At 42.9% G+C, this 72,089-nt stretch overlaps 1 protein-coding gene across 1 annotated transcript; it reads right to left on the bottom strand.

Moving 5' to 3' along the window:
- Positions 1–17,739: 17,739 nt before the first annotated feature.
- Positions 17,740–69,037, bottom strand: FSTL1 (follistatin like 1). The gene is made up of 11 exons (XM_010981565.3): positions 68,899–69,037; positions 68,683–68,739; positions 35,511–35,615; positions 32,094–32,223; positions 31,206–31,238; positions 29,753–29,883; positions 26,251–26,369; positions 24,769–24,881; positions 24,335–24,445; positions 23,330–23,406; positions 17,740–20,460 (listed from the first exon to the last, which is right to left on the bottom strand). The coding sequence occupies exons 1-11, from the start codon at positions 68,899–68,901 to the stop codon at positions 20,416–20,418; spliced, it is 924 nt and encodes a 307-aa protein (XP_010979867.1). The 5' UTR covers positions 68,902–69,037; the 3' UTR covers positions 17,740–20,415.
- Between the last annotated feature and the right edge of the window lie 3,052 nt (positions 69,038–72,089).

Raw genomic sequence — 72,089 nt, 5'->3', positions numbered from 1 at the left:
ATTCAGGAAAGGACAGAACACATACATTGCATGTTTCACCTTCTATGCCTTTCTTTGGGCTCTTTCCTCCAGCATTCCAACGATTTTGTAAATGTCTAATTCACTGTACTAAATCCCTTTCTGCTTGAAATAGCTACAGTGATTTTTTTCATCTTGTTAAACCTTATCTGATGCAGTGTTCACTGGTCTTTATAATTGCCTTGCTAACTTCATTTCTTCTTCTACGTCCTCAGTGTCTACAGAAGAGATACGGGCCCACCCTTTCACTGACGTTACCCTTTCCTGTCATTTCTCCTTTGTGGAGGGCACAGAAAATCTGGAGTTTTCTTGGGAAAGAGAAGACATCAAAGAGGAATATAAGGTAGAGGATGATAAAGAATATTACCGCTTTTTCAGGTACTATGATTTTTTTGAAGTTTTCTCAAAGTTGGTTTACCAGTTTCACAATAACACAGAGCAACTAGAGGACCAAAACTCCTTGTATGAGGGGAGTCTCCGTGGATCGGGATGAAATTTTCTGAGGAGACCCTATCGCTTTTACTAAGAAGTGTGGATTTCCTGGATGAAGCTATCTACAAGTGCTCAGCCATCACACCAAGCAGAAGATGCGAAAGTACAGTTAGACTAATAGTAGAAGGTGAGGGTTGGATTAACTTGGTTTTAAGCTCTGTCTCTGTTCACAAAGATAAACTGTAAGTTTTCTTTCCCGGTATTCTCAATTTTTCTCTTCTACTCAAGTTATTATAGATACTTCTTAATCCCATCATGAGAGTCAGGTATTTGGAATGTCAGTTCATTTTAGCTAAAAACATTGCTCAGAACCAAAGGTGTTACATCTGCACCTGACTACATCATTCATTAATTCAAACAAGCAAACAAAACATAAAAAAAAAAAAGCGACACTGGTCCTATCCCAAACGCACCAAACAAATTGTCACATGGAAAACCAAAATGTTACATAAGACTCCTACATGAAAGCTCTGAGATATGATGTGTGGTTTAGTGAGAAGAGCCCTGTGCTGGGAGTCAGGAGGCCCAAGATCTCATTCTATGAATCGGGTAAATCATTTAGCTTTTCCAGGTTTCATTCTTTTACTATTAAAATGTAAGAGTGCGCTGGACCAGTGGATTGCCATAGTGCCCCAAGGATACTCACCCTTTTCAGGATTACATGGAGAGTGGTCTGCTCCTCATCAGAGAACTCATGAAGGTGGAGAGAGGCATGGCAGAGTTCCTCAGGGTAAGGGTTGGAAGAGATAGGAAGGTACAGCTGAGAATCATGTGTTATCTTCTGTGATTCTCAGCAGGCTTGTCTGAGGTTAGCAGAATCTGAAATGAACCCTCCCCGCCAAGAAGGGGAAGATGCCAAAAATAAAGGCAGCAGTGGTAGATGAGACCTGGAGGGCAGGAGCATGTGTGTATCCTGATATTCTCTCACTGTGCCTTGATCTGAATTTTAGCCACCATGAACCTCAAGATGTGAGGCTTACATAAGGGTTAATGTAAAAACTCAGGGCAAGATTTCTGCTAGCCTCATCCTCCGGGGCTGGAATTAAAAAAGGAACTAATTGCTTTGTTAGTTTTTCCAACCAGACTCTGAAATGCCAGGTGCTGCTTGATAAGATTGATGATGAGGATGTGGCCACGTGCATCTCTAAGGGCTGGTACCTCACGCCCAATGTGATCTGGCTGGACCAGGCGGAGAGGGACCTGAGCAACCACAGCACCATGGAGGTCCTGGAGGAGCAGATGAATGGCTTCTTCAGGGTGTTCTCTGTCCTGAAATACCCTGTCAGGTTAAGTGAGAACTATGTCTACCGCATAACAGAGACAGATGTGAACAACCAGCCCTTCAGAGTCGTCCACAGGTACCCGAGTAAGTGAGTTAAAGAAGGGTGTATTTCACCACAAAGAAGTCATCATTCAGTAATACTGACCCAGTGCCAAATGTGGCAGGTGCTCCTGGGCCCTTTGGAGACTTAAAGAAACTCAGGAACAGAAGCTTGTAGCCTGGGGCAGGAGAAGGTGGTGAGGTGGAGTCTCTTTGGGTTTGAAAAAAGATCACACTTCAGAGGCTGACAGCTTTCACCCTGTTGATGTGGCTGTTACTATTGATGAGGATTTTCTCCCTCTGCTGAGGACATCGGCTTTATGATGTGACAGGCCAAGTAATCATAGCTGCCGTCTATCAGCCTCTCACCTCGTGCCTGGCACTTCACACGTCATTTTAAGTGCTTGCCTCGACCCTGCAAGGTAATTGTTATTGCTGCCCCTCTCCTGTGTGAGGAAACCCAGAAGGCAAATCATTTGATCAAGGACATGGCTAATAAGTACATAAATTAGAATTCAAACCCTTTCTTATCTGAACCCAGAATTCATGCACTTTATTTTCTTACACCAGGCATTTATATATCTAAGATTGTAGACTGCATGAAGAGGTCTAAATCATCTAGGCTTGGAGAAGGGGAGCTCCTGTGTGATAAGTAATGAGACTAGGAGTGAAGTCACTGCACCATTCATAAATCTTGGAAAGCCCTAACATTGCTGTCTAACTACACTCTGCAGAACTCTGTAGTTCCTTGGGAGAAAATTTGATGGATTATTTTTTATATGTCTGTTCTGTTACTTCTAAACTGTGCCTGCATTCTTCAAGGAAGGATTCAAGAACTTGAAAAAGCATTTAGGAAAAGGAACATGTATTTATTGAACACCTACTGTGTGTTAGAGTGGTACCTAGGTACCTTCACATGCCATATTTAACACCACAGTGACTTCTGAGGTAGATGCCCCCATTTAACAGAGGAGGGAACTGAGGCTGAGGAGAAGGTAAATTACTGAAGGCTACAGAGCTGGAAGTGTTAGAACCCAGGATTTGAACCCAGGTTTAACTATTAACAAAGGCCTGGGTACTTTCTGCCCTACCATGGCTGACTCAGGGGCATTCAGTTCCGGAGCCTTAGGCAGTGACTGATCTAGGCTGCTACCTGCGTCCCACCTGCTCTCCTTCAAGGAGAAAGGGGATGGTGATGAGTAAACTTGCACGTGAGCTAATTCCTTCTACTTTCCTGTGGCTCCAACTCAGACTTCCTTGGAGGGTTAGATCTGGCAAGGACTTTGGCTGTCATCTTCTACTAACCACAGCATGTGGCAGTGAGGAAACAGAAGTCCAAAGAGGTGGCGTAGTTGTCCAAGGGTGAACAGCCTCTATACAAGGAGTGACAATGGAGTCTGGCTTCATGCAAAAGTTGGATGGCCACCTTTAGGTTTAGTCTATATGGGCCTGGCAATTAATCAAACATTCAAGACACTTTTTTTAAACCCTGGATCTCCCAGTAACTAGCTGTGAACATTATACAACTGTTAAAAACTATTCACTAACATTTTTAATGACATGGGGAAAGGCTTACAATATGCTGTCAAATTTTAAAAAGCAAGATGTAAGCTTGTATGTGTAGCATGAGCCCCAGTTGTTTAACTGTATGCAGATTAAAAAGATAGGAAGTACAATAATAATAATAATAATAGTTAACAACAATTACTGGCTACCTCTGCATGATGGGATTATAGGCAACTTTTATTTTCTTCTTTGTACTTCTGTCTTATGCAACATTCTACAATGAACAGATATTATTTTTATAGTCCAAAAAAGCTATACTTTAAAAACATTTTCATGAGATATGCTTCACATACCATAAAATCCATCTGTTTTGAAGTGTACTTTCAATTGTTTTAGTATATTCACAGAACTGTGCAACCATCACCACCATCTAATTTTAGAATATTTTTATTACCCTAAGAAGAAAGCTCATACCCAACAGCACTCACTCTCCATTCCTCCCACTGTGTCCCTCAGTCCCAGGAAAACATTAATCTAATTTCTGACTGTATGGATTGCCTATTTGGACCTTTCATATAAATGGAATCATACAAGGTGTGGTAACTGGCTTCTTTCACTCAGGATATTGTTTTCAAGGTGCAACATGTTGCAACGTATCTCAGCACTTCATTTATTTTTAATGCTGCATGATATTCCATTGTGTGGATAGACCACATTTTATTTGTCCATTCACCAGTTAATAGAAATTGGATTGTTTCCACTTTTTGACTATAGTGAATGATGCTGCTATGAATATTTGTGCAAAATTTTGTGTGAATCTATGTTTTCACTTATCTTGGTAAATACTGGAAGTGAAATTGCTGGATCATACGGTAACTATTTTGTAACCCCTTGAGGAATTGCCAGACTGTTTTCCAAAGTGGCTGCACCACTTTACATTTCCACCAGCAGTCTATGAGGGTTCTAATTTCTCAGCATGGTTGTCAGCACTCACGATTATCTGTATTTTTTTTCAGTCATCCTAGTGGGTGTGGGTGGTATCTTATTGTGGGTTTGATTTGCATTTCCTTGGTGGCTAATGATGTTGAGCATCTTTTTCATGTGCTTATTGGTGATTTCTTTGGAGAAATATATATTCAATTTTGCCCATTTAAAAATGGGTTATTTATCTTTTATTATTGAGTTGGAAGTGTTCTTTATATATTTTGAATACTCATTCCTTGTCAAATGCTTTTTCTGTATCTGTTTAGGTGCTCATGTGGTCTTTGTCCCTTATTCTACAATATGGTATATTACACTGATTGATTTTAGTATATTAAACTGATCTTGTATTCCTGGGATAGATCATGCTCGGTTATGGTATACAACCCTTTTTATATGTTGCTGGATACCATTTATAGGCATTTTGTTGAGGATTTTTGCATCTATAGTCCTAAGAGCTATTGGTCTGTAGTTTTCTCTTCTTGTGATTTCTTTGTCTGGTTTTGGTATCAGGGTAATACTGGCCTCATAAAGTAAGTTGAAATGTGTTCCCTTATCTTCTGTTTTTTGGAAGGGTTTCTGAAGGATTGGTGTTAATTCTTCACATTTCAGTTTTATTCCCTCTATTGTTTTTCTATTCTCTAATTCATTTACTTCCACTCTAGTCTTTATTATTTCTTTCCTTCTGCTTGCTTTGAGTTTGGTCTGATTTTGTTTTTCTAGTAACTTAAGGTAGAAAGTTAGGTTATTGATTTGAGATCTTTCTTCTTTTTTTAATATAGGCATTTACAGCAGTAAATTTCTCTCTCAGCACTGATTTAGCTGCATCCCATAAGAACTGATATGTTATGTTTTTATTTTTTATTCATCTCAAAGTATTCTCTAATTTCCTTTGAGATTTCTTCTTTGACCCATCGGTTATTCAGAATTGTGTTGTTTAATTTCTACATATTTTTTTATTTCCTAAATTTCATTGTTATTGCATTCTAATTTCATCCCATTTTAATAAGCTTTTTTTTAAGTGTGAGTTCTCCAGCTTTGTTCTTCTTTTTCAAAATTGTTTCGGCTATTCTATATCTCTCTTTGCATTTTCTTGCATTTCCATATAAATTTTCTGATCAGCGTGTCAACTTCTGTTACAAAGAAAGCTGGGTTTTTGATAGAGATGGTGTTGAATCTGTAGATCAATTTGGATAGCATTGCCATCTAACAATATTAAGTCTTTTAAGATCCATGAATATGTGATGTCTTTCCATTTATTTAAAGGTACATGTTAAAAAATATATAAAATAAAATGTAGAAGCCCTGAGGTTAAATGAATTTGGAGAGGAAAAAAACTGATATGAGACATATTAAAGAAGTAAAATCAACTTTAATAATAATTTTGCTACTGTTATATTGTTGAAGGGTATAATGACTCAAATCCACCCTACTGCAAGAAAGATAAAGAGAAGGGGAAAAAATGAGGAAGAGAGAGAAAGGAAGGGAGGGAAGACAATAGAGAGGGACAGAGGTATGGAGCAGGGAGAGAACGCAACACTTACTGGCAAGCTAGACAAAGACAGAAAATGTTTATCTCATTTAGTGCCTTGCAGCTCTTTCCTGACCTTAGCAAGAGGTGCTCATGGAGCAATCGTCCAGCAACTAGAGCAGAAAAGATTGAGAATTGATAATAACGGTATCTTTCTCATGGGATTACTATGAGAATGAAAAGATTTAGTAAAGCTAAAGGCTCCTAGAATAGTTCCTGGTACATAGTACCCTAACAATAAATGTTAAGTGTTACTGTCATTAATAATGATCTTGTTACCATTTTTATTATTTCAACATATTAAGTGTGCTTGTCTGGAAGAGGGTAGGGCTATAGACTGTGTCCTTTACGCATTGTTCCTGAGTCATAAAATTGCTGACTAATAATGGGCAAAATTTAAGATAAAAATCGCGACATCTGTTTAAATAAGCTGATCAGGCATAATTGAGTATAAAAAGCCAAAAACAAGAAAAGGAGACTCCAAATTTTAAAAAAGCAGGTGCTTATTTTATTGTATATATGTATCAATTATGGAAAATTCAGACAATATTGCAAGAGGAAAGAATAATCTTTTTCCTTCCTATGAGTTTATTATAATAAACACATATTTTTCTAACTTAAAAAAATGGGGAGGAACTACACAGGCTTTAGAGAAGAGAAACAGGTTCATATAATAAAAGATCAAATAATTAAACCTAATCTTACAAAGAAAAGATTAAGAGATTATGTTATTTTGGCCTCAAATATTTAAAGGACTTTTATGAAACTGCTGATTTGCTGTTGATGAGATTTGTGGAGCATATAATAAAATGGAATAGTTATAAATTAAAACATGAAGACTTCAAAATATCATTTAAAATTTGTCAAAACTGGACTAGGTGACTGAAGAAGAGTGTTGAATCTCTGGGCACATGTGTGTGTGTGTGTGTGTGTGTGTGTGTGTGTGTGTGTGTGTGTGTGTGTTTATGGGTACAATAAAGAAAACAGCAAATTCTTAAAAAGAGCTCTTATTTGGCTTTAGCTGCTGTTTTAAGGGTTTACAGATTGTTTTTTAATTAATCTTTGTGGAAACCCTATGAGGTAAGAAATAGTATTATCCATATATAAGTAGGTTTGGCAGATTTAGTAAATAAAAATAGGATGCCTAGTTAAATGTGAATTTCAGACAAACAACAAATACTGCCACATATAGATGCCAAAAAATGATTCGTTATTTACCTGAAATGCAAATTAAACTGGGCGTCCTGTTTCCTCTGGCCACCCTTTAATCGATGGGGAAGCTGAAGCTCAGACATGGAAGAACAGAAAGAAGAAACTAAACAACTGCCACTCTTTTGTGCTTTCTGTGCTTCTCTGTAGAAGACAGGGGGCTAGAACCATGATTTTTGGAGCCCCATCCTCACCTATTTTTCTTTGTCTTTGGGAAGCCAGTTGGAGTTATTCATCTATTAATTCAACAAATACCAGTAGGATGCTTACTCAGGACCAGACATAGGCACTGCACCATGAACCTAAACAAGATACACATAGCTCCTCCCCTCATGAAGTGGACAGGTTAGGGAGAAGACACAGATTAAGTGAGTGAACACTGCAGAGTGAGGGGACTTGTGATGGGGGGAAACTGGGTGCAGCAGAAGGCCTTCCAACCTGGCTTAGGAGGCTAGTGTTGGGTTAGGGTAGTGGTTCTCAGAGCAGCGCCCAAGACCAGCAACATTGGCACCACCTGGGAGCTTGCTGGAAATGCAGATTTTCAGGCACCACTCATAATCTACTGATCAAAAACTCTTAAAACACAAATTGTTAGGGTAGGCCTAACAATCTGTGCTTTAATAAGGCCTCCCCATGATTTTATCTCACTCTGGAGTTCACGAACCACTGATGCAGATGATTGGCCCTTAGGGGAGGTGAAGATGCCCAGAGCATCTCTGGCCTGTCCCCCACTGTGAGGCTGGGGTACCATCCTTTCAAAGCAGGTGAGGAGAGCAGAGGTCCTGGCTTTTTGCCCCTTGCCTGTAAAACAAGACTAGACAGACTCAGAGACTCAGAGATTTAAATGTCCTATTTTGAGTTGTCCTTTCCTTTAAAGGAAAGAATAGAAAGAGTTACTTATTCCCTGGACTATTAAGCCTTTCCCACATACTCAGGAGCAGTTAGAGTTCTTTGACTATCACAGTGGGCCACAGACTCTATTCTGAGACACTAGGATAAGTTATTAATGAGCTGACTTTAAGGAATTTGTTGTTTTATGTCCCCCTAAATTTCAACACTTAAAAAAGTTCCCGGAAATAGCTAAAAGGCCCCTATAGTTTACTTTTATTCATCACCTTTCATGGACTTACTTGTACAAGGCCCTCTCAGATCTGGCATCTGCCTGTTTTCCCAGTTTCCTAGATCTCTATTTTTCAGCACATGGCTATTGCTCATTGCTCTCAGCTTACTGACTCCTTGTGGTTTCTAGATTTGGTAAGTTTTTCAATTCTGCCAAGGCTCTGTAGAGACTCTGCCTGTGCTTGGAATGCCTTTCTTTTCTTGGACTGCCTCATGGACTCGGCTTCTCCTTCAAGATTTTGTTCAGACTTTAAGCCCTTCTTAACTCTCCTCCTCTCATTTGTTTGTTCAATATTTCATTCATCTATCGTATATGTGGACTACATTCTGTGTCAGATACCCTCTTAGGCTTTGGGATGCAGCAGTGAAAGAAACAAACCCTTGCCCTCATGGAGCTTACATGCTGGTAGTGGGGTAAAACAGGCAGTAAATAAATAGGTCATAAAAATATGTGGTATGTCACTGTATGAATCCATTTATATGAAATACAAAAGCAAGCAAAATTAGTCTGTGCTGTCAGAAGTCAGGATAATGGTTACCCTTGGGGTATAAAAGGGGGATGGTAGCTAGAGGAGAGCATGGGAGAATCTGGACCAGTTAGTAACATTCTGTTTCTTGATCTGGATGCTGGTTACGTGGTTGTATTCAGTTTGTGAAAATTAATCGAGCTGGACACTTAACATGCTCTTTTCTGTATGTACATTATATTTCAATGTAAAGTAAATATGAAGTATATCAGAGGCGAAGTTAGAGAAAAATAAAGCAGGGAGGGCAGATTGGGAAGAGGGGAGTGTTTAGGGGGTGGAGGAGGAAGGTTGCAATTTTAAATAGGCTGTCCGGAGAAAGCCTTATTGACAGGTTAAATTTTAATAAAAGCTTTGTAGGAGATGAGGGAGCCAGGCCATGAGGTAGGTGAGGGCTGGAGGATTTGAGGGACAGCCAGGAGGCCAGCAGTTGGAATGGAGAGAATGCATGGGAAGGCGTAAGAGATAATATCAGAAAGATAACAGAAGGCTGGATTGTAAGGTGCTTTATAGGCCATTGTAAGGGTTTTGGCTTTTGCCCATACTATGGGAAGAGATAGAAAGCTACTGGAAAATTTTGAACAAAGGAGTAAAATGATCTGACTTATATTTTAAAAGTATCTTTCTGGCTGATTTTGAGAAAAGACCCAAGAGAGGCAGGCATGGGAGAAGGGTGACCAGTAGGGAGATTGTTATCCATAATCCAGGTGAGAGAAGATGATGACTTGGTCCAAGTGGGTAGTGGTGGAAGTGGTGAGAAATGAATGAATTATGTATATATATTTGGATAGCACAGAGAGGATTTGCTGACAGATTAATTAGATAATGGGCATGAGGGAAAGAGGGGAGTCAATGATGACTAAGGTTTTTGCCCTGAGTAACTGGAAGAGTAGTGTCACCATTTTTTTTCTGATCAGGAAGTCTGGAGTTTGTTTTGGGATGTGTTACATTAGAGATGCCCATTTCAGACATTTGAAGGGTCATGTTGAGTAGGTGGTTGATAAGAAATTTGAGGTTAGGAGAGGGGTCCAGGCTTGAAACATAAACCTGGGAGTTGTCAACAAATAGATGGTATTTCACCAAATCATGAGATTAGATGGACTCAACAAAGGAGTCATAGAGACGAGTAGAGGTCCAGGGACTGAATCCTGGGACCTTCCAACATTTATAGGTCAGGAAGATGAGGAGAAACCAGCATAGGAAAATGAGAAAAAGTGGACAGTAAGGTAGAAGGGAAACTTGGAAAGTGCCATGGACTGGAAGCCAAATGAAGAAAATGTTTCAGGGAGGAAGGAATTTTTGACCTGTGTCAAAAGCTGCTGATGGGTCAAGTAAGAAGAGGACTGAGAATATATCATCTGAGAGAAGGAGCATGGGCAACTTTTGGGGACTGAGAATAGATCACTGGAGAGGTAACACAGAAGACAGTTTGCCTCAAAGGGAAGCAGCAGAGAAGTGTATATTAACTGAGAAAGTTAGAGGGCCTCATTTTTCTTTTTTTAGATGAGAGAAAAAGTGTGTTTGAATGCTGATAATGAACAAAGAGGGAGGGTAAAGTTGATGACGCAGGAAAGGAGAAGGAATTACTGAGTAACATCTCTCAGTAGGCAGAGGGGACATGGTATAATGCATGGGTAGAAGAACTTGCCTTAGGTAAGATAATGTAAAAGGGCAGACAGAATACATGGGCAAGATGTGAAAAGGTGAGGGGTGTAGTAGGGGAGCTTGTGGATGTTCTCTTCTGCTTGTTTCTAATTTTCTCAGCAAAACAGGAGGCAAATCATCAGCTGAGTGTGAGGCTGTGAGTGGTGTTGAAGGTTGAGGAGAAAGAATGAAACAGTCACCTAGGAGAGTAGAAGAGAATAACTAAAGAGACATAAGAGGCTTCCTGGGCAGTACTAAAGGGACTTTTGAGGTTTGTGGCTATAAATTTAAAGTGAGAACACTCAACGTGTTTGTTTTTCTCCAGCCACATCCAGTTGCTTGTGCGTGGGCACAGAATGGGAGAAGAGTCAGGTTAACCATGTGTTGGGATTTTGCCACACAACTGTGATGAAGGAAGACAGATGTGTACTAGAAAGTGAGGATAATAATTAATTATGGGATCTAAGCTATATTAGAGGATGAAGGATGTGAAGCATGGAGAAGGACAGTGAAACGGGGTAGGATCATTGGGTTTTAGCTCCTGATGGCAGCCAAAGAATTTTTAGATTTGGGCACTGGAGATGGTGAGTGATCTGGAAGGCTAGAGATAGTGGTTGGAGAGTTTCGGTGCTTGAAATTGAGGTACTGGAGTCATTGTGGTTTTTGCTAATGACAAAATCTAAGTTCTAACCATGGGGAGGGTGGCTGCGATAAGATAGAAGAAAAGAGCCTTGGAGGAAATGAGGTTCAGGTCCACAGGTGGTCAATGGATGCATCATACATGAGATAGTGACACCAGAGTTATGCTGGCAGACTGACAGAGCCAGTGGCTAAAATCAAGGAGTGGCGGTGGGGAGCAGCAGAAGACTGTAACATGGAAGGGTGGTGAATGAAAAAGTCTAATGGGATGAGATTTTAAGCTAGAGATATACAGAGTGGGTGAAGGGGAAATGATGTGGGAGAATACTGAGAATAAAGGAATTCACTTACTCAAGTGTATGGAGAATGCTGGAAAGAAAACCAGTACCACTTGAAAAGGATGTATATAGGACAAGAAGTGTCCTCACTGGAGAGCCAAACTTCAGTTACAGCCAGAAACTGAGGGAAATGAACAGAAGTTGAGAACAGATGGGGTTTGCTGATGATTGATAGCAAGTTCCAGAGAGCACAGTAGAAGGGTTTCAGAAGCTGGGAATGGGTTGGAAATGGGGTCAATAAAGGAGGGTACAGAGCCATATGGCACTCAGAGTCCATGGGGTGAAGAATACACTGAGGGTCTTGGGCTTCTGGTGGTGTTAAACACGAAGTGGGAAACAGACATGATAAGATTGGATATGGTGGTCTCGAGGCACACCCTGCCGGCAAAGCTGTGAATGTTGAGGGGAAAGAGGGTGAGGGTGCTGTCAGGAGCACACAGAGTTTTTGAGGTCCCCTCTTCACTTTCCGTGATGGAGGTGGAGGCCAGGGTGGCATGGATTTATGTGGAGCACGTGGAACTCTGGGACTCCCTTTTGACTTTTGTGGGTGATGGTGTGGAAGCTGGAGAAAGAGAAGCAAGACTGCTCAAGTTGTGTGCAATACAACTCAAGAGTGCTCCGCTGACATAGACTCTAATGAGACTGGCACCCCTGGAAAAGGGCAATGTGACTGCCCTGGAAAAACACTCTTTATAGCACCTCAAACACATGGTATTTTCAAACTTGTTGCATTGCTGAAATTCATTATCACATATCTTGTCATAGGACTGTGAATCCCTCACGAGCAGGAACATGTTCCTCTACCTTCTTTCTGGCTCCTGATACACGGTAGGCTCTTGGAATAGGTGTTGTGAGCTCTTAACTCCTGAATCTTATCATCATGGCCCCAGAGATGAAAATAACTTGGAATCTTGAAATGGAAATGCATGATCTTTGTTGCTTTTCTCAGGATACATCAGGAGCATCCTCTCCCCTTCTCACCCGTGGGCTCACAAGCTAATAAGCAGACTCTGCAGTTGCCCCTTGGCCTGGGATGAGTTCCCTGCAGAGTACACTGGAATGTGGTGGGATCTGCCGACTGATGGCATCAGCTCCTCTTACATGTGCTTCAGCTCCACAAACCTAACAGATGCACCAGTGCTACTCCAAGGCCCTGGGCCTCTTTTGCTTCTGCTTCTCCACTCTCTCTGAAAGTTGGTAGGAAAGAGCCCATTCACTTCCCTTTTCTCTTTTTGCTTCTCCAAACAATATTGTTCCCCAAACAATACAGCTGAGTTACTGACTGAGTAAACCAGAACTCTGCCTTGTACACGAGGGAGAGCTGCTAGCGGCGAGCGAGTGATTTGAGGGCCGCTGCTCTTAGGAGGAACAGAGAGAACTCACTTTTCCTGACCACTCTCTCCTGTGTGACTCTCAGGGATGCACTGTAGCTGAATGCAGGGTTTGTCTGTAGCACAGCACTCTAGCCTGCCTTGGTTTTTTTCTTTTTTACAGGGAGAACACATCCCCGTACATAAGACTCCTGTTAGGACACCTGGGTAACATCTGCCAGAGAACCAAACTGTCTTGCCTGTAGCCAGTGGAGCTCATAGTTTTCTGTTGTGCATTTTATTATCTTTGTCTGAGGCACCTATCTGTCATAAACGGAAAAAAAAAAAGGAGGGAACAGCTCTAGTGTGTTGAATGTTGACTAAAGCTACAGAAGCTCCCCATTTTGTCTCTCTTATGTCTATATATTGATAAAGCCTTGCTTCTTTATCCTTAATTCTCTTACTGATAAGATTTAATTTTATTTGACCTTATGCTTCTCACATGTCAAGTTTAAATAAAATTTAAAAATCTAACTGTAAAATGAAAGATGATTTAAAGTCTGATGAACTGTCTACTCTGTCTATTTCATCGACATGGTGCTGCAGTGACAAACGATTTTTGGAAACTTGAGGGCAGAGCAGGTTTTCTCTAAGCTAGATATTTTGGGTTTTGGTATTGAAGTTACATGGGCACTTTGCTGACAGCAAGTTGAGAAAGAGGTATCTTCCTAAAACTGATTATGAATGGGAATGAGTACATTTGTAAAAGGCTTCTCTGGCATAACTTGACAAAGGCTATGGAAATCCTGCAAAGTCAGAGAAGGTGAGACTAACTCTTGAACTTTTCTGACTTGCCCAATTGATTTCAGAGTCTTTATTATTCTTAAACTTCACCTTCCAAATCTATCCTTTCTCTGTGCTTTTTGTACAGATTCTCCTTCTTTGTTCCTTTTGAAAGGGGGTAGGAGTAATACCTTTCCTGGTTCTTGTAGGAATTAAGCTTAGGCTATGAAAGGAGGAAAAGGCATGACAGAGCAAAGAAAATAGAGAAAATCATCCAGGAACCAGAGGTTTTCATTGGCTTAAAACCCATGTTTTTTGAATTGTTGGATTCAGATGATAAAATAATTCCACTGGAGATAAGATTATGTCTGCTTCTAAAACCTCCACATAGAATGTCACCCAAAGAAGGCACATCAGGGAGATTTGTGCAATCGTAGATTTTACACCTGCATTCCTAAGTTTTCAACAGGCCAAACCTTTGAGGTGTGTGCTGGAGATGCTGGGGTCCCACACTGGCTGGCATGACTCCTGGCTGGGGATCCATCTCTGGGGAGACCAAGTTGGATTGGGGATCATGCTTCAGGGAACTTCAGAGGCCTGGCCTGAACTGCACTCACATATCTACTTAAAAGAAACCAAAATGAGAGGACAGGCAGACAGTCATTAGAACTGAATGAAAAAATTAATGAATTACTTGTATGTGATCAGCAATTACATAATTAGAGAACACTAATTAGAAATTAATGGTTCATATTCATATAATTTTTAAAATAAAATGAAACATTGTGGCAATGTAGAATGAGTATGAGAAGGACCCAGACCAGGTTTGAATCCTGACTCTGTTCTTTGCTAATTGTGTGGTCTTAAGTAAATTCCTTAAATTTTATGAGCTGTATGTTCCTTATCTGTAAAATAACTTTTTCACAAGGTCACTGTGAGAGTTATTAGAATGTACAATAGGTGAAAATAATTGGTAATATTTGACACTTACACACTTTCTATGTGCCAGGGACTATTCAAAAAAATTATATACATTAGCTCATTGAATCCTCAAAAAAAAAAAAAAAGAAAAAGAAAAAGAAAAAGAAAAAGAAAAAGAAAAAGAAAAAGAAAAAGAAAAAGAAAAAGAGGTAGGTACTGTTATTATGCCACTTTAAAGAGGAAACTGAGACATAGGTTAAATAACTTCCAGAAGTATAAAGGGCAGGGGCAGAGCCAGGACATAAACCTGGTTGTTAAACATTACATTATATTGTTTCTCTAAGGTATCAATCGCAGTAAGAACGATGTTATGATACAAGCCAATTAGAAAGAAGTTGAAAGGTGAAAATTCTTGGATGATTGGCATTTATGAAAGACGAAGAATATGTGAAGTTATAAATATTACTGACTACCAGATTTAACTACGGAGTCTCTCAGAAAAATTCTGGAGCAAGCATTTTGTTTTGAGTTGTCACTGCCCTTTGGAAAATGACAAGTTCTTTTAACTTGTATAATTAAAAATGAGGCTAGGCACCAGAAGGGCAAAATCCCTTCTTTTTTACAGGGAAAAATGTCCTTTTAAAAATGTTCGTCTTCTTGACAATTTTATACAAGTTTCCTGGTTAAATATTTTATTCTTATCCATGAACAGTCTTGTCTTTTATTTTCCTGGCAATGCATTCTTTTTACAGGCCCTAACATTATCAAGTTTCTCTAAGTTTCTTATTTGACCACCATAGGTCAGATAAGACCTGTGCATTCCAGTGGTCCTCATCAGGGTACGTTTCCTGCTCCTTTCACCTAAATTCATTTCACCCATTTTCCAGCAAGTTGTGTTACTCTATTCCATACATGCATGGTGGTTCCTTCTCAGTTTTGACCTCTCTATAGACATAATAACACTTCCCATCTGAATTCTCTACATGCTATGCTCTCATATATGAATTCAACCCATTGTACTATTTTTCCAACTGTGTATACTTTTTGTTAGTGATGCCATGAGGAAGTAGGAGAAATACACATACCCAGAGTTTCTCAAAAGGGTTCTCTGTCTTTATGATGGACCCTCTCAACTCTATGTATTTTTTTCCTCACTTGATATATTCTCCATGGCCATCTTGTCTACACAAAGGAACACTATCTCTATACTGTCTATTCCAATAGCTGTATCTCCAGCCTAGGTCTCTTCAAGAAATTTCCTATCCAGCTGCTCACAAGGTATCTTCATTTGGTTGTCTTAAGGAAACTCAGATTCAATGTATGTGAAACTGAATTTATTATTTCCCATTCCCTCCTCCCTCCCCCAGCCAAATGGCTTTTCCTGTTCTCTTACCAACCTCAGGAAATGGCACCACTATCTACCAATTGTCCAAGCTGGAACCTTGAAGTCATTCTTGACCATCACCTCCTCCTTAACCTCCATAGCTGGTCAATAGCCAACTCCTTATCAATGCTATCTCCTTAACCTTCTATTTATCCCCACTGCCATTACCTTAATTCAAATCACCATTATTTCTCACCTCATTCCTGAAATAGCCTTCTAATGGATCTACTACTACCAGGTCTTGCCATCCTCATGACAAACAACTAATAACAGTATGTGAAGAAGTGTTAAAAGCCAATAGGAAAAAGGCCAACAATCAATAGAAGAGTGAGCAAAAGGAATGAAAGAAAAGGACAAGGACCAGTAATTCATAGAAACATGTTCAATCTCACAAAAGGAATAATAAAATAAATAAATTAAAAACGAAGCAATGAATTACCATTTCTCTTCCTTCAGAAGCCCAAGTTTTGACACAGTGCTTGCAAAAATGTAGCAAAGTAGACATGCTCAGTGTATGTATTTTTGGTGCAAATGTAAATGCATGCAACTTCTTTGAAGGATAATTGGCAATCAAAAGTACATTTATAAATGAACACATTCTCTAAGGGGATTAATTTTTTCACTGTATTTTCTTTCATACAATTCAAATTTTTTTCTTTTACCATGTGCATATATTAGTTTTCAATAAGAAATAAGTGTTAATTTAAAAACTCAATTTCTGTTGACAGGGAGATCTCTCATTCAGATGGCAATAGGATGTTTCTTGTTGCATCATGAATTAGCCCTTAGCACCAACTCTTTTCATGTTCCCCATTCATGCTAGATGTACTAAAGGGCTCTGAGGGCTTTTGCTTAGATCTATCTACTCATTCAAAATTTTTTTACTACTTCCTTCCCCTTATTTCAGAAATAATTCAAGAAGACTGATGGGAACTTGACACAGGTGCTCCAAAACTAAAGCTAGTCAAATTAATTTGTACTAATTGACACAACTCATAATGTTACACTTTGATGATAGGAAACTTACCTTCTGAATTATGCTTCTTTTAGGCTATTTTAATTCATTTTCCCTTCTTGAACACAAACACACTGTAATAGCAGGAAAAACGCTTCCAGAGCATGGAAGAAAGTTGGGAGAAGCCAGTCAGTACTTAAAAATGGTTGTAGACAAGGTGCCCTTCAAATTGGATTTAAGATTCCCTTCTGAGCACGAAAGTTTAAAGAATCGACCTGTGATTAATGATATCAGTAATATGTAGCAATAACACAATCAGAGATGGCATCTTAATATCTGATTAGCATTTGAGTAATACCCCAAATTCAATCAAGGTGACCTGGCTATAATTTTAGAGAGGCAAGACTTCTACACATTATGACTAAAGTCAAGAAAGCTTAAACCTCATCAACTGTAATGAGCTCTTTTGGAAAACAGAACTATTGGGGGTGGGGAGTGTGTGATACCTATAAAAATCACTTGGACAGGGAGATAGAAACCAGATACTGGTCTTGTGTCTCCAAGATGAAGCTGAACAGGTCTTAACCAGCCAACACTCAGTCCATTTGGAAATGTTTATCACTGTGAGATACATGTGTTTTCAGATAAAAGCCACTAAGGTTATCCAACCAGACCTTGGCATGCTCCCTGTGCCACCTTCCCAGGTTTGTTTGGCTTCTCATACAGGTTAACCTGCAGCCTGTCTCACTCAAAGCCATTCCAGTCTCACAGAATTCATGGAGGCTTTGGGAGTCATTTAATTTAACCTCTTCCCAGTACAGGAATGCTCCCTGACTTTTCATCATTTCCTACTCCAGACCCACATCAATGATTCTTTTAAATAAACTTGTTCTATCAGTCCTTGAGTAAAACTTCCCGCCCAGCTGCAGCCCCAAGATTTTATTAGGAGAAACTCTTCAGGTCTCGTTTAAGACTCCTGAAACTCAAATCCACTTTTATGAGGTAAATGGTTAATGTTTTCAGAAACTTATTTGGCCTTAACTGGGGGGAAGGAAAAAAATGACTATTATTTTAATTTCTTTATTTATCAATAGTATCCAAAAAAAAAAAAAAAGAATCAGGAGTTACAAAAACAAGTTAAATGCAATATGGAAGCCTACTAAATACAAATACATTTCACAAACACACAGGCAACAGAAACCTGTCCAAATTGCTTCTTGAAATTTGACTATTTAAAAACATTAAGTATAAAGGAAAGACATTCAAACTGGTCCACATGGGCTTATGAGTAGGTAGAGGAGCCCTGCTTTCCAACAGTGATGGAGTTCAGAGTCATGGCATGTGAGTAGGTTTCCATGGACACTGAATCTTAACAGATGCTGTAATATGTTTATAAAGCCATATACACACAGAGAAAGCCCGAGGAAGCTTGCAGTCTAATCCCTGTGCTTTCAGAGAGCTGGAGGAACTGAACCCGATTTAATCCTGTTTATTTGCTCCATGCAAAGCTCCATGCAAGACTCCCAAACTAAGGCTATTTAGCAGCTTCCCATGAATGATCGCCAGATAATGTGATTCTGTGGTGCAGACAGTAGCTTCCCTATTTACAGGAGGAATGCAGATTTGCTCTTGGGAATTCCATGTTGCAGGGTAGGGTTGTCGTGGATGGCAACTACTGACCTAAATTTAACTGGTGAGGAGACACTCTGCCTTCTTGTTCTAAACAGACTGCTACTCCGGACCTCTCTTTCATAGTGCCCAAGGCCTGGCAAAGCTTGATCAAAGCGTGCTGTTGGGAGTTCTCCAAGGCACTTTGACAGGGAGGTGCATTTCAGACCACACAAGTGGGATTCAAAGAGAACTTTTAAGTGGGATGATGTATAAAAGCTCAGAATTCGAAACACAGTGGAATGTTCTCCTTTCAAAGGAGAACAAGGAAACTTGTTTAGAAGGAATTCCATTTTCAGCATAACTTTCTGAGCTGTCTGTGCAGTATAGCTTACATAATTTCCCTCTGGTCATTTGTAATCTGCTTTCTGAAAATGAGATCTTATGTCAAGTTTCTAATTTTGTTATTCCAAATGCATCTTAAACATGGTATTAAGTGGAGTTAAGTATCAGAGGCCAAAATACAGAGGAACAACTGACTTCACCCCAATCACAATTTTAAGATAAAATTTCCATTTTTCCCCTTCTTGAAATGTGAAACCTTCTTTTGTCCTCATCTCTAAAGGGAAAACCATGCTGTTTCCAAGAAGGTTCAAGATGAAAAGCAAAAGTGAAGACAAAGTGGAATGGTCCTTTTTCCCACTCTTTTCCCAGGCAAGCCTTACCCGAGGGCTCTACATCACAGCACAACCTGTGGGGCCATTCAGACTGAGGTCAGATTTGGACATCTTGTTTTTGCCTGCCTGACTCTTCTTGTTATAACAACAAGGTTTCATTTATCCTAAGGAGAAGAAGGAAAATCACAAGAACCTGTATCCTTCTGGACCACTTCTCAGAAACACAGAATTTATAATTTATCAAATCAAAAGTTTAATGCATTCCTACCTGCTCACTGAGGAAGCTGAGGCCCAGAAATAGGAAGAGACAGGGCCAAAGTCAACTCTCCTGGTTAGTGGAAAATCGCTGAGCATACTGATAGGCTGGGATATCTAAGTCTTGCTTAGCTGCACTTGCTTCCATCCTTTGGAATACTGATTTGCATGAATCTATCAGAATAAATGAAAGCAAATTAGCTTTTTGGATCTTAAAAGCTTTGTATGGAGACACTTCTTCTCCTGGCTTCTGTCTGAGGCACTCCCTGCTCCTCTGGCAGACTGCTGACCCACTAGAAGCCAGGGCGCAAACTCTGGGCTGCATCTAGTATGTGACAGGGTAGAAGGAGTCTGGGTTTTAGCAGTCAGTCCCTGCACCAGGAAGAACCCCAAACTCTTCCACCTCTGAAATGGTAGGACAAATGAAAAATAATTACAAAAGCTTAATTTCTAGTCAAGAAAATAAAATATTAAAAAACAACAACAATAATATAATGATAATAATTGAAGAATGAAATCAACTTGCCAAAAAAAGTTTACAGAAAAATAGCACCTTTGGTAAAAAGTATTTTAAAAATTTGGTTAGGTCTCTAAGGGGCTCAAAGTCTGCAAGTATCTGCATCATTTGGGTGTATCCTTCCATAAAGTTCATCAAGTCTGAGGGACACTGGGTAACTAGCAGGATGGCCGTGTATCTAGAGCCAGTGGTGGGAGCCATGAGGAGAAGCACAGATGCTGGAGGTCTGATACACTGATGGCAGCAGGAAGGGCTGGAAGCAGAATGCAGTCTTTTCCACTGAGCTTCCCAAAACCCTCCTGTGAGGATAGCCTGCTGAGGTCTCTCTCACTGCCTGCACTCCCTGCAGCATGTTCATAGCTGTGGTAGACTCAGAAGTGGTTCAGATCTGGGTCCACTTCTCTCCCAACCCTGATGCAGTTTCCTTACTTGTCTCCAGCCCCTGAGCACCCTTTACAGTTTCTCTCAAAGCTCTCCTAGAAATGAAGGCTCTGGCCCTTCCCCTCCTAGCCAGCCACCCCATTTCCTTTATTGCAAAACAAATAGACAAAATAAAACTTGTTGCTATACAAGCAAATACTGGTGATTTGGCGATTGTAGCAGACACTTGCGTATACTGGACTCAGCGCTGAAGTGGAAGAGAAGGTGCCAGGCTCTGCACACCATTCCCAGATGCCTCCTCATTAGATTTCTTTGGTGCTCACTCTCTTGGTCTTTTCAGCTGTTTCCTTTGAGAAGAAAGAGAAAATAATAAGCATTAGGAAATATTTTTAAGAAGTGCTGGCATTTATCTAGTCCTCAGGACTTTATATAGCGTTGACAGATACATGCTTATGCTGAGTTTTAGTTCTGTTTACCTGTCTCCTCGGCGGATGATGAATGACTTGAGGGCAAGGCTCAAGTCTTACCCACAACTTAGTTGTACAGGGGACTGCTGTTAAATTAAGAGCTAACTCTATTTAGATTCCTTTGAAACGATCAGGTCAGACATTATATTCATTTTAAAAATGAAGAAAAAGCTACTAAATGGAAGTGCTACAAAATGTTCTAAGTCCAAGTCCAGAGAAGCATTGAGAGCAATAGGCTCTGAGCTTGAATCATGGCCAAGCTACTTTCTGGGGGATTTTGGCCATATTATGAAGTCTTCTGGGCCTCAACTACAAAATGAGGGTAGTAAAGTACTACCTCATAACTGTGGCACACTTCTCCAAAGAAGACATTCTTACTTACAGCCAAAAAGCACATGACAAGATGCTCAACACCATTAGTCATTAGGGAAATGCAAATCAATACTACAATGAGATGCCGCTTCACTCCCATTAGGATGGCTAAAAAAAGAAAATCATGACAATGACAAATGTTGGTGAGTTTGTGGAGAAACTAGAATACTGCTGGTGAGGATGTAAAATGGTACAGCCACTTTGGAAAACAATCTGGCAGCTCCTCAAAAGATTAAACAGAGTTACCATATGATCCAGCAGTTTCACTCCAGGGTATATACCTAAGAGAACTGAAAACATGTCCACCCAGAAATGCATAGAAGAATGTTCACAGCAGTGTTATTCATCACAGCCAAAAGGTGGAAACAACCTAAATACAAATCAATTGATGAATGGATATACAAAATGTGGTGTATCCACACCAGGAAGTGTTATTTAGCCACACAAAGGAATGAAGCACTGATTCACGCTGCAAGGATAAACCTTGAAAACATTATGATAAATGAAAGAAGTCAGACAGAAAATGCCATATATTGTATGATTCCATTTGTATGTGTCCAGAATAGGCAAATCTATAGAATTAGAAAGTAGACTAGTGGTTGCCAGGGACTTGGGGAGGAGAGAATGTAAGTGACTTCCAGTGGGTATTGGTTGTCTTTCCGGGATGATGAAAATGCTCTGGAATTAGACAGTGTGGATGGTTGACAATCTTGTGAATATATTAAAACCTATTGGATTGTTTACTTTAAAAGCGTGAGTTTTATAGTACGTGAATTATATTTCAATAAAAAAATTAAATAGGGAATAAAAAAACAACAGCAGTGCCCGACATCTAGCAGACACTGTCGGTGCCCGTCCACAGCCCCTTGTCTTTAACGTTTCAGTACACGGGCATGGCTTCTTACTGCCGGCACCTGCGTCTCTTTGCCTGAGGCTTTCTCTGGCTGGCAGAGCCTGCTCTGCCCACACATGCTGGCAGGCCAGAAATGCCAGGGAATTCATGTTTGCTGGTGGTAGCTCCCAGCCAATGGCTGATGGAAGATTGCGTAGGCACAGCCCAGCTCCTGCCCCCTTGGGAGGATTACTGTTCCCAGAGATCTGCAACAGGACTAAGCTGCACTTGCCCCAGTGGTAAGTGCCTGGATACACACTCTTTATTGCTTCCTTCCCTTGCTGGGCTCACTTCCCAACTCCCCTTCTGGTGTTTCCTGGGACTGCTTCCCAAATAAACTATTTGTACTTGAGTCCTTGCCTTAGAGTCTGCTTCCGAGGAAACTCACACAAAACAGGGACGCTAAAAAAATGTTAGCTATTATAATTCACTCCCCACTGTCTACTCTGATCACTTCTCCACCCTAGATGAAAGGAATTCTTACTAAGTTCTTTTTGCTTTTATGGGTTTGTACTTATCTGGAGACTCAAGGCTACCGAAATACGGAAAAAAGCTAGGAGCTTCTGCTTTTGTTTAAAAAACTGACATGAGGTTTCTACACTATCAGTGACAAAAATGACAAAACGCATGTGAAAACTATCAATAAATATGAGCAATTATTATTAGTATTAATAATTCTTGATTTTCAAGTCAAATATTTCATCTTAATTGTTCTTCTCTGAAGTTTTTCTTTTTTTTTTTTTGAGAAGGGGACGGAGGTAGTTAAGTTTACTCATTTATTTACTTTTTTTAGAGGAGGTAAAAACACAGGCCTAGCAGTCCAGCATATCCATGTTTTCTCTCTAGACTCTCAGCAAAATATATCAGTGGATCACTATTCTGCTAAGAACATTTTTCCCAAGAAGGCCTTCCACTTAATGACATAGAACCTGAATAGAATTCTTATCTTCTCAAGTCTCTAGGAAGCAGAACCTCTAGGATCCCAGGCTCTTTAACTTAAATTCTTCCTGCTGTGGTCCAAATCCACTAACTTCATGCTCATTGAGAACCAGTTATACACCAGGCCCTGTGCTAAATGCAAGACAGCAGTGGTGAGCAGGTTACAGAGCCTGCCCTCAAGAAGCTCATAGTCTTTGGGTCTGGGCGCTGGTCATGACATGACACAGGAACACTTCTTTAGACCATGCTCCTTTGCAAACTACTTCCAACTCATTTGTAAATCACCGCCTCGCTAATTCTAACTCATAAGGCAATTTACCAAGCTGTAACCTACGCTGGCTGGGACCTGCTGGCCCCACAATGATTCCATCAGGGAGCTGTCTGTATCATGGTTTGCATGATACAGCTATACAGGTATAACATTCAGAACCTAATGTATGGAACAGAGCACAGATCTCCTTGGTCTCCTGGGGCATTAGGCAGTGTCTGAGTGGTGGAAGGGCCTGGTGGTGGGAGACCTGAACCAGCATGGAGGCTGCAACTCACCTGGTGCTTTTGTTGCTCCTGGATATATCTGGTCATTTCTTCCTCTGTCTGGGTCTGAGCCCCCTTCTGATTCTTTCCTGCAAGAAGAACCAAGGCTCAGAGCAGTGGTGGCTGAGGAAAGCCAGCCAGGGATCCCACCAATGTCTACCTTTTAGGCTCTCAATTTCATCTCCTGTTTAGCTTACATAAGGATAGGTGAATTACCCACATTTCTCTCAATATATCCCAGTGCAATGGACACCTCCAAAGTAACGTGCTTGGGTAGTAAGTGATTGGGCCAGGGCTCAAATCCAGGCCAAGGGGAGAGGAAGGGAGCTGAGGTTCTAGAAAACTCTTCTGAAAGAGCTCTTCGTAAAAGGGTGGAGGTGGTGATGCTGGCTTGTGCACTGCCCTCAACAAACTCCAACAACTCTCCCTGACATCTCTGTCTCCCAATCCACCCTGTCTATCTCAACTTTCTCTCTCTCTCTTTTTTAAAAGAATTAGCCAATATTGTTAATTCAAAGAGGGTCTATGAACATTTCTTCTTTTACTGCTGGGCATGGATGGCAAGGAAGGGTCATTTTGTCTTCCAAACACCTGAGTCTTTGACATACAGGATTTCCCAAGCTGTCATAAGGATTAAGTGGGTTAATATGTAAAGTGCTTAAAAGAGTGCCTGGTACACAGCTCTCACAAAATGAGTGTTCACTTACACTATCATTACTACTATTCTAACCCCGTATCAACATTGATCTTGCCCTGGGTCTTGAACCTCTCTTGCTCCCAAGCCTCTGGAGTGGTTTTTGAAAGTAATGCATCTGGCCTAAGTGTTTTGCCCTCACTGCCCCTCTCCGGGAGCTCTGACACCTCAAGTCTGAGTCTGTCTCTTGCTCCTTCCTCAGTTTCCTTGCTCCCAGCCACTGTACTAGTCTCCACCATCCCCTCCCTGACTCCTCTCCTGGTGATTATCCAAAGGAAGCTCTCTCCCTGCTGTTCCTTCTTCCTGTGCCAGGCACAGCTCACCATCACAGGTCATGGCTGTGCAGACCCAGTTCCCGCAGGCACACACGCAACGGTTACAGTCCACTTCGGTCTCAGCTCCATCGGCATATGTTTCGTCCTCCAGGGCACACTCTGTGGGACCAGAATTAGGGGAACAGTTTAGAGTGAGGGCAGAATAAGACGCCTTGGCTATTATTGTCTGTGCACCTTTCCCCTTTCTGACATGAACTGCCTGTCCCTCAGAGGCACCATATCTGAGCAAATGCCACCACCAACCCAAAGATTTTTGGACCCGAACCTCAGCATGGAGATGATAGGCTGGGGCTCAGTCTAGAATCATGGAAGGGAATTTTCTTAGTAAGCTCTGGAGAGTTCTACCAATCCCCTCTATCTTGGCCCCCTCAAAATGCCCCCCCTCCACTCCCTACAATCCCAATTTCTTAGGGTAGGCATACTCTTCTCTGGAGGGTTGAAGGAGGGGTTGAGGCACTTGAGGAATTCTTGGAAGCTGAGTTTCCAGTCAGCATTCTCATCAGACAGTTCAATAAGAGCATCAACACAGAGTCCTCTGAAACAAAACACAGGAGAAGCGCGTCAGCAAGACCTCAGCTTCACTCCCAAAGAAAGGAATTAAGCATCAGGACTACATACACCTGGGCCTCCATAGGTGGCCAAGAAGGGGACTATTTAAAAAGAAAGCTTCTACACTGATCTCCCATAACCATTATGCAACGTGACTCCTATAAGCATGAAACCTTCAGTTTGTTTTACTGAATGCTGGGTCACTCAAGCTGTTCAAATGCTCTTCCCAAGATGATTAAAGTTTCCTGAATGGTTCTGTCCACTTGGATTGACAAATATTTTACTACCTGCACACCTTCCACTAGCAATTGCCTTTCCCCATGGTGTAAGTGTCATGTCAACCCAATTAGGAAGGTCAAACAGAAGTGGCAGCAGCAGATGATATGAAAAGAATGTGTGATTTTAAAGAATATGGAGTTCAAGCCACCATCACCACTATCACCCTTCTACAAAGAGCTCTTTCAGAAAAGTTTTCCAGAACCCCAGCCCCCTCCTTCTCCCCCGGGCCTGGGTTTGAGCCCTGGCTCAGCCACTTGCTACCCAAATAGCCTTGAGCTAGTTACTCAATCTGCCTGCACCTGTTCCCTCATCTGTGAAATGGGGACAGGGAGCCCTCCTTCAATGGGATGCTATAAGGATCAAATGTTGAACTTGTAAAATATTATTTAATTTCTGGTCATCAAAATAAGAAGGATTTGCAGATATGCTTTAAGGCCATGGGCTATTATTAAGGAAGAATCCTTCTAGAATCTGGGCTTCACAATTTGCACTTCTTTTGAACAAAAGGGGGTTAAGAACCTCAAAAGGTTCTTTTCCTGTTTTTAATTCTTACCAATATACTGGGACCATACCAGAAGCTTCTCAAGGGTTAATTTTTATTAAAATTTACTCTGGAAAAATACCAGAAAAGGAGACGAATGTGCTCACATTCGTAACAATTAGGGTTCTCTACATGAAATAGCATTGATTATCTTAAAAATCAGAACTAAAGCTATTTTAGACCTACAGTTAAGTAGAACACTAAAGAAATTCCTTCAGAAAATTAACCATTAAACATGACCCATAACACTCAGTAACAACTTTGCTCTGATTTGATGATTTATTTTAAAATTACATTCTTCTATTCATTTCAAGTTCTGGCCAAAACCAGTAACTACTTGATCAGATATCAGTGGTGCTCAATATATTAGTTCATAATGTTCACAGAAGAGACCAGGACAGAATTCCTATTTTGCTTTTTACTTCCCATTGATACTGACCCTGGTGGCTCCTTTGCAGGTAGGAAAGGGTTCAAATCCCCTCTCTTATCCATCTTCCTCTCATGGACCACTCCCTGACCCCCTCACTCCACTCACCTAAGCAGCTTGTTGTTCTCCTGGTCTGCATAGGTGGTAATGTTGATGGCGGTTTCATTCTGCTCCACAAATTTCAGAAATTCGCTGGAGTCCAAACGAGAGTCACCATTATCAAAGTTCTAGAAGGGGGAGGAAGAGATCTTTCAGGAATGTTTCATAGAACCCCAGTTCCATCATTCTCCTATTCAGCTTGACCCCCTCTGGTTCATCTTGTTCTAGACACATTCCTATCCAGCCCTGCACTGGCCTCAGAGTTACAGCAACAAAGGCTTGAAGCTCTGGGGCACCCAGAGAAGGCACCTGCACGCCAAGATGAGAGAATGAAAGTACCTGGGCAGAGGCCACTGAAGGCCTTTCAATCCCAGCCCCTGCTCAGGAGGGCAGCCTGAACCTAGGCCTGTGCTGTCCAAGAAGCCTGGGGGCGCTGAGAGCTCTCCCTGACACTGTTCTCCAGATATTCTCAAATTTACTCTGCCACACCACGTTTTCAAACCTTAATGATCATGGAACAACAAAGTTGTGAGTCAGACTCTCTGTAACAGAGCTCAGGGTGTGTATTTCTAACAAGCTGCTTGGGAACAATGACACAGGTGCCCCTCTGAGCTCACTTGGGGAATCAAAAGACCATTTCTTGCTGCTTGATTTCCAGCCTCCCTGGCCCATTCTCAGTGCTCACCTCTCACACTGGTACTCCTAGTAGACCTCATCAGTGAGAAATCAAAGGCAAAGACCCCTGCAGGTTATCTGCATCGATAACCTGCCCTCAGAGGTGGTGCAAAGTTCCCCACCCCTGCTCCCTGACTGGTGGGCCCCACTGTAGAGGGTGCTGGCTGTCCTTATGATCCAGATCACATCCCATGAGCACAAGGCAAGGGTATAGTGCACTCAGCATTGTCCCCTCTTGGCAAGATGCTACACCGACACTGTAGCCATCTGGGACCGTTCAGGATGCTCAAGCCCTCAGTCCAGGCAGAGGGTGGCAATTTCAAGGCACTGATCAAATTCCAAGTTGGGTACTGTTGCTCTACTAAATATTTCCAATGGAATTTTTTTTTTCAAACTTCTTGTGTAGTCTGCCTCCTACTGCTGTCCTGGGACATCATTAGCACCCTCAAGTTACTTTCAAGGTGGCTCCCAGATGGTGTAAGGGATTCTGGAGGAAAAGTCTGTCCAGGTTTCCAGGTAGAAGGGAAAGATACAGCTACTGACTCTCCTTCTGTGTGTCACGTGTATTGCATCCTAAGGTTGTAAATCTTTCCATGGTATGTATGACAAGCAGGCATGAAACAACTGCATAGGCCCTGGCTTCATATCTATTTATCACTCTTGTCCTAATTCTTAAGGAAAGGTCTCAGAGGTTCTCTAGTCCTTCTGCTTTCACCCTGGCTCCAGTTTCAGCCCTGGTCACCAGGACTTCAGGGTGTGCATGCAACATGGCCATTAAAGGCTCGCTATCTGGGTCTTCCCCTCTTCATCCTGTTACGCCTTCATCTAAGAAACTGTGACTGAATCACCAGTTGAGATGACAGTCTGATTTTGGTCTTATCCAAATTCTGATTCGATTTATTTTTCAACTAATTCTGATGCAAGGAATGCCAGCTGGGCTGGAGGGCAAGTCACTGGTTCAGAAACCAGTCTCTGTGAGATACAGATCTCTCAGCAACAGGCAGCTGTTTGCCTAGTGGGGAGAAGCCTCCCTTTGAAGATTGCACCACTTGGTTCTTTGATAATCATCAAAAAAGTAGATAGTGAAAACCCTATTTTCTCGGAGGACACGGAGAGAGTGAGCATTGAGTTCGTGGGTCACGAGCAAGCTTTCTTGGTTGGGATGAGAATGCCCTAGAGAAAAGCTACTTTCTCAAAGGGCCCTGCGGTTTCCAGATGGGAGCCTGTTAGAGATGGTCACTGACAGAGGAGGTGGAGATCTGTGGAGGGAGGTGTGGGGCCCTGGTCCTTGGGAATCAAATTAATAGCAGCTGCCAAAGATGCCCAAGGCAGGTACCATCAAGGGGCCACTACAAATGGTTACAAGGTCCCGAGAGGCCTCCTGGAAAGAGTGTCCGTGACCCCATGGCTCCTGTGCCGTAATGACCGTGACAGTCACTGCTCACGACAGACCCTGCAGGTGCTGCTCACCTGGCTTCTGAAAAGTCATTTTCTTTATGTTACTTTCTGCTCCTATCTGACTCTCCTGGCTCAGCAATAATGTGTTTTCTGTAGACAAAGAAACAACTCCTGCCCCCAGGGCTCCCTAATGTGGGAGCCGCTGAGACAGGGGACGGAGTGAGAGGGCCGTGCTTTCTCTTCTCAAACACTTGGAATCCAGAGATTTACTTTCTGCCACAGAGAGAAATGTTTGCCTAAAGATAATAACACAAATAAAGTCCTAAATGACCAAATATCCTATTTCAATCCAACCCAGTATTTCTCTATCTGTAGGGTCCGTAACATCAGTTAGGAAGGAATCCACAGACTAGGCTGGTGTTGACCACATTTGGTGGCCACAGAGCTGCCAAGAATCCCCTCATGTGTGGGGGTTGCTCCTGAGTCTGGGCTGGGTAGGCTCTGGGACACGCCCTGGAGGTATGTGAGGGCATGTACGTCTAGGGATGAGCCCGGAGGGCGTCTTCCCAGAGACGTGTGTGTCTGTGGGTGATGGGGGCTTTGTGTTTATGTGGGAATGTGGGTATCTGAGTGTGTGTGTCTGTGTAGAGGATGTGTCTCTGTGTGGTGTGCGCATCTTTGTATGTGATATGAGTGCGTGTCCATGTTTCCGTGTGTGGTATGTTTATTTCTGAGTGTGATGTACATGTGTGCACCTGTGTTCTTGCCAATCACCTGGAAGAGGGCCCTTAGTTGCTTTTTCCAGCAACTGTCTCAAGCTCTCTGACAGAACTCCATGTCATGGTAGTCCTACTCATTGTGAAATACAATTTCCTCCCTCCTTTTCCTTTTTGAAAGCAGCATTTCTCCTGCCCACAGTTGGAACGATCTGTCTCTTCAACTAAACATGATGGGAACAGCAATATCATGGTTCATGTAGAACCCTGCACCCATGAAGTATCAGTCCATTGACTCTCCTCAGATGAAGAGGAACTCTGCAGGACATGGATGGTCAAGTTAATGACTTAGAGAAGAGTCAAACTGGATGAGGCAGAAGGTGGTGTGTACCAGCAGCCAGCTCTACAAGCTCTGTCATCCTGGGGAGGGGATAGAGCCTCGCCGTATTTTTCATATACAGGCTTTCTAAGACCTCTGTGGTTTTAACTGCCCAAAGGGAGCAGCCCATGTGTGTCAGAGCCCAAGGCCTGACTCCTGGACTCCCACTGATCAAGCTGGTCAGGAGGCAGCTGTCACAGTTTCATGGAATAATCTGTGAGCAAACACTCAGGAACTCTATGCAGGTTTCTGTTTCCTCATGGTCTGGGAAGATGTGATCAGGCAATGGGAAAGGAAGTCTCTCTGCCCCTGGGGATGAACTTTGACCCCAACTCTGGATTACCTTAAAGTACTTGTCTAGGATCTCACTGTAGTTGCTGCCTTTAGAGAACCAGCCATCTGGAATGATCTCCGCTTCCAGCCACTGGATGATGCGACGCCGGAGTTCATCGCGGTTGGACTGATAGCAAACGACTGCAGGAAAAGGGAGGGAGGTCAGCTGAGTAGAGAGGACCCCACTGTCACCCAGGACCCCTACGTGGGAGGCTCAGTGCCTGGAATCTGCATGTGTCATCTCATTGAACTTTCACAGTAATCCAGGAAACATAGATTACAGAGTCAACCCAGGGTACACACTGGAAAGTATACAGTCCAGGATTCAAGCTCTTGTCTCTAAAAAATTCATAAAGATTGAGAATATTGAAAGAGAGACATTATGTTGCTTTGGTGAAAAAAAAAGTAGAGCAGAGAAGTAAAGGACATTTTCATTAACGTTAGGAAGCTGAGGGGTAAAAAATATCAGTCAATCAATAGAATAGCTCTTGGCTCAAAGATGAGCTGAAATAATAAATGAATAAATGAGAACATTACAATTCCTTATGCCACTGGATTGCTGATTCTTCCTGTATGGCTTTTCCCTCTCACCAACAGGGTCTATCAAAACTTTCTCCCACTTAAAACTTTATACCAACTGCACTGTCCTTTATTATAAACAACAGAAAATGAGGCCAAGGAAAGGCATGTTGAAGCCCTGTTCTGGACAGCTGTTGTAAACCACGTGGTAACAACAGGTGGGGCTGAGAAGCCAGTGGATGGGGAAGCAGAGAAGGGAAAGCCTGGGCAAAAGGGAATTTCTGGAAGACAACACATATTGGGATGTGAAAAGGGCACTAAGCCAAGGGGAATGAAACTGTGGGTGCTTTCCCCCACTCTGCCACTTCCTAGCTGTGTGACTCAGAGAAATTCACTTAACCTTTCTGAGCTTCAATTTCCTCATCTAAAGGTAATTATAGTAAGATCTACTTCACAAGGTTATTGTGAGGATCTAAGGAAAAGTGTATACTAAAGGGGTCTGTAACTATAAATCATGATGAAATTTTTAAGTTGTATTCATAGAAAACTATGGAAGAAGTCTTACTAAAATTTCCTATTACCCTCTTTCAAAAACAGTGCCTTCTGATTCTGTGAGTCCAGCAGGTCTCACAGAGTGCTGAAGGAGGGGCTCAGTGGCTTTCCTGTCCTTGCAGTTTAATCACTACTCAGCAAAAATGGAAAACACAGCCAACATACTGACCCAACCAGCTGCTTCCAGTGACAAGCACACACACACACACACACACACACAAAAGCGGTTTTGCAGCTTTTCTGAGCTGTGTTGAGGAGCGACAGTTGTGGGTCACAAGTTCTGACACACTGAAAATCTTGTGAGCTTCCGCCAGGATTGTGGAACAAGGAATTTCTGACATGAAAAGAATTTCCTCCCTAAGATGTATACTATAGAAAAAACAGGCACTCACCTGGGCTGGCAGATGGACTTACAGATTTCTTCTCTGCAAGAAAAAGGAGAAAGTGCATAATGCAAAGTGAAGAAAACAAAATTTCTGTGTATTGCTAGGATTAAAACTGCCCACGTTAAGGGGGCCACTTACAGCCTTTTCATCATTTTGTCTTGAAACCTTGTATCCTCTCCTTCCTCCAGGCCCCCAGTATGGGGATCTTTTCTTTCCTGCTTTGTTTGACATTCTGAGGCTACTGAATTGCCCTCCGGATCTCACACTTTCTACTGTTAGCTTGAAGGGTTGGGGGTGGGGGGTGGCTGCCGGTACTTTGAGAATTTGTCTGGAATCATTATGGAAAAGGAAATGGAGTGGAGACCGATATGAGGGAAAGAGTTCTTTTTTCTCCAGGGAAGTTCAAGGCTGGGCAGGAGGCTGGTGTTTAATTAGCAACAAGCTTGGGACCCCTTTCCTTCTTACCCTAGTAACAACGGTTTCAGTATAAATTAGAGGAAATATAGTACTATCAGGGATGAGAGATACCTAAAATTTTAGAAGAACAGGAAACGTGAAATTTATCTGCCTTCTAAAAAGGTAGCGAATTCATTTAAATACTCCCATATTATTGATTGTTCATGTGGTCCCTTATCTACTATCTAGCTCCAGACAGTGCTGGGAAGCCACGTTAGGGATCTGATGCAAGAAATGCAGGGTAGAAACCTGGGCAATCCAGGGCAAACCTAGCAGGCTCTTGAGCACCAAGGGGATGCCTCTCCAAGCAACTGGGTGGTCTCCACAGCTTTGGGCGCTGTGCTCAGGGTGGAAAGGACTCCAGGAAACCAGGCCACACTGCTCCGTTCCCTGGCTCCCCAGCTGGAGCTGCAGTGTGGTAGTCAGAGCTCTCCTTACCTTTGCAGTGTCCATCATAATCAACCTGGATTTTGGATCCAGTGAGGCAGGCATCTCGATGCAGCTCACAGTGATTGAGGTAGGTCTTGCCGTTGCTGCCACACACAGGCCTCTTGTGAGGTTTGCATTGCTGAAACAGACCGCGGAGGATGTTGGTGCAGTCAAGGCTGAGTGTGTGTGCGTGCACACACACGTACACACACACGGAGCCATCTTGTGAGGGGAGTCCCTACCAGCAGAGATAGCCTCTATCCCACCAGGGTATAGGGAGCCTTGGCCCTGGCATCAGTGATCCTACCCCACTCAGTGTTGGACGGACCACCACATCACCTTGCAGCCCTGCAGGGCCCTTTGTGCTGATTCTGGCCCAGGGTCATCTTTTTTATTCAGCAAAAAGAAACAGCCTCCCTTCCCCCACCCTATCAAATTAGCAGGAAGGGCATTTTATTAGAAGTCAGGAATCCGAATTCTCTGTCACTTCATTACTTTGTAGAAAGTTACTCAATGTTTTTGGATGACCTAAGATCCATTAAAATTTCAACATTCTATGACACAACATCCAGAAGTGAGAGCTGGGAATGTGGAGTGACTGAAAGGCAAACACACAGCCTCCCACCCTCATCACCCCAATGCTTCAATTATTCCACAGTCTAACTGTAAGAATCTTTGCTCTCCTGCTTTGTTTAGTATTTTGTTTTCCTCCTAACCTCACAACACCTGTTGTGCCTGGGTCTTTGTGAAGTACTACAGAGAATCATTCTGGACATGGAACTGGACTAAAGTTCACTTGGCAACTTGGTTCTACTTTGGCTATTTAAAGTGCCATGGCCACAGGCAAGCTCAGTTTCTTTAGACTTCCGTGGTTTTTGAAAGGGGGAAAGGGAAAGCAAGTTCTGCTCAGACCGAATAAAGGCACTAAAGCAAAAAAACAAAACAAAACAAAACAAACAGTAGATGTGGTAAAAGAATACAGAACCCTGGAACAGGAAGGCAGCCCAACCTTTCCAGTTTACCAACCAGAAAACCAAATCCCAGAAAGATGAACTTCACTTAACCAATACTTACCACTGGGTTCTTGGTATGTGCTGGGCCCTGAGAAAAGCCAAACATGGTCTGCCTACATGGCATCCAGCAACAACTAACTTGCTCAAAATCCCGCAACGATAGGTGGCCGAGCTGAGGTTAGATGCCAGGTTTCCACCCACTAAGTGGCCACATAGTGGCCAGGCACACCTCTGATGAGGAACTCCCAGAGTCCCCAGCAGATCTGGTTTGCAGGCTTCTGAGTTGAGGGACTTCCTTTTTGGGACAATGGGCCAGGATCCTTCACCTAGGGACTAAGCTGGGTATATTTATTTGTAGAAATACAGATGAATTTCTAGTCTTGAGTTGGTTTCACAGAAAGAGGAAGAAAGGGCACATACCCAGGCTATTTATATTTGTCAAGAGGGAGAACCTATAAAAGAATTATTTCTCAAAAACTCACTTTGCTTTTTAAATTTCATTAAAAAAAAAAAACCTGAAAAAATCTGTATTCCATCTAGTATTTTAAAATGTGCATATCCTTTGACCTAGCAAGCCCCAGTGGGACTCAGTCCTGCAGAAATAAAGGCAGCAGCATGTAAGAATATTTGCACAAGGATATTTTTGTTTGTAGTGGTAAACAACCCATGAAACAACCTAAAGGCCCATTGATAGGAAAATGATTACATAAATCTGGTGCTTTTATATCAATATTATTGAACTATTAAAAAATAAATTAGAACTATATGTGCTGACCTAGAGGATTACCCGTAATATATTAATGAGTACAAAATCCAAGATGCATTTATCTAGGTCTGTCTGTATATATAATCCCATTTTTACAGATGATTTTTTAAAATTGAGATACTGAGGATTGAACCTAGGACCTCGTGCATGACTGAGCTATACTCCAACCCCAATCCAATTTTTACATAAAATAGGGGGAAACCTTGTATGTTCATAGTAGCATAGAAAAAAAGAAAACACGTGGAACAAATACATATACCAAACTGTTAACACTGATTATCTCAGACTCATGGGATTTGAGGCTTATGGGGAAGATCATTAACTTTATGTTTGTATAAATGTCTGTACTACTTGACTTTTATAAAGCAATTGTTAATTTTGTAATTTAAAAATCTTATAAAGCAAAAAAATTAAAAAAATTTTTTTAATTGAGGTATAGTCAGTTTACAATCTTGTGTCAGTTTCTGGTGTACAGCACAGTGCTTCAGTCATACATGAATATACATATATTCATTTTCATATTCTTTTTCACCATAAGCTACTGCAAGATTGAATATATTTCCCTGTGCTATACAGTATAAACTTGTTTATCTGTTTTATACATATATCAGTCAGTATCTGCAAATCTAGAACTCCCAGTTTATCCCTTCCCACCCCGCTCCCCTGTGGCAACCACAAGTCTGTATTCTATGTCTGTGAGTCTGTTTCTGTTTTGTATATAAGTTCACTTGTCTTTTTTTTTTTTAGATGCCACATATGAGTGATACCATATGGTATTTTTCCTTCTCTTTCTGGCTCATATCACTTAGAATGACATTCTCCAGGGTCATCCATGTTGCTGCAAATGGCATTATTTTATCATTTTTTATGGCTGAGTAGTATTCCGTTGTATAAATATAACACAACTTCTTTATCCAGTCATCTGTCGATGGACATTTAGGTTGTTTCCATGTCTTGGCTATTGTAAATAGTGCTGCTATGAACACTGGGGTGCAGGTGTCTTTTTGAATTAAGGTTCCCTCTGGATATATGCCCAGGAGTGGGATTGCTAGGTCATATGGTAAGTCTATTTTTAGTCTTTTGAGGAACCTCCATACTGTTTTCCACGATGGCTGCACCAAACTGCATTCCCACCAACAGTGTAGGAGGGTTCCCTTTTCTCCATAGCCTCTCCAGCATATATCATTTGTGGATTTTTGAATGATGGCCATACTGACTGGTGTGAGATGATACCTCATTGTAGTTTTGATTTGCATTTCTCTGATAATTAGTGATATTGAGCATTTTTTCATGTGCCTATTGGTCATGCGTATGTCTTCATTGGAGAATTCCTTAATTAGGTCTTCTGCCCATTTTTGGATTGGGTTTTTTTTTTTCTTATTAAGTCATATGAGCTATTTATATTTTCTGGAAATCAAGCCCTTGTCAGTCTCATCTAAAGAAAAAAAAATTTTAAAGGAAAAATATCCTTACATTCACATCTGATTTTTCATTCCTGAGATAAAAATTTTACTTCTTTTAGATAGACAAGGTGTGCTTTTATAAAGATGGTGAAATCGTTGGTTCTGCTCTGCTGACTGGTAGCTCCAGCAAGGTAACCATATGGGCCTTGGCCACTGTCCTCTGGCTTGTGACTTCAGGACTTACCTCGATGCACAGGCAGGTGGGCTCTCCCTTCTCTGTGACTGCACATTCCCGGCCGGCTCCACAAAACACATTGGCACAGATCTTGGATTTGCTCCTTAGTTCTTCCTAAAACACAAAATCATAAAGGAAACCTTGTCACTGAGATGAGCCCATCTCCGGATGAGCCAATGGTGGTGTTCTGGAGATGTGGCTTATGTCCTGAAGGGTCCTGAATAGCCAGAAGCTGTCCCTGACGGCCAGCACTGCTCCTGCTTAGGCCCACTACCTAGTGGTCCCTAAGTTTGTTTCTTCAAGAGCAAGAGCTTCTTTCCTGCATGCTTCCCTTCTTCTAAAAATGTTTATTGAGCACCCATTAAATGTCAACTCTTGGCTAAGGACTGGAGACAGAAAGACACAGTCCCAGTCCACAAGGAGCTCCAAGACTCTCCGAGGAAACACAGTGAAGAGATGTTTAGAAAGCAATATGGAAGTGTGACGACAGGAGCACCGTCGAGCTGGAGGATGAGAATCAAATGAGACTTTCTAAAGGTAGGATGCCTTGACTGAATCTCAAAGGATGAGAAGGGTGAGCCAGGCAGAAATGGACAAAATCTCACCAAGTAGTATTCAAGGCACTATTATCTTAAAAGGCAAAAGAAAGATGGCTAAACCATCGGAAACATGAATCTGCTATTATTTGACATGGTCTTATTCAGCCCCTGTCCATATCTGCCTTTGGCTCCAAGACCAAGGGGGCCAAAGCACCTGACAGACAGAACTGTTCTGAAACCACTTGCGGTCAGACATTTGTGTTCAGATGTATGCGGCAGAACTGGCAAGGCAGGGAATGGTCCCAGTCTATGCCACTGAGAATGTGGGTGTTTATGGGCACTAATCTGTCAGTGACACAGTCCTTCCCTCGTTCATTGGTGGCAGAAAGCCAGCCCCACCTCATCTGCCACTCTGGCCAGCAGTAGTGGTGGTTGAATGAAGGAGAATGTGATTCCTCTAGCCCTTTTCCTAACTGGCTGGGCAGGCAGTCACCATGGCCTCCAGGCTCCCGCCCACTGGGGTAGCACTGTCACTGTCACTGCTGTGACAGAACCAACAGAGATGGTTGGGGCTGGGATGGGGTCATAGGGCTGGCTATCTTAGATTCTATCCTTCAGGCCATGTCTACCACGTCATGCAGAGAACTCACACCCACAGAGCTTGTAACTGTAAAATTCTTATAGTTGGTAAATGTTTTATACCCAAGAATAGGTCAAAGAAAGCAAAACAAAAACAAAAACAAAAACAAAAACGAAAAAAACCCCAAAAAACCAAAGTAGATGTTGAGAGCTGAGCTGAGGGTCTGTGTCCAATATAGCTGGTCTGCTGCCACCTGGAGGCTGCTTTGCAAACTCCAGGTTATTATTTTCTCTCTGAGCCAGCTTGCCCTTCATGCAGGGCTCCCATTGGTCTAGAAACCCTTGCCATGCTCACATTTCATTGGTTCACAGGCTGTTGCTAAACCCATTCTTTTTTGGATGTTGCTATGGGGAATTCAATAAAGCTGGCAGGCAGCAAATAAAAGAGGAAGTAATTCCCAGAGGCCAGGGGTACTAGAGAGCTGTTGTTTCCTAAACCAGGAGTGGAGATAAAAATTGAGCATATTCTCCAGGCAGGGCTCTCTTGGAAACTGTCCCTGGGAATGGCAAGCTGTTCTAAAAATGAAGAGAAAAAGGCTATTGCTGACCAGTGTAAAAAAAAAAATCTCAGGTAAGACTACCTTCTTCTCTTCCCTTCATGAAAACACATGCTAACTGAGGGATACAGGCAAACATATACCCCTCATGAATGTATCACATGAGTAAAAGATACACTAATGCATTAAAAAAACATGCTCAGAATGCCTACCCTCAGAGACACACCAACACACAGCCCCATGGACAGATACCCACAAACCTTTACTACTTATTAGCTGTGTGTCTGTAATTAATCACTTTAATTCTCTGAGCCTTGGTTTCCTCATCTGTAAAATATGAGTAAATATCAGCCCTGCCTTGTGAAGGAGAAATGAGATAATGTCTTTGGAATTGTGTCATAAACTATAAGCAAGCTGCCTGTGAAGTGTTATTCATGTTAACGTTTATAGGGTTCCCTGCAGAATAACCTATGGCATTTACAGAACTTCTTTTTCAGTTAACGTTTGTTTTTACTGAGTATTAAAAATAAAAGATTTTATTTATAGGTCGAATTCAACCCAAGTCACTTTTCAGAAACAATTCTCAAAAATTCATTTGAAGGAACAGATACTCTTTACTTAAAATATAGGGACTAATGTTTGAACAGCACTATTAACATTTACAAAGTGTTTTCACACACACAGTTTCATCTTACTTCGGACAACCCTGCAAAAACATGCATATTATTAACCCCTTTTTATAGACGAGGAAACCGAAGATGGGAAGGTCAAGTAAACTGCCCAAGGTCCGACGGCTAAAAGTGAGGGGCTAGGATTCCCCAGATCTTCAGACAATAGATGATTAAGCTCCTGTTTATAAATATGTGGAACCCTGCAAAGTGGTTTTCATTATACATGCGCTTAAGCTCAAGGACAACCAGAAACGAGACATCAGAGCCATCTCTCGTTTCTACCGACGAGGGAACTGAGCCTAAGAGGTTACTTAGCAGAAAGCAGCAGAGCTGGGACTCTGCCTGACCAAAGGGGAAAGTATTCTTTTATACTTGACTTATTTTCACATATAGAAGATTGAGGGTTAAGGAAATTATGATAGGGATTTGACTTGCATAATCAGCAAATGTTGGGAGATAGTACTTAAGAGTATGACAGACAGACTTGACTCCCACCTCCCACCTCTGCTTCTTCCTTGCCATGTGGGCAGGGTACTCACTTTAAACCTCAGTTTTCTAGTGTGTAAAATAGGAACACTGATCCCTGCATGGTCTGCGTGAGAGTTACATGAGACGGACTGCATGCAACAGAGGGTCTGCCTCACAACAGAAAGTGGCCATTATTACAGTGGGCAACTGATTTTCAGACAATTTACCCCCTGAGATGCCGTTATCAACTTGGGCTGTCAAGTCCCCACCCATCCTTCCTTACACTGGAATGATAATACTGAGAGCAGGACTGACTGAATGGAAAAAAACCCAAGTGCCTAACAACCGGGTTATCCTGTTTGAAGACCACAGAGAAATGCTACATACACAAGCATTCCTCTTTGCAGGCGGCACATCTGTCAATAGGTGGCAATCCCTCTCTTCGTCTTGTGAAGCCCAGAGCTGCAATGCAGAAGCACATCTTTGGCTCCTGCAGCTCCTCCCAGCTCTGTCCTCTCAGTGAGATATGGTGAAGGTGGGGTGGAGTGGTAGAAGGGGCAGGTGCCCTGCAGGCATCAGGGCACCAGGAACCAGAGATTTGCTGACTTGGGGAAAAATGTCTAACCTGAAGCCCTCAGAGCACCCCTCCTCTCCCTGTGCGATTCTGCCCGTTTGCAGCATGCTGTAACACAGAAATCAATAATGAAGAAAATTTTCTACAGAGGGGGGCCTCTTTGTGTCACTGAAAGTCTTCTCCAAGCCCCATGGAGAACATTGCATGAGGGGGTAAACATGACATGAATATGCTCATGGGACAGGGCAATGACTGCCTGGTGTGTGAGTGGAGGGGGGCATGGTGAGGAAGAGAAAGATGAGGTGGAGTGGCAGGTGGCCAGGGAGGAGGGCATGGGTCTTGCCAAGTGATTCAGGAGGCTCTCCGTGGATCTGACGGGCAGTGAAAACCTTGGGAAGTTTGGGATGGGGCAGGTGACACGATGAAGGTGATGCTTTGGAATACTGTGTCTGGTCCCTTCCAGCTTGGAAATACTGATTCAAAGTGCAGGACAGCCTGGATGGAGAGGGGCTGAAGGCAGAGAAACCTGCCAGGTGTAAGGCAGCGATCTTGTGGGGAAGGGGGTGACCAGGGCCTAGGGCTAATATTAATCAGAGCACCTACAACTGAGTGAGGCTCTTCACAGATATCTCTGTCCTCATGTCTGTGTAGCTTTCCATATTTTTAGTCCCATGTAACAGATAAGGAGGAATTTAAGATTCAGAAAAGCTCTGTGATGTGCAGAGGCCACATAGCTAGCAAAAGCTGAGCCATGATTAGAACACAGGTCAGCCTGACCCCAGAGCCTCGACAGTGCCTTCTGGGGAAGAGTCAAGGGAATGAGCTGGGGGGGGGGGTGTTACAGCTACAAGGACTGGCACAGGGGGAGGTCACAGATGCAGTGCAGTTCTTGCAATTGAAACAGAACTGTTTGCTTTACCATCATAACAATTTTAGGAATTAGGTCCCAAGGCTGTATAAGAATTTTATCCATGCATAGACCCACACTGGCATATGAATATTCTCTAGGAGTATGTGGTTACAAGTATATGAACCCGTAAGTATGAATGTACCTGTGAGAGTGTGGTTGAGTGGGGAGAGGGAGTGTGTTCTGGAAGTGTGGACACTCTGATATATTGAGACAAATAGACAAAATACTTGCTCCCTATGGAGAAGCTTTATCCTTCTGTATCCTTGACTTGCTTTTATGTTGTTTTCATTATGTGTTGCAAGCCACGCTCAGGGGTTTGGTCTCATGATTAATTTTCGCAATGCAAATTCCTCTTGGTAAAAGATGACCGGGAACACTGCTGACTTTTACCAGGGAAAAACTTCCTCTCTGAGCCATTGCATAGTGATAATGATACTTTCCATTTGTACAGCAATTTTGATTAGTCTGTAATTTTTACTATCATTTTTATTCTCAAAACGTTTTAGGATAGGCAGGCAGGGGTTACCTCTAAGGCCCCTCCAGATCTAACACCCTGTAATGAGAAAGAAATGAAGGCTCATAGCTGTATTGACTGGTTCAAGACCTTATGGGTACAGAGCTGGGTCCTGGCCCAAGGTCTCCAGACTTTAATTCCAGCCCTCTTTCCAGTAAATCACTTTGCCTCTTTATAAATCAAAGCTAAAAAAGGTGTTGTCTTGGATCCAAGATCTAAAAAAACCAGAAAGTATTTTTGCAATTGAAAGAGATCCTTTGCAAGCAAAGGGAAAAGCAAGTTATTTGCAAAACCACCAGTAGAGGTGATAGCGTGTCTGGGCTGACCAGCATTAAGTCTGAACATAAAATATGCTTTGAATGTTTAAAAAAAGTCTTCTGAAGTAAAACAATTTCTGGAAGAACAGTGTGCTTTGGCAGGGGAGGAAGCTTATAAGCAAAGCCATAAAACTGTCAGCTTAATATACCATCATTTCACTAATGGGAACTGGGTCGGCTCTGTCCCCTCCATCCTTTTCCTCCTTCCCAACTTTCTTTTCGGAAAAAAAAACAGCCCTGCATACGCCAAGGTGGAATTTTGGCTCCACTTTCCACTATTCTGTGACAGAGCAGCTTTGTTGACGTGAGAAAGGCTCTCCTTGCTTCACCAGAATTAGTCATGGAAACTTCACAGGAACACCAGGGCCCCTCAGATATGCAGAGCACCATAGAGTTGGGGACAAAGGAATTCACAGAACTGGGGAGAGCAGGAGGAGACCAGGGAGGAGTGCAGGGTGGGAGGCTGGCTGCTCCCAAGTGGCTGTTCTGGAATGGAACCCAGTAGCACAGGCCTGAGAAAATCAGGGAGGAGGCAAAGCCACTAACTGGAGCATCACATGACCTTGCTCGATTCTCTCTGATTCTCTTTCTTTGAAAAAAATGTGTTGCTGTGTCCTATATATTCTAGGAAAGAAGGAAGAAGTCGTGACTTCTAACAGTTGCTCTGATGTGCTTGGCAGTAGGCACTGCATTTGCAGGGACAGTGTCCCTCCCTCTTGTGTGCTCACGACCAATCTTTCATCTCAAGGTTTAGGCACCAGGGCCAGATCCAGGTTTTGTGGGGCCTGAAGCTTAAACAATTGGAGGCGCCCTCCTGAAGAAAAAGAACATATACCTATGACTGCAAAATAGGGCACAGGGCTTTGGAAGGGGACTTGCAAGTAAAAGGTCTGAAACTGAAGCTAAATTAGCTTCTCAGTCAATCTAACGCTCCATCTTACATACATTTTCTTTAAAAACAAGCAGGCTTTGGGGCCTTTAGTCTATTATTCAGAGTCCTATTTAATATTTTATGCACATATAGCTCATCTCAGGTAGACTAAGTGCCTGCACACTTTGCCTTCCCACAGACCCACCACGTTGTCCTGCCTGAAAAAAATGCTCAATAAATGTTTTTTACATTGTGTCATCTGGGGTTCATTCAGGTTAGTGTCAGTGTCAGTGGCCAGTGACAAGGCACCAGGATGCTTGGGGGAAGGTGTGGCAGAGCTTTATGATATTAACATAAAGGCTGCATCACCCCAAGAGGATAGGCCTTAAGATTAAAAAAAACTATTAAGGACCTGTCATTCAAGAATTATCTAATTTTTCACTGTATTAATTTCTCTGTGTTCAGCCTCTACCACAGTGTATGGGATAACACATTTTTCTACTCATTATGTGATAATGTATTGTGTGCTGGGAAGTGACTACTTCCAAATTTCAAATGAGACATGGCTGTTTACCTTAATCACTGTCTTTATTATTTTACAGATTCTGTTATATTCTCTAGGTGTTTGCCTTGTCAGACTGAAGGATCTACACTGCCATCTTCATATGGAAGCCATTTCACCTTCTCAGTTGCTCATCTGCCATCTTTCAGATGCCTCCCTCTCCACGTTAGGTCTTTCTTGAGGTGACCCAGATACAGCACTGCAGACTGGATGCTTGGTTTCTATGTAATCGTAGGTTCAGTTTCCTGCAATGGTCTTGTGCAATCATAGCATAAGTAAATAGCAGCATTTAGTATGCACGTAGAGTCAGAAATATATTAGACCCCTTCACATAGGACTGAAAATAATCTCAGAAGGGTCTATGAGGCCGGAGAACTCATCCCTGCTGGCAGCGAGGAGACTGTGACTCCAAGTACTGTGACTGAGGTTAGAGTCAAGCCAGTGGGCTCTGCCTGCAGCCCCTGAGAAAGCACTTCTGCTCTTATATCTTCAGGTCATGGGTCCACAGCAGTGAGTTGGGGTGTCTACCCGGCGTGCCATGCTGTCTCCCCGACTCAGGCACATCTGAAGACTTCACTCTGACTGACAGAGGCTATCAGCTCCCCACTCTCTGTCTACAGTCCTCAGAGTGATCCCTGGGAATTCCTGAGATAGCCTGTCAGTCTTCCTAAAGAATGCTGTAAGTCTTCTAGTTTCACAATTTCACCCTTCAGTTTCTTCAGAACCCTGAATGGAAACTTTGAAGCCAGACTGCTTTCCATTCTGAATTAGTCTGTTAGGCTTGAGCATGGTACTCATTTTCTGTTTTCCCACCATCTGCCTGAGACTTGTCCACTTTAAAGGACAAAGTAGAGGGTATGAACAGTCCTCCAGTCTTCTTCAGTGAAGGCCAAGGCAAGGGGTTTAAACTCATCAGAAAGCATATTTCATAATGCCCAGAACAACAAACAAGAAGGATAGCAGCCTGTGACCAACACGGTACAAGCCCCATGGCATACACTCTTGAATATGGGTTGTGGCCTCTGCCCTCACAGGAACTTCTAGCCTAGTGCAGGAGGTGAAACTAACACACACAGTCCAATGTAGTCCTGAAGTAAACGCGGCTGACTCTAGGAGATGCGCTTCCTGGACGAGATGGGACTTGAGCTGAGCCCTGAACAATGGTAGGACCTGGACAGAAAACTTGCAGGTTTTTGAGCAGGAGGGTTTTAAGAACAGTTTGGCTGTGGAACATGGGAAGAGATAGGTGAGGAGGAACTGGGGTCACAAGGAAACCAGCTAGAAGAGTCTAGGGTGATGAGAGTCTCATGGAAAGTGGTGACATGGATACAGAGAAAGGAAGGAATCCAAGAGAAACTTCTAAAGAACAAGGAGATCTGGCAACACATTGGACAGAGGAGAGGAAGGAGGGAATCCAGGGAGCTGCCAAGATCTTTCTTTGGCTTTGAGGGTCTGGAAGGCTGCTGGTGCGTCTGTCAGAGATGGAGCCATGGGAAGGGGCTGAATGAAAGAGGGGCAGGCGATGATGACTCTGTTATGGACATAAGTCTAAAGAGACAGTAAAACATCCCACTGACAGTTGAAAATAAAGGACTAGAGATGCACACCTGGACATCATCTGTGTAGATGATGAGGACAAATGAGCTCAGGAGGGAAGGGTGGGAATGGAGGGCTGAGGGCAACTGAGAGAAAGGGACAAGATGGTCACAGAGGAGCAGGAAGGAGAGCAGGTTGCACAAGGGGTCCTTGTGCAAATCTGAAAACGCGTCTTTTTCTCTGGGCAGATGCAAGACCAGGCCGGGTTACAGGGCTTGGCAAGCAGAGTGCAGGCTGGATTTTAGTGCCCCCCTCACCTCCTTGTGCAGTGAACAGCCTGTACAACCCTATGAGGACTCTGATGGCAAAGCAGCCAAAAAAGCAGAGCAGGCGTATTCAGAAAACTGGGAGCAAAACCAAGAAGTCTAGAGAGTTCCAAGGAATGGATGATGAATGGCACTGTATGAGAAATGCTTTGGCAAATGTTGGGAAGAAACAGACCCCACCCTCCAAAAAAAAAAGAGCTTTTAAATCTCTGCTAAAATGTGAACCAGTAACCCAGCGGGCAGACCAGGCAGAGGCAGTGAGGTTCCCATGTAAAGAGAACTGATGCAGAATCCTGGAGACAGGCCCTGGACATATCTCTGCCTTTAACACACTGTGTGACAGGGCAAGGTGCTTGACCTCTCTGGGCCTCAGTTTCTCCACCTATAAAACGAAAAGGTTCTTGATGATCTCAAATTCCCTTAATTTGTTAGAATTCTCTTAACTAGTAAGCATAGAAATTTACCATTTCTGATGTTTCTGAATATCAAACTTTAATCTCCCAAGGAAACAAACCCACATGCCCAAACTAAAGATACCGGTTATGTATAGACCCTCTTGAGGGTGTTTCAGGGTTTTTGCTGGGCTTTGGTAGGGGAATAAAAATTGGCTTCCATAGTCAAAGGATTTTCATAACCAATGCTTTTTCATTCCCTCCTGGATCATAGCAGAGGAAATCAGGGGAGCAGTAATGGGACCCCAACTGAGTGGCCTGATTTCACTCTTAGTTAACTGGTTGGAACCCTCTACTCCCCTCAAATGCCATTAATAATGTTTTTATTTCTATTTGTGTTTGCCTTATAAGAAAAAAGGGGAAGAAAAGAAGGGAGAGAGTGGCTAAAGGAGCTTCACACGAGATTCACAATTCTTCATTCCTGCCAAGAACCTGTCACTGAAGTATGTCTGCGACTGCCAGGACTCACATTTACTCAGCATTCATGCTCTAATTATTTCCACATGTAGTTCAAGGAAAACGGTTGATTAAAAGTTAAAAAAAAAAAACAAAACAACCCACACACCTAAATCCCAATTCCCTCAACTAACGAGGGGAGACAGCTCTAGGGCAGCTGTGGGAGAATTCCGAGAGCCAGTTTTAGAAATGTCCCCTGCAGTGCCGGCCACATCTGGACCAACATCCCCACACATTCCCGGCACTCCATCCTGAGCAAGCCAGCCCTCCACCTCCCTAGGCTCCCCAAGCTCCGAACCAAGTAGAATTCACATTCTTTGGACTTCTGAGTGGAATGTAGGATTTATTCCCCTGCTTTGGTGGTGGAAGGCAAAAAAGATATGGATACAGGCTAAGAGCTGTGGGTTCTCCTCTCCACCCCTTTTGGCCTGGGCTCTTCTGAATTTAGATAGCCCCTGAAATACATTCCTCCAAGGGAAAGAATCCACTGAGGTAGAGAACTTGGGTATCTTCCTTGAGCTGGAGAATATCGCCCCCCCCAATCTGCCGCTCCTTTTCATCATCCCAGTTTGAACATGGATCCCCTAAAACTGAAACGTAAGCCACCACTCTCCAAGGTGGTTCACATGACCTGGCACCGATGCCTGACACTGTCATCTACTTGGCCACATTTAACCTGGTTTTGGCACGTGGCTCAGTCTTCCTCTCTCCTGGGTGACTACATTGTTTACTTGGCCTCCTCACCTCCAGGAACCCTCACTTCTCGGGTCCTCCGGCCACAGGCACTTCAGAAGGTGTCTGTAAGTAGAGCAGGTGATCTCAGCAGATTAAAATGAGGAGGATGGGGGCTCCGGAGGTTCTGCATTTTGACATGAGAACTCATTACCCTTTGAAGATATCAGCACTGTGAGGTACTGTCAGCTACTTCCTTAACCTTCAGGCGGGCAGAGAATGTCCCACAAGACCAGCTAAAAAAATAATGTCACCATCTGGGAAGTCTGGTTTATTGTCTGGATTGTCACAATCCTTCCTGTCCTTCAAGGCTTAACTCAAGTTACACGCCTCCATCTTTAGTGACTTTTCCCTTTTGATTGGTATGAATTCCTCCTTCCTTCTCTGAACTTTCATTCCTCTCTGTAGGAACTCCTTCTGATCACTTAAATTTTTTTTTAATTAAAAATAATTTTTTAATTGATTGTGCAGATTTTTGTCTTCCCAGCTGAACTGTAAGTTCCTAGAGGACAAGGACTCTGTTTTAGAGTTCTGTCATAGGTCCTGGCACAGTACTCTGTGACATTCAGGCAACTTTTGTTGAAAGTATGAAAGAGTGACTAAACCCCAGCACCTTGGAGCAGGGGCAGAAAGACAGCCCCTCTGTGCCAGCTCCTCTCCTGGAGCTGCCTCCTTCCAGTACCAGTCTTTCTGGGGGAAAAGCCTAAAGACCCTACCCTTCTCCACCAGGCCATAAGTATTCAGCCTGGAATTTCACTAATCAGAGATTGTCTTAGACCCACAGAAAGACACTGGGGTATGTGTGTGTTAATGAAGTGGACAGGAGAATAGTGGGGGACTAAAATGGCTTTCAGTCATGTCCTTTGTCCACAATTAATGTATGACCTAGCTGCCATGCTGAGGGAATAATTTGGTGGCAGGAAGGAAAGTGGAAGAGGTAACGTGGGAATGTGAGGTACCTCAGAGGAAGGCAAAACTGGGTGGGACATCTGAGTGTAGAGCAGAGGCCATCAAAGAGCAGCCCGACAATTTGGTGGCCTTTATAAAAGGGAGAAGCAGAGATGAAGAGAAACAAGTGGGAAGAGGTCAAATTGTGAAAATGGGCGTATTATCAAGGCAGCTATTTTGTGTTACTTCTTCTCAGGACCCCGTCCTGACACTGCCCGATGAGGCAGAAGGGAGGCAAGATGATCGGTCTCCCTAGATGACAAAAAAGATGTTCTACCCTTCCTCTATCCCAGAAGGTTCCAGAGGTCTCCAGCCACTCCTTTCTGGCTCATCCACTAGGCTGACCTTGCAGTGGGCTGGACTATAGTGAAATGTGAGTTGCCAGGGAAGGGCAAAGACTTAGTTGTGCCCAAGTGGTTCATTTCCCCTGGCGCTTAGGTACCTTGAAAGGAACTGTGATGTCCAAATAAGAGCTGAGACCATTTGACAGAATGGAGGGGGCAAGAGGTTGAAGCGAAAACAAGGAAGTCAGGAGTCAGGGTTGACTGGAACAAAATGGAACAGAGCGACCCAGAGACCCAGCACAGCAGAGCCACAGGAGTCTCTTCTTTAAAGACATGGACAAAGCCCTGGGAATCTTTTGGGGTAGTTTAGCTGCAAAGCATCTGTCAAGTTTTCAGCATCCTGGCAATTATTCTCCAGCCCAAGGAATGCAGAAGGGGTTAAAACCCAGCAAGAAACTCTGGGCTAAATGAAGTCCCCATATGTGTGGCTCAGCATGGTTCTAGGAGAAGCAGACAGATGTAATTAGAAGTTCTCAGACACTGTGTTGCCACAGAAACTACCTATCGAGAGAAAAGTGGGGGGAAAACCTAGAGTCCGAGGAATACAGTCTTCCAAGGAAATGCCAGAGGTGGTGGTGGTCATCACCCTCAGACTCCACAAGCAGGGTTTGTTCTCCAGCCTATTCATTTCCAGACCCTTGAGGACCCTCCCCACCCAGTGTTCCTCATCCTCACTTCCCACGACCCAGATACACACCCAGAGCAAGTCCAAATGCAAGTGAAGGGCTCCATTCAGGTAGTATCCAAAGGAAGTCAATTTTTGGAGAAGAGTTTGTACAGGTGATATTATTACCTAGCCACAGGAGCTTTCTGGATCTGAGTCTGAGGATCACTGAGGGAAGCTGAAGACTTAATTTATACATCACTGTGGAGCCCAGCTCCTCTGTGAGGGGGATGCTGGATGAGTGCTGAGCAAGCAGGGGTATGTGAGCTTGAGCGGGGGAGCACCTGCTGGCAGTAGGACACCGACAACCAAACTGGGACACTTTTGAGAGTCAAAGGGGAACTTTTAAATAGATAGCCTTGGACAACAGGCATAAGCTGTGACAAACGGTCACCTTAATCACTAGTCTGCCTAAGTAGAAAAATGCTTATTTTCATTTTATAATGAGGAAATTCTAACCTGGTGTCTATGAGCCCACAGAAACCCAGGACTCAGTTTTCCTAGGGCATAGCCTAGGAAAGATGAGAAACCGAAAGCAAGTACCACTTCGGACATGAACTGCCTCTTGTAGCTTTCATCTCCCTTGATTCAACAACCAAATGAGGATATTCATGGGCTGCAAAGCTGAGGAACCTGGGCAGACGAGACCACTGTTACTTTAAAATCTTGGTCATTACAAATCCTTCTAACTACTTCTTTAAAGAGACAACTGTTTATCTTGGCAATTATAATAATGTTGCTGTTAATAGCAGGGTGTATGTATCTTTTTGATTTAATTCTTATTTTGTGGTTGGCTTTATTCCTTTGATAACTGTGTAAGTTTAAAAAGCTAAAGCTCTAAACGTTCTTAGAAACAATGAATGGTACATATATGTAAATTAAAAAGTATATGTGCAGTAAAAAAAACCAAAACAGATCTATCAAGCCATGGAAGACATGGAAGAAATTTAAAAGACATATTACTAAATGAAAGAAGCCAGTCTGAAAAGGCTACAAACTGTATGATTCCAACCAAATGACATTCTGGAAAAGGCACAGCTACAGAAACAATAAAAAGATCGTGATTTCCAGGGGTTTTGGGAGAGGGAAGGAGGGAGGAATGAATAGATGGAGCACAAGGGATTTTTTAGGGCAATGAAATTATTCTGTATGATGCTATAATGATGGCTACATGTCATTATGCATTTTTTAAACCCTTAGAATGTACAACATCAAGAGTGAACCCTAATGTAAACTATGGACTTTGGTTGATAATAATGTGCTCATGTTGGTTCATCGATTGTACCAAATATGTCACACTGATGAGGGATATTGAGGGTAAGGGAGTATATATGTGTGGGTGGGGAGGGCTATGTGTGAACTCTGTATTTTCTGCTCAATTCTGTTGTGAACCTGAAACTGCTCTAAAAGCATAAAGTCTATTAAAAAAAAAAAAAGAGAGAGACAATTGTTCACTTCATCCATTGTTGCCAAAGGGAGATGGCTGTCATAGAATTCATGGCAATAATGTGGTCATTGGAGTGGGATCATTCCACAGCACTGAGACTTAATAAATCTCCCCTGAAGAGGGGAGGTTTCCAGAGGTGTATTCTTACACATTCCTTAACAGCGGCTCAGGGATCCTGTGGTCACAAAACCCAGGGAAAGGTCAGACTCTCCCAGGGAACCAGCAGAAATGACTGTATTTTAGGCATAATATAGCCAGCCTAGAAATTATGAGCATGTGGTTTAGCCACAAGCTCAGTTACAAAATTGTAGGATGTTTAAAGGGTAAGGCCCACCCAGGGCGCATCCTCTGGTATTTTTTCAGGGACTCTGGGAATCACAGCCCTGTGGTCAGGGTTCCTGGCAGTTACTTGGCAACCATGGTTGGTAGTGGCCCTCTTCTCCCAACCCTGGCTCAAGGTTGGGAGCCACTGGGGCCAATGTGCCTTATTTACCTGGACCTATACCCCGTCAGGTCCTGGAAAATGGGGCACAAATCTCTGAGTGTAATGTGGAGCTTCCTCAAGACTTTGGGATGGCAATTACAACCTGTAATCACCAGTTAACACTGTTGCTCTCTGCTGGGCAGGCACGTCAGGAAGTTCCAGCACCCACTGCAGGCTCCCTTGGTTTTAACAGTCCAGTTTAGAGGAATGTTAATCTTTCTGGAACAAATTAGAATTATATAAAAACCAATCCTTTTGAAAAAAACTAAACTCCAAACAACTTTACCTGCATTTCCTTATCATTGTCCAAAGTAGAAATGGACAAAATCTATTCTGGAGAAAGTAAGCAAAATATGAGGCAATCAAGCAACAAAATACCAAACATCATGCTAGATGCTGGGGACTTAAGGAAAAACAAAGCATCGTCTGTGTCCCTAAGCTGCTGACAGTTTAGATGAGGAGATAGGACATATATACATGGAATTTTAAATAGCATGACAACACAATCTAGTAAGAGCTAACTCAAGACATGTGTGGCTAAGTGCAACATATAGTGAAGTGACAAGTGTCTAGTGCTGTCCAATAGAAATATAACATCAGTCTTACAGACGATTTAAAATTTTCCAGTAGCCATATTTTAAAAAGTCAAAAGAAATAGATACAATTATTTTAATAGTTTGCTTTACTCAAGGCAATATAGCCAAAAGATTACCATTTCAGCATGTAATCAATGTTATTGTTGAGATCTTTTACATTCTTTTTCTCATACTAAGTCTTTGAAACCTGGCATGTGTTTTACACTTACAGCACATCTTAATGGGACTGGCCACATTTCAAATGCTCAAGAGCCACTTATGGCTAGTGGTTTTTCCTCCTGAACCGCACAGCTCTGAACAGTAAGTTCTGAGTTCCGACACATTACTGAGAGCTGAATCGAGGAGGGGGAGTTTAGGCAGAAAGAGTAAGACTTTAACTTGGAATATTTTAGAAGTGGTGTGTGTAACTGAAGTCAACAGGTCTGGCTGGTCACGTGGGGGAAAGCAGCATGCTGGGCTGCATCTGCGACCAGGAAACTGAAACACTTGGTGCTTTGAAAATGGGCAGGTGTCATGGGTACTTAAGCCTAATTCTGGCTCAGATTTCAATGCCTGTGGACAAGTCACTTCACCCTTCTGGTCTCCTCCATAAGGAAGATAAAATGTTTGCCACCTCCTGTCTTTAGGACTCTGTATGGCTTATCTCATGAAACAATGATAAGGGGCTAATTAAACTACCTACTTGGAGCCTTCTCTTAATTTTTGAAATGTAATTTTTTTGTGGGTAAAAGTCCATGGACAACTTTGGCAATGAGGTGGATATTTCTCAAAACCATTTTTTTCATTTTTCAGCTCAACTGAAAATACTCTGTTCCTGCCAGCTTTTAATAATATTACGCGCGCGCGCGCCCACACACACACACACACACACACACACACACACACACACACAGTCGCGTGCGTGCGTGCGTGCGTGCTTTTAGTGCCTTGATATTAAAGTCAATGAAAACATGCACATTCTATTCTTCTTGAGACATTCCTGCCTTGCATTCTTTCCTTGGAGCAGTCGGGAAGTCACAGCTGGGGGGAAGGAGCTGTAAAGCCTACTTGTGCTGGCCAATCAGGTCTCAGCTGACAGGAGGCCCACCAATGAGAGATTGCCAGGTATCCTGCTCCATCGTAGCAAAACTCCCTATTTTTGCAGAGATTAAAATCCTGTGAGACCCTTAACCTGTACCAACAATGCACAAAGACCTCCTCTTCTGTTCATTTTATTTTCCCCGAGGACTGCATTAGAAACTCCACCCCCAAACCCACTAGCTTCGTAGCTACAGATTATCATTTGTGGTAAAAACATTCCCAAGTGTTATGTGGCAGTACAGTTCTCAAAGCTCTGTTCTCTTCCATTTGTAACTGACTAGATACTAGAGAAATGCCACACATTGAACTGACTCCACTAAAAAGTGGTGCAGTATGCTACGAAGTCAGGAACCTGGTCTGCAGGTCAACTGTAGGAGGGTTTGGAGAGTAGGACTGCAGAGAAGTGGGGTGATCTGTTTCCTGGGAACCCACTACTGATCACTGGGTCTTTAGTGGAAACTTCCCCAGGATAGAAGACTTCTCTGAGAGCTAATCTGTAAATCCAGAGACATTATTTTACCCATACTGGGGACATCACAGGTACCATTCAAATGAAAAGGAGAAAGAACAAAAGCAGAAATGATCCTGAAAAGTACAGGTCTCAGCAAATGATGAGGTCAGAAGACAAAGTGGTCAGAGGCTTTGGGGCAAAGAATCACACCAATAGTAGAATTTAATGCTTTATTCTACATTCTTTGGGACTTTCACTTACTCTGGGAATGATGCCCAGTGAAATCAGAATTGTTGATCACGGAAAGAAAGAATAAAAATATTTACTATTCAGCTAGTGTCTGCGTAAATTCCAACTTCATCTGGAGCTGAGAAAATCCACGTGCCAGACTAAGCAAGCCCAGCATGTCTACCAAGTCTAGGGTTAAGCAAAGTGTTGGTGGGCATGTGCTATCAACCACCTTCGCAGGTGCACATTCTACTTGCAGAATCTGGCACAGAGATGACTGAGGTACAAAGACTACAGGCAGGGTACAATGCATCTTCTCATATTGCAGATGAAATATTTGGGTGCACTGGTCAATCCATTTGGCCAGTTGATTAATTCAGCAAATTATTCACTGAGCACCAACTATATGTTAAGCTCAGTTTGAAGTGCTGGGGATTCACTGGTGAACGAGAAAGAGAAGGGCTCTGTCCTGAAGGAGTACACATTCAAGAGGGAGGACAGTGAATAAACAAAAATAACACGATCACTTCAGATTGTGATGAAAGTTGAATACAGAGTATGTTTGACAAAGAAATCTGGGAGAGGGGGGCACCACCTAGATCGAGTGGTTGGGAAATGCTCTCTTGGGCTGAGGCCTGAAGAATGAAAGGAGCAGTTCAGACGGAGAGAAGAAAAGTGCGAAGGTTCTGAAGCAGGGTGGAATTCATCATGTTCCTGGAATAGGAAAGAGGCCAGTGTGGCTGTGACACAGGGCCCAACAGGGAGAGCAGTGAGAGATAAGCTGGGAAAAGCAGGCCAGGGCTGGTGCATGTAGGGCCCTGTAGGTGCTGGTAAAAAGTCTGTATTTTATTCTTAATGAAACAAGGGCTGCTGGAGGGTTTTACACAGGAGAATGATGTGAACATGTATGTGTTTTATGAAGATTATACTCAGGCTGTTGTGTAGAGAAGTAGATGGAGAGCGGCTAGAGGGGAGAGCAGCTAGGATGCTACTGCAATAGTCCAAGCACAAAATCATGGTGGCTTGGACTAGGGTGGTGGTGATGGAGACAGAACAGTCAATGGAGAGGTGATATATTCTGATAGTAGAGCCAACAGAGCTCTGATGGACTGACTGGGTATGGATAGAGAAAATGAAAAATCAAAAAGAAGACTCCTGGATACTCCAAGTTGATAACAAAAAAACCCCCAGCCAGTTCTAGATAAGTATAGACATGACCATGCCAATGGTCCAGTCAAGTCCCATGCTTTCTTCATGGAATGGAATTAGTTTAGGAAGTGAGTTCAGCAAGATGTAAATAGAATCTGCTTACGGAAATCTCTCTGGAGTTGACCCATTCCAAACTGTTCCATGGAATATTAGTCTTTAAATATTTATAGTATTTCTTTGAAACGGCTTTCTGTGGTGAAATGTCTGGTAAACATTGCTTATAATAATTTTCTCTCAGAGAGGAAAATAAATAATGCACATGAACATTGTAAAGCTCTGAAGTCTTGCAACTAAAAAGCCATTAAACCTAGTACATTTATTAGTTTAATTAGGTCCCATTTATTTATTTTTTGCTTTTATTTCTATTGCCTTGGTAGACTGACCTAGGAGAACATAGTTATGATTTATATCAGAGAATGTATTGCCTATGTTCTCTTCTAGGTAGCATGTGTATTAACATCACTCAGTGCAGTGTGACAAACATGGGTCTAGGCTCAGTATGTCTCTCCTGGTAGTTCTTCTCTCCCCTGGAATTTAAGCAAAAACAACAAGAAGAATAGCAGCTACTATTTATTGAGCACTTATCCTATGTAAGGAACTTTATGTCAGTATTTCCCTTGCTATACACATTATATACAGGTACCATTTTAATTTATAGCTTGTACATTATCATTTGCTGCCATGAGTCTTGCTTACAGACCATGCATTCACTTAGCAAAAACTGTCACCCATTTTTCTGACCCAATATATCAGCAGTGATCACTCACAGTATTTCCTCATGAAGCTTGTAAGATAAAGACCAGACATTCTTCACTTACTTACCCCACTAGAGCTAACAGTGAACATTTCCTGCCCCCACCACTGCCTCCCTCCTCTTCCTATAGTCCTCCCCCTCTTCCTATAGTCCTCCCCCCTCTTCCTATAGTCCTCCCCATCACCATTTTCCTTCTTCCTATTTTCTCTACCCATTTCTAAACAAGAAACTGTTTTAGGACAGTTCCCATGATTTGAACACCCTTGGGCTTAGAATCCTTTGTCTCTGCCTCAAAGAGAATATCAAGACTTTCTGAATATGGCTGCTGTCACACCTGAATCCACAAGTTGTTAATCTAGGGCCCTAATAGTCCTCAGCTGCCTCAGCTGCCACAGACACACACAGACACACACACACACTTCACCAACCTGGGTAGAGAGAAGACTTCCCTGGAGTTAACAGATGACTGGGGAATGAGGAAGTCTTTACACTCTAGGCCACTGTAACTTGAGTAATTATGGTCACTGAACGAGAATGCCATTTACAACAGGCAAAATATTGATAGCATTACCTAGAAAAATAACCCAATCACCAACTGAAATATAGCCACTGGGGAGGAACCTAGTTTGCTCTCTAATCCACACAGCAATTCAATAAAGCAACTTCAGCAGGAAATGAAGAGCCTTCTGATTAGATGTGTAAAGGGAATTTAGAGGGAAAATGCAATTACCTAAGCTGTCAACTGACTAACAGCGAGGGTAACAATCCTCAAGCATTGGTTATTCTTACAGGATTTTATTTTTATGTTAAAAAAAGAGAGAGAGAGAGAGAGAGCTTGCCTAGATAGGGCATGTAACAAACACACAAAAAGCCAACTCCTATAGTTTCTTATCAGCCAGGTTATAATATACATGTTCTTTCATAGAAAATAAAAGAAAACACAGACTTTTTCAGTTGTATTTCTCAGAGAGAAAGCTGTTCACTTTGTAACTGTCCTTTAAACAATATGGCCCACAAGTAGCTTAGCAAATTTTATTAAGAAGTAAATCTGCAGTGAGTACTGAATTTACTACATCCAACATTTTAGCAAAGAATGTCTGGCCTTGAATGTCTGGCCTCTGCTCAAAACACATCCCAATCCCATTTTCCCCTCTCTTCCCATCCCCCAGGAAAGGAAACTGAGAAACCCCAAACAAACTCACACCTGAAGTGGATCTCCTTGTGCTGGGGTTTTCTTTGATCATTAGCCAGCCCTTGGTGCCATGCAGAAAATTACTCTTCTGTTGAACGTGATACTGACACCAATTAATGCATAAAGCGAAAGGCTTTACCCTTAAAATAAATAGCTAAACCAGGAAGTCTGTTTCTCTGTATGTGGCTGTTGGCAAGGCCAAGGCCACACAGGATAAGAAAGGAAAGAAAATAGAAAATGCCAAGGAGAGAAAGAAGACTAGAGGAGGGGGTGGGGGGGGAACAAAGCACAATGAACAGATTCCTGAAAGATCCTTAGGGCTCTAAGGAGAAGCCAGGTGAATTTCCTGCTTCTGATGTAGACCTCAGCCTGCCCCAATTAACTTAGCATTGTAGTTATAGCATATGTTGAAGACCCAAGCATGAGAATGCCCTTGGAAAAGTGAAGCTGAGTGTTCTGAGCATTTGTGAATTCTGCCTCCATTCCAAAGCAGGTTTTGTGAGCTGGGCTGGGCCACCCAGAAGCCACCTCTGGGTCCTCCTGACAGGGACCCTGACAGTGAAGGGAACTCCTGTATGTCTGAGTCTGGGCTCAGTGTGGGCATCTGGAATTCTGCTTCAAAAGCTTTAGTTGCTCTAATAGTAATTCCACATGTGTCAATTTCACACAAAAGTTTGAGTGATCCAGGCATCCTGGTGAGTCACCAGTACTCTTTTTAAGTGCGTCATCCATTTTATTTTTCTCTGTTGCAAATGATATGCCATAAACTTGGGTCCTTCTCCATCACTGAAAATATGCTTAGTTAGCCTAACCCTGACAGAAACTAGTAGGATATACCAGTCATGGAATTTGAGAAGAAAAAATAATTCTTATTTTTGGAGTAAGATAGGGAATGAATGAATGAATGAATGACATACACTTATTAAGTAAATGTTTATTAACAAGCAAACTTTACAACCACAAAAATAAGCACTCATCTGTATCCCTAGGCTAGAAAGAAACTGAGACAGTATAACAGAAGTTAAAGTACCAAACTAGATTAAACACAACAATCAAACTAACATATGATTAATAACATACATGATTCTCTTCATTAGTTTTTGTGAGGCGAGTGTATTTGAGCTTTAGGTAGACAGTCATACTCTTCAAGTAGTGAGACCTAAGTCAATTAAGTAGTAAAATGTATGTGTGTGTATGTGTATATAGTCTACCCTGGAGCACAGTCAATGTGAAGTCAGTTCTGACACTGTACAAGTGGCCTTGTTAGGAAAGCCACAGACAACATTGGGCTAGCCCCCCATTCAGGACCAACAGTCAGCACAATTTAGCATACTGGGATTGTCTAGTGGGATTCGGGAGCTTGAGTGCAGTTCAGGTACCAAGCATTTAAGCAGGACTGAAACACATGCATTGGCCTCTGCTTCCTTACTGTGTTCATCCTCTCAAGACACTTGATTTAAACACTGAAGTCAAGGCCAAAGAGCAGTGCCCTCAGCTGTAACAAGAGCCCTGAACTGATTTAGAGAGAAGGCATGGGGACCAGGGCAAGAACTTCACCAATTCCTGTTGAAGAAACCCAGGATCCTGGTCATGGGCCAGGCAACATGGTAAGAAGGCAAGAAGGGTTCCGGAAAACATTAGGGTTCGTGCAATATTTTCAGACAACTATTTCTGTAAGCTGTTTCAATACTGCATCATTATTTTTAAAAGAAAATGTGAACATTTACAAAGGTTAGAACAAAGTTTTCGTTTTTCAGTAGGTTCAATAAAAGTTCAGACTGCACACTGTGGAATTTTGGTTTTCTTTTTTTTTTTTTAAAGATTCCTTGCCCAACCCCAAGAGGACCCAGCATCCTTCTTTATTATTATTATTTTTTGCCTGGTGTTGTGGAGTAGCTGCTTTCTAAAGTGGAAAATCAAGTGACTTCTTTCTGTAGAATAAATAGCAATTGGGATTCCTGGGCAGGAAGAGTGTTTGGGTGCTACATGATGTACTGTTTATATTTCACTCCATACACGCAGGAGCAAGTAAGGGGCACAAAATGCCTCCTGCTTTTACTCATTCTCTTCTCCCGCTCCTGAGTCAGCTTCTCTTTCAAACTGCTCTTTCTTGGGCCATCAATTAAGACAAGAGTTAATCAAATATCCTGACTCCATAAGTAGGATACTCTGACAATCCAACCTAAAATGTCTGCCTCCTTTTATATGGATAGGATTTCAGAACTGGGTTTGAGAGCTCACCTACTCTAACCCTCATATTTTGCAGATGAGGGGTCCAGTGACTTGCCCAAGTTCACTCCACCATGGACAGCATGAGGCTCATTACCTGGGTGCACTGCCTGTCCTGGGTTTGCTCCAGCCCATCTCTTGCCAATAAACGGAGGCTTGTTGGAAGCCAGCTCACCTCAGGGACCTCTGTAAACTCAGCCATAGCTTCAGCCAGCACAACTGGTATTTTCTCAACTCTGAACCTCTCAAGACAGCTGAATCCTAACAGTATTATAAATTCATTCACCTGCTTCTTCTATGTGTGGCTCATGCCAGTCCCCTGAGACAGTTTAAGGCTAACTAAGAAAATGGAGGCGAGGAAGAGGGGACGAGTGAGGAGAGGCAACCCAAGTCAGAGCTGCAGAACTGTGCAGATTGTGCTGAAAAGGCTCATTGCCAAGCAGACACTGTCTAGACTTTAACTGGCCTCTCCAGAGAGGGGCGTGGGGAGGAGGGGGAGCAAGGCCGGAAAGCCTGCTTGCTTTTTGTTCAGCTAATGCAAACACATGACACAACCTCTGACAGGCTCCAGGCTGGGAGTTCACTCTGTCTAAGATGTTTCTTCCTTGGGGCTGGAATTCAGCTGTGGGCTGAAGGAAGTTGTGCTAATCCAGCAATCAGGGGGAAGCTAGGAATGTGTTTCTCAAGTCCTGGGGAATCAGAGTTCCCAAACTAGACTGAGTTGGGCAAGAGCCAAAAGTGGCACATTTTTGGTTGCAAAAGAACAGATTTTTAAAATTTCCATTTGTATCATTTTAGGTAATCCATGAGGAAAATCCATAATAATACAGAACTGCCTTTTGATGGAGGCCTGTTATGAAAGCTTTCTAAGACTCTGAATGATATCAATTTACAAAATGTACAGAGGAGAAATGGCCACTATAGTCCAATAAGCCATCTTCCATTTCTGAAAGAAAATGGTGGGTCTGGGGAGCTCTGCACATTAGTTAGGAAAAAGATGGCCCCCCTCTGGGAGGGCAGACAAGCCCCAGGACAGGGCACAGAGACTGGTAAGCAGAGTGTAGGATGAAGTCAGCCTAATTTGCCCCCTTGGCCAGCCACTCTTGTACAGTGGACAATCTGAACAACCATACCCAGACTCTCAGCTGGAGTCTTAGAGCTCTCTTGCAATTTGGTCCTATTTGATGTGGAACAGTTTGAATACATGTCAAGGACAAAGACTGCTTTAAAGCATCTCCTGAGTTACTGACCATCATGCAGCAGGTGCTCTGATGGAACAACTATACTTCAGTGTGAGTCAAAGATGCACCTGGACCTGAACCTGTTTGAGGCCATGCCCGTGTCGACACGGCCAGAATGATCCAGGCACTTGCAGCTGATAGACCATGAAGTTAAATAACAGAGCCTGTGCAGTTGTTTTTAAGTCCATGTTACCTAGAGAAAGGGTTTTTGCTTTGTTTTCAAAGTCACTTTCAGAAATAAGACTCAGTGGACCTTAAGCAGTCTTGAACACAAGGCATTTTGAGTTGAGAGTTGAAGTCTTGGGTTTGCATCCCGGCTTTACTATTTACTAGGTGACCTTTTTGGGGGTAACTAACTGGATCCTCTGAGCCATTTTTTTTTTTAACTGATAAATAAAGATTAGAGGAACTGCAGTGTCAGGTTGTGAGAATTGGATAAGACAAGGCCCTTTTCCTCTCCTCCCCTCTGTTGTCGGGCTACCACCACTCATATCTGGGGCTCAGCTTGGGGGCACTCTCTCTCAGAGGCCTTCCCACAACCCCAGTGCTGGGTTAGGTTGTCAGCCGTGTCCCAGCACTTACCATGCCAGATCATTCTGAGCCCTTACCCTACCTGCCTCTCCCACTGGACCCCTGGGGACAAGATCTGTGTCCTAGTCACCAGCACTAACTCAGTGCCTGGCAGAGAACAAGTTTGCGATACTTTTTACTTTCCCTCCTTGAGCTTACTTTGAGAAATGTTACTTTGTCCCAGATGGGTGAAGCAAAATAATGCATCAAGACTTTGTGCAGCTTTCTCACTGCATGAAATTTGAACTTGAGCTCCTAATGCAGCCCAAACACTCCAGGATGACGTCTCTGTAAAGGTGGAGGAGGGAGATGAGAAAGAAAAGGGGAGACAAGAAGATAGAGGGGAAAGATGAAGAGAGCAACACGAGGAGCAATGAAGAGACCCAGCTCTGGGGCCTGGGAATGGGTGGCCACATGAGGCTGCAGTCAGGGCTGGCTGCCAGACACAGCAGTGCCCAGCAGAGGACTCAAGTTTGTGTGCAAAACACCTGAAGCGTTGCCTTGGTTCCCAAGCAGATAAATCAGCCTGATCCAGGAATACTTCCTACCCTGTCTTTGAGAAAAAGTATTTATTTTTCAGACAGTGAAAGCAAAGGGTTCTATTCCTTTGCCCGACCTGGTTATTTTCTAAACTCCAAATTTAGAATCCGTGGCCCGGGAACAGGCCGTGCTATGGGGGCTATAGCAAGAACATATGAAAATGACTATCCCACAAAAAATCCAAGATATCTGGTGGCTACTTCCATGTGTAAAAAGGGCAGGGGGGGGGCACGACGACACAGGAGAACAACTGAATCTGGAGAAGTTCCAGAGGAGTTTTACCACCTCTCTTTTTTGCCTTTTCTCACTCTTCTTCCCTTTCCAGTTCTCTGCCTGGCTCACTCAGTCCTTAGGGAGAAACTCTGCTGGCTTACACAGTCCACTGCTGCGCTCGGGAGGTCTCAATGAGTCCTTAATTCTTTTCCTGGAGGAATGATAGAGTTGTGGCTTCACAGAGGAAATGCTGGAGGGCAAGACTGGCTCAGTAGAGGCAAGGGTTCTGATATGAATTCTGGGCATCAAAGTATCCAATGAAATAAATATTCTACTTGTCTTTTAAAAGGTGATCTTTAATCCCTGGAGAGAGTGAAAGAGGCAAGGGGAGTTCTGCCAGCCATGAGCAATGCAAGTGTGCGTACGCACACATGCACGCACACACACACACCATAGCTTTTGGAGCTCTTCCAATAAATAGAGATGCCGCAAGAATGTAATAACAGCTAACATTTACTGCACTCCATGTGTCAAATCACTCTTTTAACTGCTTTACATGGAATAGCTTATTTGATTCTCATGGCTAACCTAAAGGGTAAACATTCCATACTAAGCCTATTTTATAGGTGAGGAAACAGACCAGAGAGGTTAAGTAACTTCCCCAAGATCACAGGGCTAATAAGGGCCATGCTAGTATTTAAAATCAGGTAATCTAGCTTCAAGGCCTGGGCGCTAAACCATTATGCTATACTTCCTCTCAAAGATAAATTCGTCAACAGATAACCACCTGAGCCAGCACACAGGATGTACAAATACAGACAATGCCTAGAGAATGTTAATGTGTAAACTGAGAATTCTCTTGTTGAGATCATTACAGAGTCAAAAACATTCTTTGCCAGTGCCCAGTAGGCACCGGTAAGAGGCACTTCATTTCTTCAGGTGTTTGGTGTTGACTGTGTCATGAGCAGAAGAAACATTTTCCATTATCTAATTGGACTGTCAGGCAAGAGAGATGGCCATTATTCCCATTTTACAAATGAGGAGAGTGAGCTCAGGGAGGTTAAGTAACTTGCTCAAGGGTTCACAGCTAGACAAGGCGAGAATTCAAACCTGGTTCACTACCTCTAAGCCCTTGCCCTTAACTGAGGCTGCAAGCCAGAGACATTAATTGGCTTTAAAAAGGTTAACATCAACCAGAAAGGGGCAGAGTGGGACTTCTAAGTCAAGGACTCTTTCATTATTTTATAATGTTCTTCTCAATAATAAGAAGGTTCTGTAACAGGGTCCATGTAAAAGATAAGACTTGAAACACCCAGATGTGAGAACAAGAGAGACTGGAGAAAGGGATTCAGGGGAAGGCTTGAGTGACACGAAAGTGGGGAATAAGAGACAAACGCCAGCATTCTTGGAACTGGAACAATTTCAGATGAGGTTCCACGCAAACAGCTGCCACCTACTGGACAGACTGGTCAAGTGGTCAAGGTGAACAGGCTGAAAATGACCCCAGCAGCTCAAGTGGAGCCTCTCAAATTCTGAGAAGACATCTGTCCCACAGTGCATCGCAGGGACTTCTGCACTAGTGGCAAGGAAGTGGGTGGGCAAGGAAGAGGGTGGTAATTTTTGTGAATGCTGTAGATCTGGCCCCCTAATGGCCAGGTCCATTTGAGCTGGACAGATGCTACAGTGGTAGCAGCTCCTTCAGAATAGGGACCTGTACGGTATTGCCTTTTGGTTCCATACTGTTCTTAATAGCAGCGTAAGTGCAGAGTGACTGGCATAGCACCTGGCACTGCTGTAAGAGATCAATAAGATATATTCACTTACTATCATTGAAGGACAGAATGACAGACTGTGGGGAAAAAGACAAATTTTGCCTCAGACACAGGATTTTCAATCTTGAAAACAACAAAAAGTAAAAAGGGACATTTTCCCTACCTCAAGCCAATTCAACCTAATATCCCATGCCACATATATGTATAAACCTGGGTCTGCAACATGTCATGCTTTTGCCATGTGTTACATGACTTGTTTTGGCAACAGCTTAGTTGGTCACAAAGTGTCTGGATTATATAGGAAACATTTTAAAGGTCATAAATTCAGACAATCCTGGGAATACCTTATTGGTGATGGCTTCCAAATGAGCACATAAAAACTCAATGAAGAGATTACATGGAAATCCTCCAACCACAGCAGAAAATGCAGATTTACAGGAGACATTTTGTACTCCAGCTACCCAAAGAGCTTTCCATTAGCAGGTTATTGCCAGATGGCTGCTGATGCAGACGCGATTATCTATGACAGCAGCAGCTCTTAGAGCCTCAGCAAGAGTAACTCTTCATGCCATCAAAAGAGCCAAGAAAATTCTCATACTTTTATGATGGCCAGCATTAGAGAGTTTGGCTTACTTTTTAAGGTGTTTGAATTCATCTGAAGAACTTAGAGAACTTGGACGCTTGAGCCAGTTACCAAGTGTTTTCTTGATATTTTCATCCATTTCCTACTCTAGTTCTATCACCTGTTACCCCACATTGTCTTTGTTTCACATAGTCCCGAACTCTGCCATCTAATTGTCTTAATTTTGGCTAAAGATATACCAAACGTTTGATCAAATTGGATTGACTTTTCCAGCAGAAAAGGCAAATGTTTTTTACCTCACACACACTAACTGGTTGCCAGTGGCTACCTAGAACCTTGCTGAGAAGGATTTTCTAACCTCCTCCAGGATGAGAAGGAAGAAATTCTATGATTGATTAGCAATGCTATCATGGGTAAGGGAGAGGGTAGTTGTGACGTGCATGCCATGTTTGTTCCTGCAGGCAATTTATTTCAGTGTTGGGAGGTACTAATTTTCATTGCCTGCAGTATCTAGTAGGCACACAACATACATCTGTTAATTGATTTTGATAATTTCTCTGAAAGGAGGGAAGAAGGGCTAGTTTATCTTTAGGTAGTGGAATTATGGGTAATTTTATTTTTTGCTCTCATTTTTTCTACATTCTCTAAGCTTTTTAATTCCACATTCTATCAGAAAATAACACTTTTTATTTAGATAAAATAGCATCTATTAGGATAGATCCTCTTGAAAAAGGTGAGGTGTCACAAGAATCCTCATGATGGATTTTAAGACATTTTGTCATACTTCTCTATAAATTTTTACAGTTATGGGGATAGGGCATTAGAGTGGTGGTGGAAGGTTCTGCTTTTTAAATTGAATCATAATCATTTGCCAGAGCTTTAAATTTTTTGTAAGCATATTTTTAGTGGCATATATTGCTGCTAACTTTAACTCTTTCATTGTTAGATATATAGGTTTTGTTTTTAGCTTTCATAAATAACATGACAGACATCTTATGTAGAGTTCCCTTAAAAATAATTATGACCAGGGCAAAGTGGTCAAATAGAATTATTTGAGTTTCTTTCCTTGATTTAGTTTCTCAATGTGGATTACATTGAGTCCTGTAATATCCATCTGTGAAACAGTAAAGTCATCTTCCCCAAAGCTGATCCAAAGTTTGCTAAAATGAATTCATGTCAATAAAGACTGAATTAAATTATGTTTGTTATGTTTTTGTAGCTAACAAGGGAAACAATTTTCTACTGCAAGCACTGTTAACTACAAGTTAAAACGCTTAAAATAATATCCAAATTTCAAGTCTCATACAGTGAGGGTTCATTTATCTTTTCATTAATTATTAACAGTTCACTATTGTTAAAGCATGAATTAAAAGCTTGCCAAATGTTAGGGCCAGACATCAAGAGACTGGACTAGTTAAATGATAGTGATCTTCAAGTGATGAAATGTAACTTTGGTTATATCTGTTCCTCACTTTTTCAATTGTAACTGTTTCCACACACACCCTGAGTTCATAGCCTTCTTACTGCACCAACTTCCTCTGTCTTGACTGGGTGGTGGCTACACGGGTATATCCAAATGTAAAGGCTCACCAGGCTATACATTAAAGATTTGTGTTTTGTACTAATGTAAAAGAACTTTAAAAATCAAGGGAAGTCCTATGTTAATGTAAAAAAAAAAGCAATAATAATACATGTTCATTATATAGCTATAATATTATACATTATAGCTGCACAGTTTAAATCTAACGGCCCACTGTTAGATTGTAAGCAACCTGAGGGCAGAGACCATGTCTTGCACTTCATCCATGACTCTGCCCTGTGTGTAGGGCATGCTCAGCCTGAAGCAGGGAATACTGTCTGATGGGCACCATGAAGGGAAGGCCCATGCTGTTATTAACTCATTCCTGGAGAAAACACCCCATGCCAAAGTCACAGGCGACAGAAAACAGAGCACCTTAGAGAAGGCATGCATTTGACCTGCAGGACATCAGTCACCTAGTTTATGAAATGAACGCATCTAAGTGTAAGTCATTTTTCAATTCTATGATATCTGGTATCCTTAAGCTAATACTATTTGTGGCTACTAGAAATTTCTTACTATGTCCAATTATTTGAAGAGGAGTAGGAAAAAGATACCGTGACATTTTCAATCCTCTATGTGTGACCACTGGCATTTACAGCTCATTCTTTACTTTCTCTGTTCTCCTGGAAACATGATTCTTCCTGTCTCACTGACTTTGAAGACTTTACTTTCTTCTTTGGTACATTACATCCATAGCAGCCCATGCCCCCATCTCACAGCTCCTTCCAAACTTATTCCTCTGAGCCTGGGGACGGACTCCTGCTTTCCATTACCAGATTCAGAGACTTCTATGGGAATTGTGACATGCCCCCTTCTAAAGACATTTTCAATATCCAGGACCTCAATTTGCAGGGTGCTTGTCCATCTGTTTTGGCTATTCAGCAGAGTCTCTGCTATGTTTTAACACCCCAATTTCTAATAATGGTCTCCAGAATCACAGCAAGGAGTTTATTTGCCAAAGGATAAACAAACAGGTTATTTTAGTGGTTAATGTATAAGATGGATATTAAAATTTCAGTTATGTTGTAGCTTCAAGAAGCAGTCAGAGGATGTGGGGAAAACCAAGGGGAAATGTGGGGGAAAATCGCACTCTAGGCCTGCCTGAATTCACTATTAGAATAATTCTAAAGAATACAGAGGAGATCCCACATCGGCCAATAATACCCTAGTGGTTGATTAACTGTACGTTGATAATAGGGTATAAATGAGGTTAAGAAATCTGGCTTCAGAAGGACAATGCCTTAATAATCTTCTTGCCCATTTGTATAATCGTTATAGTTTTTGCTACTATTATCTTAAATGAGGCACTCACAGTTTGTGGGTTAAGTATTCCCTTACTGGAATGAGTGCTCTGATTTGTGAATCAGTCTCCTGTACGTGTAACTTATCATGATGAATTTATAGACTTGGAATGTTGGAAATCAGAGTGCCAGCAGAGACAACTGCCAAGGGAGAGTGGGTGTGCTTGGGCACTTGCCAAGGCTGTCTTTTGGAAGCAGGCAGTTGGGCTACAGGGTCCCCTCCAGCCTGCAGTGTTAGTGTAGACTCAGACTCACCTACTGAGACTCAAAGGCACATGCACTAAAGCCTGGGTTCTCAACCTCTCCCAGCCTCCATTATCCACACCTCTCAGTGAACAGCAGTAATTCTCAATGGGAGGGGGATGGGTGAGGGAGACCGAGCAGGCCCACAAAGCCTCCTCCCAATACAATCTGAGAAGAGGTGGCTTGCTCTGCTGTTGCCACCTGCCACCCGCCCCATTTCTCATCCATACCAGATGTTAATATATGCTCATTAAGAGACATGTGCCAACACCCCCTTTCAAGCAGAGACTCTAAAGTGAACATGGGTGTGAGCTCAGGTGGATGGGGCAGAGTTTTGAAGGAGCTGCCTGAAGTATTAAGACCAAAAGAAAGAAAGATAGGAAGCAATCAAAAAAGCAACTCTGAGGTGCCAAGTAAGTAAGAGACCATGGAGAACTTTCAAAATATAACACTTTCCTTAATATGATTTGTTAATAGTTTCTCGAATCTAACCAACAGAATCTAACCAAACAAACTGGCATTAATAATGACAACAACCACCTTTTCTCAAGCTTGGGACACCTCTGATTCTGAAGGTCTAGTATTCCAAAGGCTTGCCTTCTTCAGAGATCAACATAATTTGTTGTGCAATCACATTCTTTTAAAATATGCTGAATTAGAGGGAGGGAGGAATGAATAGATGGAGCACAAGGGATTTTTAAGGCAATGAAATTACTCTGTATGATACTATAGTGGTGGCTACATGTCATTGTGCATTTGTCAAAACCCATAGAATGTACAACATCAAGAGTGAACCCTAATGTAAACTATGGACTTTGGGTGATAAAAATGTGCCCATGTTGGTTCATTGATTATACCAAATATGCCACACTGATGAGGGATATTGAGGGTAGGGGAGTATATATGTGTGGGTGGGGAGGGCTATGTGTGAACACTCTGTATTTTCTGCTCAGTTCTGTTGTGAACCTGAAACTGCTCTAAAAGAATAAAATCTATTAAAAAATAGTAATAATAAAATACGCTGAATTGAATCCTTGTGCTTCTATGAAACCAAAAAAGTACCAAGAAAACTGTTTTTTAAATTTCATTTTGAAAGCTCAACCATATTTGTATAATTTTAGTTCTAACGTCTACTAAAGTGAAGTCCATTTAATAAAGACAGTATCATTGTTTGCCTTTGTTTGCTATATGTTGTTATAGGTAACAAGGAAAAAAATTTCTACTGCAAGCACCATTAACTACACAATAAAATGCTTTAAAGTAATACTCAAATTTTAGGGCTAATTTACCCTTTCACTAATAATTAAAATTTTATTATTATTAAAACATGGATTAAAAGTTTACAAAATGTTACCAGGGCCAGGCACCCAGAAATTGGATTGACTAAATGATAATCTGGAGTCATAAAATGAAAACTTCCCTTCACATACCCTGAGTTTATAGCCTTCTTTCTGCACCAACTCCCTCGGTTTTCATGCCTCAGCACTTCTTGATTTTGCCTCTTTCCCCATGGGTTTTGCCTGGGAATTCTGTCAGTGCTCTCTGCTCTTCCACCTCAAGCAGGAAATTGCTGATGGAGGAACTTCCTATGAGGGCTAAGCTTTTCCCTGCAATGCACTGGGGGCAGGGAGTGCACTGCAAACAGCTTGGGAGAACAGATCCCAGACCTCAGGCCACATAGCCTTGTGGCGAGAGTGAACCAACAGCCACCTCACCCCTCACATTTGTGGTCTAGTTCACAGAGCGATTTCACACACCAGCTAGCTGGCAATTCTTAAGCCTGCAGTAAAACCACCCAGGGATTCACCTCATTCATCAGTGGACTGCAGCTGCCTTTTGAGGCCCACAGCAGGGATGGAAGGGTATTTCTTAGCCAGGACAAAATCAGCCAGTGAAGAGGGATCCTCCCTCAAATACAAGCCCTGGAGTTGGAGATGAGCTCCACCAGCGGAGGGAGCTGGGTTCAGATCCTTCTTCAGAAATAACTAGATGTGTGACCTTGGGCACTAGGCAGGTTACCTAATCTTCCTAGACCTGTTTCTTCCTCTATAAAATGTGGCTAATAAAACTGACCCTACAAGGTTTGGGAAGCTTTAAAAGAAATGATGCATGCAGCCCAGCCAATGTCTGCTATGTAAGAAGTACACAGCCAGTATGAAGTCCTAGTATGAGGCAGTGGTGAAGACCCTGGTTAAGAGCCAGACCTGTGTTCAAATCCCACTCCTACCATTTAACAACATAGGATAGACTATGTGACCTTTCTGACTCAGTTTTCGCATCATTCAAATGGAGTTTTATTACAATACAAAGTAGATACTCAAAAAATATTAGCTATTTTTTATTTCATTGCGAGTAAAAACAGATTTTGTTTCCAGTTCAACCAACAATGTAGTAGTGAATTAAATGAAAGTTCAGTATAAAGTGTATTTTTTTTTAATCGTGAAGGCCTTGCAGGCTTTTATGACTTTTCTGGGCAGAGTCAAGCTGTGATGCTAAGGGTGGGGCTAAACTGTAATATGAAGAAAAAAATTCAAAGAGGGAGAATAACCACCCACTAGGGAGCTATTTCTTTTGTAATGTACATTCCATTTCTTCTCCCTCATGCTTTTTAATTCCTTCCACATTTCCTGCCATAATTATCAAATGTTTGGTTTCTGACCTCACTTTTCTGGAGACTAGAGCTCAGGGAATTTAGAATTGTTTATTTTCTGTCCATAAACCTTTGAGTTAATGGAGGGGCTTGTGTGTAAAGGGTTTGTTGGTTTGTTTGTAGTGTCTCAGGAAGGTCACTGGAGTTGAAAAGAAAACATTACCAAAAAAGCGCTGAAATACTTTGACTGGAAACGCAGAGCCCTCAAAAGAGCAGAGCAATGGATCGCTCATACTTGCGCAACACTAGTTTAAGAAAAAACTGAGATGTTTTAAAGGCCGTTATATGGCTCTGATAATAACACAAAATCCGAGGGCACTTTACAAAGAAAGGGAAAAAATCAGGGAATCATAATCTCACTTTATAAAAGAGAAAAATATATTCCTCCCCGAAAGAAGAATCTCTTGAGACTGCCCTCCCCCTCGACCGACTCGGAAGGAAAAAGTCTCCAACTATTCTCAATTTCCTCTTAAGTGAAGGAAAGAACTCAGGAGCCTTTTTGAACTCAGCTCCTGCTCTTGTCGCCGCCTGCGTCCCAATCGGCCCAGCTCGTCCCCCCCCCCCCTCCATATTAGTCGCGGTGAGGCTCCCGCTTACGGCCCAAACTACTTTTCCCGATTTTAAGGTTTAAGTTTCGTAAGTAGCATTTCTGCACGGAGCGCCCCCCTCACCCAGCGATGGAAACTCCCAGTCCCACCCGGGGAGAGCATCCCCAGGACGCACGTACCACCCGCGCGACGCACAGACCCCAGTGGCCCCGGAGCCTGAGTTCGGACCTCCTCAGAGGCTCACCTACCTCGGCGTGGACCCAGGCGACCGCCACCAGCGCGAGCGCGAGCCAGCGTGTCCACATCTGCGGAAGAGAGAAGAGCAAGATTGAAGGCACCGGGCCCCGCGCCGACCCCGGAAACTTCTTCAGGTCCCGGAGGCTCGCCCCCTCCGCCCGGCCACCCTCGGCCGCCCAGAGGGGTCGGGCCAGTGCACTCGGCTCCGCGCCGCACTCCGCTCTCACCATGGTCCGGTCCCGGTCTCCGGAGGGCGTGGGGCAACGCGGCTGCAGCGAGCTCTAAGGGAAGGTGGGAGCTTCGCGGATCGCCAGCCTCAGAGGAAATCCGACCTGGGCTCGCCGCCCCTTAAGACCCCTCCTTCCCCGATTGCCTGCCCCCCAGCTCCTCCCCATTCTCCTCCCCCTTCTGCAGCACCGTCCCCGCGGCTCGGAGCTCCGCTCCCTCCTCCCAGACTCTCGCTATCCGCGAGCGTCCTGGCGCCGCCAGAACCCCTTTTTCTGCCTGGCCTCTAGCTGAGCACCCCTCCGGCCCCCAGGACGTGGATGCCGAGCCAGAGAGGGGGCTGTCCTGGGGGACACTGCAACAAAGGCGGAGAGAGAGAGAGAGAGAGAGAGAGAGAGAGAGAGAGAGAGAGTGTGTGTGTGTGTGTGTGTGTGTGTGTGTGTGTGTGTGTGTGTGTGTGTGTGTGTGTCTGTGTGTGTGTGTGTGTGTGTGTGTGTGTGTGTGTGTGTGTGTGTGTGTGTGTGTGTGTGTGTGTCTGTTGGTGGGGGTTGGGGGAGACCGAAATCCCACCCCCGGGAGGGGCCGCTGGCTTGCGGCAGCTCCGGCGGGCTGCGGGCGTGGGCTGCGGCGGTGGCCAGGTGGGACGGTCCTGCGGGGGCACCCCCGGTCCAGACTGGAGCAGGACACTAGGGGAAGAGGCCCTGCGGCCTGGGGAGCCGGAGCCGCCCCCTACAGCTGATAGAGAGAAGGCCGGAGGTAGAGGGACCCGTACAGTATGAGGTCCAGGGCGTCACTGTCGCCAGGGCGCGAGGAACGGGGCGCAGGGCCCGGAACACCGGTCAGCATGAGGAAAGCTGTCGGGTTCAACTGTGGATTTTCGGGGGACAGGGGGGCAGGAAAGGTGGAGGCCGTCCTCCTCTGCTGAGAAGAGCCTGATTCCAGCGTTTGCCGGCAGCCTCATCCCGTCCTTCCCTTCAGTCCAGGAGCGACCGGTATCCCCCTGCCCTCCTCCGCCGACCCTTCGCCTGTGTCCCTACCCCACTTCCTGGTACCCATGTACCAGGTACTCTCCCTGTTCACACGTCACATCTCCACCAACTTCTTTCCAGAGCACTTTAAATGTGTGCTGCCTCTTTCATGGTGTTGACTCCCCAGACTGCTCCCAACTGTGGCTTTTTCCCTACTGTGCATCCCGTGTCCCTGGTGTCAAGAACAAATCCACTGGACACCTCAGATTTAACATGCCCAAGGCTGAGCCCAGCTTCCCACCAGGTCCTGTGCCTGCTCCTCTGTGTCATTCAGAGTGGAAATGGATCTCCACTGGAAACCTCCAACAAGAAGGTATCTCCACTTCTGAGACCCCAGTTGTTACCATATCCTGGCGGTTTTCTCTTTGAGATCTGTTGTTCAGCCTTTCACCCTCATTCACATTTCCACTTCCCTAAGCCAGACCTTCATCTTCCCTCAGGAATTCTAGAAACCATCTATGGTTGCCCTTCAGCTCCAGGCTCTCCTCCCCCAGTCTCCCCTGCAGCCCATTGCCAGATTCTCACCACCTGATTTAAACACTGTCCTCCTCATGTTCTTCCCCTGCTCTGAAACTTTCAGCACTCTCTTCCCACATCAAATTCAAACGCTTTTCTTGTAAGTTATCCATCTAACCTTACTTAAACTACTCATACAACCTCTTCTCAGATCAGGCCATCTTCTCATTGTCCTCTGAACTTGTCATATTCACTCATTTACCATGGTTTCTTGAGTGCCTACTGTTGCAGTCTTAGGGGGCTTCCAATAACACCCTCATTGCCGTGCAAGTTCAGAATCCATTGAGATAGCTGCAGGAGTCAGACTGGTGGAGAGCAAAACATCAGCTTTGTCCCTGGTAAAAGCTAGAATGGTGGCCGTGGCTCTAGATCTGCAGGGACAAGGACCTGCTTGTACTTCACCCCAGAATTGAACATACCCCCTCAGTCACAAGCAGAGTTGGAAAATCTGCTTGTATAAAACTGACTGAAGTTTTACAGTTTCTGGAAAAGCAGAAGACACATGCTTCCTGTGGCAGGCCAGATCCCCAAACTTGAGGGGTTAGAGGGACACATCCCTAGATCCTCCCTCAAGCTTACCAGTCAGACAATGCACTCCTACTTCCTTGTTATGGACATAAGAGAATTAGGGAATAGACATCCCCCCACCAGCTATCGCATCCCAGTCTCTGTGCTAGGACTGAAGGGCCCTATGTTGTACAGGTTTTGTTTCTGTCCTCTAATAACTCACAATACTTTTCATCCCTGACCATACACTGTACCTTCTCAGAATTAGTCATGGTCTCCTTTCCTCCTTCCTCCTTTTGTCTATTCAAATTCTGTCCTTTTTTCCAGGACCCAAGTAAAACTTCATTGCTTTTTCTAGCACCTTTTCTGGCAATAACTTGGCATAGTGGAAAGCACATGAGGTTCGAGGTCAAACAAACCTGGCTTTCAGTCTTGTTGCCACCATTTACTAGCTGTGCGACTTTGTCAAATTACTTAAGCTCTCTGAACCTAGGTTTCTGCATCTGACAAATGACAGCAATAATGCCTTGCAGGGGGTTGCAAAATTTAAATATAGTGTCTTATAGAAAGTGCCAGGCATGTAGCAGACCTGCATAAATGATAGCCATTATTATTTCATTGATCTTTGCATCTGAATTGCAGTTGGTATTATGCGCCAGGTACTAACTACAGAAGCCATGTCTTATTTTACTTAATTATCACAACAAACTGAAAGGTATTTTTTAAAATTGCTTCCACTTTCCAAGGAAGGAAACTGAAGCTCAGAAAAATTTGGGTACTTTTCCAAGGTTAATAGTTGATGATGTAGACTTACAACTTGGCATTTTATTGCATAATGTTATACAATGTCTAAACACTTGTTCATGTAGTTGTTGGTTTTGATTCTTTAGTTAGATTTTAAGTTGTAAACTTAGACAAAAACTTTAACAAAATTTTCTAATCTGTTTAAAACTCTTCCAACTAATAGTTTGTGGAAAGTTTAAAAATGTAACAACTTTCAATTAGTTTGAAGAACAAATTATTTCTAGAACAGATGGAAATTTACCAGCTAAATTTCGACAAAAACTTTTGCATGATTTGTTTACAGGACTGAAAAATGAGTGTCATAATTTTGTGAGTGGGCCATTGATGCACATCTTCCA

This window comes from Camelus dromedarius, chromosome 2 (genome assembly GCF_036321535.1).
Source record: "Camelus dromedarius isolate mCamDro1 chromosome 2, mCamDro1.pat, whole genome shotgun sequence".
Lineage (NCBI taxonomy): Eukaryota > Metazoa > Chordata > Mammalia > Artiodactyla > Camelidae > Camelus > Camelus dromedarius.
The sequence above is the reverse complement of the archived record's forward strand: the minus strand, read 5'-3'. Positions and strand labels throughout refer to the sequence as shown.

Bases quoted from the DNA above. Each gene is read 5' to 3' on its own strand.
- FSTL1 (XM_010981565.3), bottom strand. The intron at 24,882-26,250 runs GTGAGTGGAGTG...GTTTTGTTTCAG, and splicing joins GAGAACAACAAGCTGCTTAG to AGGACTCTGTGTTGATGCTC. The intron at 20,461-23,329 runs GTGAGTTGCAGC...TTCTTCTCAAAG, and splicing joins AGGAGCAACAAAAGCACCAG to GAAACAGCTGAAAAGACCAA.